This window comes from Corvus hawaiiensis, chromosome 15, assembly GCF_020740725.1.
Source record: "Corvus hawaiiensis isolate bCorHaw1 chromosome 15, bCorHaw1.pri.cur, whole genome shotgun sequence".
Taxonomy (NCBI): Eukaryota; Metazoa; Chordata; class Aves; order Passeriformes; family Corvidae; genus Corvus; species Corvus hawaiiensis.
Window position 1 is genome coordinate 13,795,116 of NC_063227.1, and position 72,089 is coordinate 13,867,204.

Below are 72,089 nucleotides of genomic sequence, written 5' to 3' on the forward strand. Positions count from 1 at the left end.
AATCTGAATTTTACCATACGCCCAGAAAACCCAGTTTCCCTGTGAATATGTCTAAGCAGGTCAGCAAAAGAACAACCCTATAGAGAATATAATTTTTCACAGAAGCCTGGTATTGGAGCATTGCTTCACGTTAGATACAGAAAGAAATAATAGAAATACAATACTGACATTAAATCTGGAACTATATTTTTAACCTTACACAAAGGATCTCGGACTACCACTGCCAAATTTCAAACAAGAAACATGGCCCAGGATGTAAGGCAATGACTTGCTTGGAAAGAAACATGCTCCCCTCAAATCCCTGATGTCACAGTGTTAAGACTCTTGGGGATGCAAAAGCTGAAGGTATACTTGCACTTCAGACTTCATTAAAGTGTGAAATAGTTCTCAGAGTGCTGCTTGACTGTGGTGTAGGCTACATCCTTCAAAACGCCCCATTCTTGGGCCCCTGGATAGAGGGAGATATGCCATTTTTAAGCCACCATCACAAAATTGCAACTGCAACCAGCTGTGTCAGCTTCTCAGCCATGTGGCTGTCAGTAATATCTCCTGTATGTATGTGTAAAGTATGTCAATAGTGAACAGCTAAGGTGAGAGATATTTTCTTGCCATAATAATGTTCTTGAGCTAAAAAATAATGTTATGAGAATTGTTAAATAATTGCTCTAAGAATTCTTTGAGTCCACACACACTTTTAAATTAATCATAATCTCATCAGGAACACAAGCTCCTGAAAACAGAATTCCAAGTCCAGATACCACAAGGCTCAGCTTTACATACTGTTTTTTTGGCTTTCTAGTGGCACTGAACTTGTCTTGTCAAAGAATAAGATCAGATACCAGGTCCTTAAGTATTAAGAAGGGAAGAAAGCTGACATTATTCCTTGCCTATTTAAATCTCACCATATAATCTTCAAAATGTAAGTTTTCATTGAGAAGATAAAAAAATAACACCATGAAGAAGCTTGATAATCCATACCAGTTTTATGTCTTGGCATACAAATAACAGGTATTGACAGTTAATACTCACGTTGTATGTGAAGAATCTTTTTCCTTGAACTTGGGAGAAATAGAGAACTCACTCAAAATAATACAGGAAAAAAAAAGGTTTGGCTGGTGTGCAGATGTGATTGTGCAAGGGAAAGGAATAGAAATAAAGTTTCACATTTTCTATCAGTTCCTGTGCTTTGTTCTGCCTACTGACTTTATTGACTGGATGTGAATGTCAGCAGGTCTCCTGGTACTGATAGGAAGAATAAAAAGAAGAGATTCTTTAATTTTTTTTTTTCTTGTTTTAAAAAGAATTACAAAGAATTTGTTTTATAAACTCAGCTATTTACTTTTTGATTTATTTTATTAGGTGTGGTCAAAAGCTGTGTTAGTAAAGCGTGGATGCAGGATAATCATTTTGCTGGAAAAATTAAGTATTAACTTAATGCTAGAGCTTGTCTTGTTTAAGGCTAGGAGGTATGACTTGAAATCCTGGAGACACTGAAAAGTGGGATATTTTGAGTGCATGTGTTTTTATAGCTCTCTTGATAGTCTTACCAAAAAAAACCCAACCACAAAACCTGTGAACCTGCTCCTAAAAGACACACACATTTTTCCTGGGAAGGTTAGTTATCTATCTTCTCATGTCTGGTGCTAATCTTCTGAAGAGTCTTGAAAGGGGCTTTGAAGTGGTAGCAAGACAAATGCCAATATCCCTGGCAAGTCAATATATTAATTCCTCTGAATTCCAAATCAAGACTTTGGAAATGTGCAGAAAAGGCCAAGGCAGAAATATAACTTATAACTGCATTCATTAAGAGCAAGTTCATATTCATTTTCTGCCTAATGAGCATCCAAGATAAATCAAACTTACTGAGCTCCCCGAACTTTGATTTAGAGAGATCCTTAATAACCTAGGGCATAAGATATAAGTGCAGCTATAGTTACACCATCAAAACCAGGCCAAGAATAAGGTCTTGATCCTTTGTAATGGCTAAATATCAATTATCATATGCCATGACACAGAATTTCAGAAACCTTGATTTACTTGCTGATTTGTGAGTAGTTTCTATTCTAAGCAAACAACTGCAACTTCTGAGTTGATGAAAAATGTCACAATATAAATAAATGTCTAGAATATTAAATTGCTTCCATAATTCATCCATGGCATATAGTCACTGCATCACTAGCCCTGTATAAGAAGTTATTTAACTAAACATAATAATAGCTGAAGAATGGTGCTGGGAGATTAAGACTAGGAATTGAGCATATAATGCATGTATTAAAATTGCATAATATTAATGTCCTTTTAAAGAGCAATTTCTCTAGAGGAATTTAACAAACATTATGTCTTACAAAAATGATGGGTGCAAAGTTCAGGACCAAACCCATTAGTAGTGCTACAATATTTTTTCCAGAACAAATTTGACAGTGTTTCATAGCTTTGACTTTCAATTCGCCACATTTTGTTACAGCAAGATCCATAAGGTGTTACAGCAAGATCCATAAAGTTAGATTTATTCTCAGCTTAATTCAGAAGCATGTGTTATCCCATATTTTCAAAGGACCAATAGGTGCATCAGGAGTGTTTCACATCTTGCTTCTCCTCCTGTGGTGCTACACCTCTGCTGATTCTTTTCTGTGCAAGCCTTGGCTTTCTTTTTCTTGGTATACTTTTTATTACCAAATTTCTTTCACTTGACAGGTTTAAGTCTTGTGATTGCACACTTGAAACATGGATGTCAACTCACGGACACTCCCAGGTGTCACAAGTTGTTTTTGCAATTGTTGTGACCAACTCAGGAGTATAAAGTCCTGCTCCCTTGCTGAAGCACAAATACTTCTGCACAGGCCATGCTGGGACAAAGGCTTCCTGATGGTGAGGCAAGGAAAACTGAAATAAAACTATGAGTACTGGTAGGGCATAAAATACCCCTTTTGAATGGGACTGTTCTACACTACAATAGTCTGATAGAATTACCAAGGAGTAGAGAATACATGTAGATATTATATCTGAAGAGAGAGAAAGGATGAAAATTCACCCTTCAGGATCTTTTAAAGTTTTTGTTGGTTTAATATTTCTTCCTCCACCGCAGTAAACCTGCATTAAGACAAGTTGAAGGGAGCTTGCCTATTGTGCATTCGTATGAATTGCCTGTCCCCATCACTTCACTGGAAAAACTCTCTTATGTGGCTATAACAATGGAAAAATCCAGCATATTTTACAGAAAGTTTAAAGAGTTTCAACATAAATTTTGTTCTGGTGTTTGTTTCCTTTTTTTTTTTTGCTAAATCTTAATGCAAATTAGATAGAATTACCTGAAATGCCTGTTCAGTTCTGAATCTTTGGAAGCTGCGCTTTACAGTAGGTAGTGAAACTATTAAGCAATACCAAACTGCAGCATAAAAAATCCTTCCAAGTTATTCCTTCCATATGAGTGACATAAGAGCATCTGATATTAACATTAATTCTTACCATGATGCCATCATTGCCATCAAAAAAGAATGCCTTATAGTAAAAAATTATTTGTTTATTACTCATTATCAGGACAGCTCTTTCTACATCTTTGCATTTTTATGTTTAATTCTTTAAGATAATTCTGTGAGGATTGGACATCTCACAAACATATTTCACATTTCTCTATAGTACCTTCAGACACCTGTCACTTGAATTTCAACTGCAATGGTTGCTATGTAGTAGGTGAACAGACACAATTCTGATAAGGACTTCCTTGTTACATTGCTGACTCTTGCCCTCTGAGAGCTTTAGCTTTCCAATTTCTTCCTCCTGTAAAAAACTAGTGAGGTCCCTTCCGTGTTACTCCATATTGTCAGTCATTCTTCATTGCAGTGGTCTTTAAAAATCTCTTCTGTCAAAAAATTTGCTGTAAAGGTGTTAATTTGGCATACTGAAATAAATGCATACATTCACCTTAATTGTAAAAACTGTCTCTCTTTATAACTCAATAAAAATCTATTTGGGTAAAAAATCAATTATAATCTCATTTTAGCACACATTTTTCCAAACAGATTTTTTTTCCTTTCATTGTTGCAAGCAGTATTGTTCACTATATAACAGCAATTATATTTAGTTTACACACTTTTTCTAATTTTGTATAATATTTTGAATAAATCAAAACTTACAAAAGAAATAAAAGAGGCTGAGAGCTGTGAAACCATATAACCCGTGTTTCTTCACTAAAGACCTCTCAAACCTAGGCTTCTAATCCTGTGCTTTTGGCACTTGCTATTTTACACTGGCTTTGTACTAGTAAATTTTTTTCCCTAAGTGCACACACATACAATAAATAGTCTAGAAGGTACAGTTAAAGAAATTTTACACATAAAACCCCTCCTGCCATATTACACATGGAAATGCCCACTTGAGCTTTGTGTCAATCGAAGACAGTTTTTCACTAAATGTTTGCTTTAATTAGGTTTCAAATGTATGAAGAGGAGTTGGTGAAGCATCCCCTGTGTTGCAGATAGGTAAAACCTTATAAAAGGAAGGCTTTGTTACCCTTGTAAAAATCATGGTTCGCTTCTGTTACTTTAGCTAAGTAGAAAAGGATTCTGGGTAATGACTAAGCTGGAATAGAGGTAGAAAACATACGTAACCATAGAAAACAAGTTATGTAACATCAAGTGTTCAGATCGTGGTTTATGGTGGTTGGTTGAATTATGGTTGATTGAATGATGGTTCTTGTGCTTTAATGGAATGTTACTGATAAAGGCCTAATTGCTTAAAAAGGCCTGGTTTTTGGAATAAACGAGCTCCCTTTTGCACCTGCCTGAGGACTCTGAGTTGCTTCTTAGCGTAACACCCCTGTTTGCAGCATATTGCTCTATAAAATCTTGTGGAGGTCAAGAAACATTTTAATGAAATGTTCTACTAAACAGTGCCATTAGCAGATTTTTTTTGTGAATAGGTCCCACATTGACAATACCTGGTACATTAATTTGATGAGGAGTAAACTATGTTGTATTTTCTCAGTTTGAATTGCTTAATTAAGCTCAGTCACTGTTAATATTGAAAAGGCTAGTGCTTCCTATATAAATATTAAAATAGACATGAATGGCTTTTTTTTTCTTGCAGTAATTGACTTTTTAGTGATTACACAGGCAGTAAGAGAAACCATCTCATCATTGATATAAAGTTCTGTCAATGGATTGGAGGGAATATGGCTCTCAAAACAAAATCCTACACAGAACTTTCTAAAGTGCTGAGCTGCTTCTATTTTAAAAGGCGCAGGAATATACAGTAGGCAGTCTTGGTGAATTAAGTGTCACTGCTAACAGGCTTAAGAATGGGTATTTCCATAGCATTTTTGACCAGTTCTAAAGAGATATTTATTTTCAGGTGCTGAAGTTGCTCAGGGTGTTGTTTTATTCAAAAAAATCTAAGAATTTTCTTTATATTTCTAATGAGATCAGTGAAACATAAGGAAATCCAAACTTCCCCACCATCATAACCCTCACTAGAACATGGGGGAACAGCTCACAGGGGAATGGCATTCTAAATCACACAAATAATCTTTAATAAGGTGCATAAATGTTGATAGAGAAAAAGCTAGGTCACTTTCAAAGATTGCTTTGAATTTATTCCTGATAATGCTCTATACTGTTGAAGCTGTATTTAAAGTTCTTGATTCTGCTGTTGAATATATGCCCAGATCCTCATTACCTACTGACACAATAATAATGACTGGAGATATCGATTCTGGCTCCCTCCAGTCACCCCACATACTCCACATGATGATCTCCATAATCCCACTTCTTCATTCCTGCTGTGACAGAGGGAACTGGCAGGTCTGTCTCTCAAGGGACATGGGAGTGAGGCGCAGGATGGGCTACATGACTGTAAATTCCTTGACTTGCTGGAGAGGATGAGCCAACTGCTCTGGGTATTTCACTTTGCTGGTTTAAATAATTTTCGAGGCAGTCCAAGTTTGTAAAAGGTACTTTCTGAAATTAAAAAAAAAATCATACCCCAAGAAATTAAAGGAGTCTTGCCCAAAGGGCTCAACTGTGCTTGCTCAATAAATCTGCATGATTGATCTCATTTTTCCTAATAATACACATAAAAATGTCAGCATACAGCAGGGAAGGGAAAATGGAACTGGTACTAGGACCCCACAGAAAATCCTATGTAGGACAAAAAGCAAATCTGATAATGCAAGAAACAATGACTATTTTACACAGCCAAGGCCTATTCTTGCAGACATGAGAAGAAAAAAAGTGAAAAAAAAAATGGAAAAAGACAAAGGCAGAGCTCCATAGGATGTTGGAAGCAGGGAGACAACATTCTAAATCAGAGAAACTCATGGCTGGCGTAACCATAAACAGATATATGCAGGTCTGCTCCCGAAAATAATTTTGAGTGTTGGGGACATGGATATTGGCACGTCTAAAATCTGTAACATCAGCCTCAAACACATGGCAAAAGGTAAGGTGGATTAACGTAAAATAAAATTTATTATGAATATTTAAATGTCATAGGCTGGCTTTGCATTAAGATGTACCATAAACCAGTAGATAGAGGTATCCAGAGCAAAATAGCTGATGCTGTGGATCATCACCCAACCTTTATGCATTTTGAGAGGGTTACTTCTAGTCCAGCCCTGTAGGCTGAATATGCGTTACTACTGGACCATATCAGATACACACCTGGAGAACATCATTTGATTATGTTTAATCTGCAATGATTTGAATTTTGACATTCAGAGACTCCTCCCTAATGTGAGCCAAACTGCAGGGAATAGGAACAGCCACATTTGCTTCAAAAGGCCACAAGATACAAATAAGACATTAACATAAATCCTCATTTACATGAGGGGTTGATAAAAAAGGCTATCTTTGAAGCGTATTCTGATTTCAATTATTTTTCATCATTTAGATTGTAAGAACTTCTAAAATATGTGTATTCCTGCTATGCTACTTAGAAAATAAAAACCTTTGAGCTTTAATGGAAAAATCTGAGCTACAATCTGTTACCTGCACCCTGTATGTTTCTACAGTAATACATTAATGGAAAAGAAGTTTTAGCTTTAGACAGTAGGAATGATTATGCTTAATGAACATGTGTTCCAAAACTAGGGGAAAATGCCTGAGTTGCTTGGGTGACTGATACTTTTTTCTATGTTACTTAATTTCAAGGTAAATGAAAAGATAGAACTAGAAAAATTGCACAGAAAAACCATGTGGGAAAAAGTGTGAAGAGTGCATATTCTGTTCTTTGAAGAGAAAATTGGTAGAAAAATAAAAATTACAGGCAGAATTATTTCCTTAAGCACCTTCTGGCTGATTCTCCTAAATTACAACAAAATTTGCCATTTTGACAGAACTTATATTTTACAGCAGATATTTTGTGATAGTGAATTTTTGCCTTCAGGAGACTTCTTTAGCTTCTCTCTTCTGTTTTGTTTCTTTCTGGGAAGAGGAGTAGTCCAAGGCTGAGCCCTTTCTAGTTGCTACCTGCCAAGATCAAGCATTAGGAGGTTGGAGTAACTACAATTCTGTTGACTGAACAGTTTTATTTACAGGCATGTGCTGGTTTGCTGTCCCACTTGATAAGTTTGTATCACTGTCTCCGGAAAAGGACCTCCAGTCTCTTTCTTTAGTATCCAAGGTAAAGCATACCTTGATATATTTTAGTTACTAAAGCAAACCACTCTGCATACTAAAGAAAATACCAGGAGTTTTGCAGTCATGGGGCCATTGGCATGCCCAGCTGATCAGAGAAATTCATGATACCACTACAGCTGAAGGTTTTGTCACAGAATTTTGGTAAAGCAAACGTCACATGCAAATTGTTGTATTGCAGCCTTAAGTAATTTCAACACTTAGATGTCTCAAATTATTGTTTGAATTACATATGTTAGTGAATAACACTGCTTTTAGTTTGCAAGGAGGAAAGTATTTCCACTCTTGACAAGAGATCCCATACACCAATATGGTTTAGGGTTTTGTCCTGAAAAAACAGAAGATATTGTCATGGCATCACACATGGCTCAGTATCAAAATATTGTTGTGTTGCATATTTGTCCTCAAACTCTCAGTCGATGAGATACAAATTTTAAAAGTGTAAAAAGCACAACCCACCAAAACTGCTACAAAATAGCAGCAATATTTTATAGGTCTGGCTTTGCATTATTACATTTATGCAACTAAGTTTTAGCTAAATGTTTATTGGTATTGTGAGGGTACATCTCATTTTTTGTCAATTAAAAATGGTGTCTGCATAAGGCTTTTAGGCATCTAATTAGTCACAGCTGGAGATGGGTGAGATGAACCCTGCCTTTAATAACCAGCAGAACTGTTATACTTTGAAAATGAATAACTTACTGCTTTAGTGGTTACCTTCCCACAAAATGAGAAAGTCACAATAACTTTTTAGTCAGTCTGTGAAATATTGCTAATAATAGCATTGTGTTGTCCAAAGCCTGTGCAGTCTCATTCTCTTTGCTGAGAGTAGACTATGGCAATCAAGAGGGTGGTTCCATAACCATGCCAACAAGTTACTCTCAAAAATACAGACCTCTTTTTCCCACAACTGAGCACAAGAGCAAAAGTAGCTTCCCTAACAGTAACACCAGTAACTCTTAGCTCAAATATTCCTCAAATTTCTACTTCCTTGCTCTTGATTGGCAGCAGTCAAAAAGACAAAAAAGCTCAATAACCCTTTTTAGGGAACCAATATGGACCTAGGAGGTACTGTTTCTATGCAGACACGTTTCCTAATTTTCATAAGAAACAGTTTAATTTCTAAACCAAAACCAAATTAATATTGGGAGTCTCAAAAGGTAAAAATGCACACCAATATCCCCACAGCAAAGACTTGGTAAATATTACAGCTTTTATGAAAGCAGCAAGTAAAGACTATGGAGGCTAAATGTGGCTCCATATGAACTTGGCTGCCATTTCACATATTACCTGAGCAAGCCTCCTTGCTTTTTATCCCAGTTTGTTTGAACAGCGTGGTGGGCAGGGACCAGATCGAACTGTAACAACCCAGGTGAACTCAGCTCAGCTGGGCCAGTTACATGTATGGGGCAGCTAATCCTTACACCTACAAAACTGTGGATACTACTCAACAGTAAAAAAAAAAAAATTTAAAAAAAAAAAAAAATCACTTGGATCATCTTGGATTATTAGAGACCTTCAGAAATTGTATTTCTAGAGTTCTCCCTTAGAATAAAGGGCAGAATTAGATTGCAAAACAGTTTCAATTCCAACTAAAATTTACATTCATTAATAATGTCCAAAAAATATTGAATTTCAATTGTTTGGGGTTTTGCCTCTATAGCCCAGTGATTATTTTGTCTGCTTCTGGATGAAAACAATCATTTCCTAGTATAATATAAGCATCCATGCAAACTATCGCAAATGCAGATTTGATGTTGCAAAGCTTGCCATACAAATATAACAATTGTGAGGTATTTTTCTATGAATTAAATAGATGGAATAGGAATTGTAGTTGAGTCAGCATGGTTCAATGAGCAAGAAAAAAATTAAAAGTTCATCAAGCAGCTCTCTAGCTTATATTATATTAATCAATTAAAAAATTTCAGTACTGCCTGACTAACACTGGGGGCTCTGCAAGGAGATTCAAAACATATAAATCATGATATAATCTGTAACAGCCAAAAATAAGCTACACAAACTAGAAAATAAATCAGGAGAAGTCCACCTGAGAAGGCAAATGATTAGAAACAAGGAGCCCTGGGCAGCAGAACTTCCATCTACCCTGCCCTGCTCTTCTATTGCCTGTAAATGTCTGCCACTAACACCCGGAGCTTTCATTTTGCAGCACAGCTGTTCTGGAAAAATTACATAGGTTTTGCCTGTGTAATTTCAGTAGGTATAAAGCTAAACATGAATAATTTTAAAATAGGAGGAAAATGCAGAAGAGTTATCTTTTAGATAAGGACTATAAAGGAGATGAGTACAAAATCTAAGCTAAAAATCGTATCGTTACATCGCTCTGTTAATGATTGCCCCCGTGTATTCCCCATCTCCATTTGCTAACCCTCACTACACTTGGATTTTTTGCACTAAGCAGGTCATGCAAAAATTAAATTTGAAAATGTGAATATCACTTAAAATATTTATGTGGCTGTTTCTACAGCAGCCTTCAACCTCTAGAACAGGACAGTGCATGCAGGGGAACTCTGACAGTGCACTGCAGTTGAGCAAGCAGAGCTCTATGCAGTGACATCAGCAGTCAGGAAGCATATGGTGCTTCCAACTGGAAGATAAAATCATCTGATGAGTCTCCTTGTCACTATCTCTAGGAAGTGAGGAAGGCACTGGAGTAGGAGGAATGGGTGAATCAAACACTGTGCCTCTAACTGTGGGTGGGATCAGCACCTGATAAGGCAATGTGTTCGTTACCTTTGCTTTACAAATTTCTGTGACTTCAAAAATTTGGAGAAAAGTTCCAGCTTAACACTGCACCCACTGGAATCTACAGGAATTTGGGCTAATTGAACTTTACAGGCTGCACTCTTCTCAGTCCAGATAAAGGCACCAAGACAGGGAGAGACAGTAAATGTGTCTAAGGTCACCTGAGAAGTCAGCAGGGTATTTGGTTTCCAAAGCACACAGCAGCAAAATTCAGCCTAGAGGGACACATTTAAGTTTAAGAATATTTATAACCCATGGCCTTTAGTGGATTCTGAAATGTTTGGCTGAAAAGGAATGGATTTAAACATGTTTTAAGCATCTATCTGAATACAGATTGAGATATTCTGACTCTACATTTTTTAGTTCAATCAAACATAAGTATTTATAGAAGGACAGGTGAACTGAAGTTTTTCTTAATGATTTTTTGTTAATTTTTAATTTTTTTTTTTTTCTTATCTTATCTCTGTTAATATTTATTTCAGTTTACTGCCATTCCTCTCATAGTCACTAATTTTCCTTCCACAAATGATCAGTATCAAGGGCTTCTTAATGCACTAAACATTGTATGGTTTGATAATTTTTTAAAAGGAAAAAAGTAGAAGTATAGATCTTCAAGAATTTTGAGTAATCTAGAACTTCTCCTTACGTAGATTTTTGTCCTATCCAACTTTAGGAAAAATCATCATTACAGATCAATATTGTTACTTAAGAAGATATGAAGATACAGGTGAGTTCATTGGTCCATAGGAACATGAACTGTCATTAAGTACACCAAACTGCGAGTCATCATTTTAAGATCTGAGTCTTAAACTAATCTTTTCTTCCATCTGCAGATCAGGAAGGACAGTAACCCTCAAAATTATTTACTTATTTTTGAAATATAACTGACTGACACACCACAATGCCAGGAGTACCCTCTTCATTTTCTGTGGGGAGAGCTGCCTTGTTGTTTAAGGACAGCTGATCTTGTACTATGAAAGCTCCAGGAGACTGTAGATCTCTAGTCAAGACTTCACCTCAGCAGCAGCAGGGAGATTGTAGGAGATAACCACATATGTTGCTTGTAGTCCACTGCAGATAAATCCAGCTGTTGGAGGAAAAGTCTCCTGACAAAGACCTCATCAGTGATCACCACTGGATTTACAAGTCTTGTGTAATCCCCAAAAGTTCCGAGTTGTGACCTTTGTTCTTTTTGGTGGTTTTTGTAAATTCCACAATGGGTTGTTTTAGAAAATAGATGAATATGCCATTCTTCCTTTCTGACACCAAACTAGAAATCCTATTATTATTTAGGAAAGAATACTCCATTTTTGGCTTTACAGATTAAACTTTGTGGTTATGTTTGGCAATAGCATGGCAAGGCATAATAAATTGTTGCCTCTGTGGATTAGAAAATCTGAGAAAATTGTCAGTAACTCGGTTTTCTGTTTGAAATACTGTACTTAAAGACTTTAAAGCTCAAGAGACAATCATCATCTCTGAATTTCTGGGCATCAGCTATTTTACATCTTTATTCCATTTTTAATAGATAATGAGTTCAAAGAAATGTCACTTCCAATTTTCAACACAGTTCTAGAAAGAACATTCAAATGTCTTTAATTGACATTGTAAGTGAGACTGACTCTGGAAATAGTGCAACTTGTTTTCATGAAGATTCTCAGTTGCATTTCCCTAAAAGTTTCTCTCTTTTTTCTCCCTCTACTAATTTTTTGAAGAGGAAAGAGATGATGAATAAAACCTTATTTTAAAATGAAAGAGGAATTAAAAGAGTGAACTGTTTTGTGTATCATTACTTGCCTTTTACAAAACCAAAACAAAAATCCACCACTAAGTGACAAGTATATGTCTTATTTTCTTTACTGTGGCTGTAAATTAAAGGAAGAAAAAAAAGTTAAGCCATTGAATTTTTTTTTATGTCTACTAAAGGGTTAACAACAGTACTTTGATATATTACTGAAACATTAAATTAGAAATCAAATTGGAGTCATATATTTTACAAAATATTTCCATTTAATCACAAGAGCAGGACTTGTAAATAAGAGAGTTCAAAGCTTTGGAGCAGATGGTCTTTCTGTTTTAATTCTTCATCTGATCTGCTGTATGCCAGCAAATCTCTGAGTTTCATTTGCTTTATTCAAATCCCTTGGCTATTAAGGACACATTGTGTCAAAGCATTCTGCTGTGGAATTTCAGTTGTGTTATATATTCCTAAACTAAAATAAAACATATGCATATTTTGCATACACAAAGAACAACATGATAAAACCCACAAGACTGGAAAAATATATTCTTTTCAGGTGACCTATTTAAATAATATAGATATGTCTATGTGTATATATATCAAAGGAATAGGCCAGACTTCAAAAAGTGCTTACTAGAAATTTAAAAGCAAAAATAGTTCTAACTACTTTGAAAATCTTTCTCTATGTCAATTTTAATCCATCACTTAAAAATATATATTTTACTAAATTAGGATTCAATTGTTTTAACTTCACTGCTACTAATCACTTGCAATAACATCAGGGTTCAAAGCACTACACAGAGGAGTTGTGCCAAGCTTGCTTTGGCTGTTTAGATTTAATAATATTGTTTTTAAAGGATATAGTTCTACATTCCCATGTGACATGAAAGACATAACCTCTTTTGGGAAACTTTGTGGAGTAATAAATCTGGCTCAAAAAAAAGTTAGCCTGACATCTTCCTTTTCCAAGTGTGACTGTAAAACTGCAGAGATGCACATCACTTGTATACTAAGTTACCTGGAGATATATGTTCAAAGGCATCTTTCCTTTCTCATTTGAACAATTTGTTCAAGAATGAAATCATATGACCCTAAGACTCACTGGCACTATGCACATTGCTATATATAGCTTGAGATTTCCAAAGATATCCTCTTAAGTTAGGTGCCTGAAATCCACAGATGGACTTATTTGATAAATGCATTACCCTTAGTCATGTTTGGATTAGATCAGCGGAATTCAGATGAAAAAGAGAAAAAGCAAGACACTTAGCTTTTTTCCTTCAAAAGAGCATTTTTGCTCGTAAAAACAATTCGTATTTTATTTATTTATTTCTTAAGTATTTGTTTTGATAACACAATCCATAATAAAACAGCCTATCTGCTTGATATCATCCAAATATTCTTAGCCTTTACTATGGAATGACATTATAACTACGATAACAGCTTTTGAAAGGAAAAGAGAAAATCTGGGTTATATGTGAGCACTGATGGACAGGAATCTCAGCCATGGAGGAAAAATAGTTTTGTCCTACTTTCTGAGCAGATGTGAATTAGAGAGAGAATTAACAACTTTTCAATTTTAGGTCAATATTTTCACCCAGTGAGAACTCAGGAAATCATATAATCCTTTGGCACCCAGCAATTATGTCCATGGAGGCAAAGAGGCAAAGAACATCATGTGTAACCCTTGACACTTTAGTAAACTAAAAACAGTTGCCATAGTATATATACTAATTAAAATAAGTCAAGAAAACTATAGGATGCAAGGCTATGTCTCCTGGGCTCTGAAACTGCTTCAGCTTTCCACTTGCTCAGATTTAAGTGCACATAGGTACATGAATCTCTATCCATTCAATCACCCACTTTTTAGCCCATCTTTCTGTCCAGCTACCTATCCCAGACACACACAAAGAGCAAATGTACTTACAACCTCTTTGTTCATGAGTAATGAAGGGGAAAATGAAATATTAAAGCTATGTTGAATATTTATTTATTTTTGCAAATACATACTATTCATCTAGAAAAAATAGTTTAAGGTCATTATAAGGATATAATTAATGCCCTATTGACAGGGGAAGGAATCTCAGTGGTTTTACAGCTACAAAATGTCCATGTCCTTTAATAAAAATTCATTGTGTTGTTTTTGTAAACTCAGGCGAGGGCCTCAGTTTACTTGTTGCTTAAGCGAAACTCTCTTGTGCTTCAGTGGAAGAACAAAAACATAGTAAATTGTGTTAGCTAAGAGCAAACGAAGGTGAAAATGTTGCATATTTAAAAACATCCCTCTAGGCACTAAGACTCTGTCTATGTAATAGTGATTTGAAAAGCCACTGCTTGTAATTTCCTTGGGAAGTGGGTAGGTTTTTCTGTTCCCTACTTCTCTGTGCACTGCTAACAGCCTTGAATCAAAATGAGATGAGCTACATTGGAAATGCCAAGAAACTAAGCAAAAAGTCCATTGCAAGCCTTTAAAATAACCTGTGGCTGTTCAGCATTGATCATAATGACTGGGTAAAGTTGGTGCGCCAGGGCACTCTGATAAGCAAAATTTCTATTCTCCTTGTGCTTAGGAAAATCATTGCAGTGTTTAGGCTGTTATGTCAGGCACTTATCCGAAATGATTGCCACCTTGGAAGTTACTGCCAGCCTTAGCTATGAATGTCATTGGTTTCTTGGGTCAAATCAAAACCTTCTTGTGCTGTTACAGAGACAAACAGATCATGCATTTCATGAGGATGCACAGAATGTGCAATATTTGATTTAAAAATCTGGATAAAGCTTGCAACAGATAGCTTAACTGTAATGCAAGATATCAATTCAGGTTATCTCTGACAAGATATATGGATTTTGATCTCCCTTGGAGCAGCATCATAGGAGGGAACAGAAACTAAATCAGTGATGGCATTGAGAAGAGGGAAAGTAGACGGTATTTGAAATCCAGTAGGTGTATATGATATAAGGAATTTCTTTTTTCCACCCCACAGATGCTGGTAGTGCTTTATAAGGAAGAGATACGTTGATGAAGGACTTCATTTTATCTTTACATTAACCAGAGCAAGGACAGCTGACCACGTTGTGCTCGTGGCAGCAATGTCTGGCATCTCTGCAGAAGGCTTGGAGCTGGTGAAAGGCGCCTCGAACTAAAGGGACCATAACCTGTGCTGGGCAGGTGAGCGCTGCCTGCGCTCCCCCGCACACCGACGCCTCTCTGGACCTGATGCATCCAACTTTCTCGTTGTTTCTCCGCAGAAGTGCCGTCGCCCGCCGGGCTCGCCCAGCTCGTTCCCACCTGAGGGGAGGAGGTCTGGATAGGGGTTAAAGTGACGTTAACGTGGGGCAGGACTGTGCCCCTCGGTCACCACGGGTGGGGCAGGGCAGGGCCACCGCGCTTGTTCGGAGAGCGGCTGAAGCTCCACCCGCCGCGGGAGCGAGCCGGAGGCTCCGCGGGCTCCGCCGGTGCCGGGAAATGTCCCGGCTCCGGTGCCCAGCGGGGTCCTGAGGGACAGCGGGACAGTGGGCAGGGGCTGGCAGCCCCCGAGCACAGTCCTCAGCTGAGCCCCGGGACCGCGTCGGGCGAACGTGGTACCTGCCGACTAAAGGCGTGTGGAAGTGGGGAAGAGCCGCCGGCTCCTGGAGCCTATCCATCTCCTACGGGTCTCGCCCAAAATGCGTGTTACCTACGTTTAATTAGTATTGCACAGCATCTCTGTCCCCGTCTGGTTACAGCCATGGTCTGCCGCCAGGTCCCTATAGGTGCACAGAGTCTATAGGCACACGCTCGTAGTGCTGCATCCTCAATACCCCTGGCCAGCCTTCATTCATATTTATGCCTCGACTAAATACTCGATCAAAAGTTGAACGCTAACACAGATCGGTTATATTTTTCATGTACGACCCTTAAAATAGACTGTTTTGTAAACTGCAAGTGTCTATAAAGATGCTTAGCGCAGCCTCCCCCGGCCGCGCAGCCTCCCCCCAGTAATAATAATGCTGCAGATTGTAGAAGGATTTGAGTCTGCAGCCAGAGAGAAAGGGATTAGGGCGAGAGCACTGGAAGTTAAATTGTGCTGCATATAAAAAATGGGCGGATTGGTCTCTAGATGAGAGCTTGGTACCACCTTCCTTTCTAAAATAAAATCTCTCTGGCATGAAGTCACAGCCTATTTCACATCCGGTTTACCCTGGGACGTATTACTACTGTCTTGATAAAGAGAAAGCTTTTGTTGTGTAGCGGCGGTCGGAATACTGGGAAGCGAAATTTGGGTGCTGAGCCCAGAGGAGCGGAGCAGCGACGGCGATGGCCGAGGCGGAGTGAGCGACGGAGCCGGAGCCGCGCAGCCTCCGCGCCGGCGGGCGGGCACCCGGCAGGGCAGCGCCGGGCAGCGGCGCCGCGGACCCGCGCCCGAGGGCTCCGGTAAGGGCGGCTGTTAGCTCGCACCCCCGGACGCGCGCGCGGGCACATACGGACCCACACGGACACACATCCGCACCCCTCCGGGCCCTCCCGGCTGCGGGCACCGCGTCTCCGCGCGCGGGCGGCTCCTCTCCCCTCTTTCTGCAGGTACCGCCGGGTCGGGGTGGTTTTTTCCCCTATCCCTCCAGCTTGAAAATCCGCAGCGATCGATGGGCATTGTCAATTATCTTATTTATTTATTTTTTAGCGCCGACTGATTTCCGCTGGTCCCTCGCAGAAAGGTTTTGGGTTTGGGTTTTTCCCTCCCGCGGGTGCGGTGGGAGGGGTGGCTGCTCCGGGCAGGGGGATGCAAAGTTGAAATGCCGGGAGGAAAACAAGTCTCGATTTGAGCCTCAGAGAGGAGCAAATCTCTCAATCTCTCACCGTGAGTCAAAATGCATCAAAATGCCCCCCTTTTGCCCCTGATTTTGTTTTTAATTATCCTTTTTTTTTTTTTTTTTTTTTTTTTTTTCTTCAGTGGGCGCTGCTGAAACGCTCCCAGAACCGTGGCTCTTGCTCCCATTTTGAATGGGAAAACCGGCGCTGGCTTGTCAGGCGGAGCGGGTGGGGGAGGCCGGGGGCTGTTGGGTTTTAACGCTCATTCAAAGTCTTAGTTAACATCTGCTTTTTCCAGCTGCAAGAAACTTTCCTTCTTCGGGATTTATGGTGCCTGGATGGGTTTATCGAAGCAGGGGGTGATGTTGGGAGGAGGGGCGCGAGCATGGAGCTCAACAGATCAAAATAGTTCAGAATAATTCACTTTCCTTTCTTTATCCCGAGGAGCCTTTTGCAAAGGCAGAAGTTGGCAGGACCGAGAGAAGGTGATTTTTGAAGCCACTGATGTTGTCTTTCCCTATGTAAGGGGGCTGATTACAGAGCAAGTTAAGATGCAGTCCCGTCCCTGAATATCTTTATCCACGCTTTCCTGCCACATCCAGCTCCTTCCTATCCAGTTAGATTAGCTCAGCTCCATTCAATGCTTATCTGATGATCATTTGGCTATAAAGGCATTAATTATATCTCATTGCTTACATACCGCTTTGTAACGGTATTTTATTGATTTAAATTGTCCCTGAGAGTGCACAGTGAATTGGGGAAGCTTTATTTAAAGCTACAACAACATTTGTACATACGGTGCTTCATTTTCTCGGGCACGTAAAAAGCCCTCCAATTCACTGTTGGGGGAAAATGCAGGCTTCATATTTGTTAACCTTATTTAATGTAACGAATCCTAAAAATCAGCTGTATCCCAGCACACATTGAATTGATATATAAAGGGACCTGCAACCTCTCCTGGGCAATTAGTTCAATCTGCCACACTGATTCCACAAATATCACCTAACTTTCTATTTTATGGTTTATTAGAAAGCAGAAGAAACTTTCTGAGTTGTGTTACTTTTTACTCAAAGGTAAACTGAGAGTAAGTCAGTGAAGTCTGGAGAGAGTACAGAAAATGCTTGGAGAGGAGGAAAAGGCTGCTAATGCAAAAACATTTCCTAGCAGCATTCAGAGACTGGTAGAGATTTAGGAGATGATGTGTATGTTGTCAGCACATGGTTTCATTACTAATTGTGCCCCTTAGCCCTAAAGAGTGCCTATGTAGCAGCAGATCACAGAGCTAGAATCTGCTCATTTTAGTCCTTTTCTGATGCTGTTATTTCAGGGAAGAGGAGGATTGTTGTATCTGTAGAAGAAAGTTGTTTCCGTCACACCAAAGCAAAGCAGTGGCTGTGAGGAAAGCATCACTTTCCTCAGTCACACTACCATATACTGACACCTTCCCAGAGGTTTGGAAGGGCTCAGGCTGGCTCAAGTCAAACAAAAAACCAATTACATTTGGTTATCTGGAAATGCTGTGGAGGTGCCTTGACACATTGTCAGCACAGGGGGAAACTGAGTAAGAATTGCCACAGGGTTTGGGGACAGCAGCTTTTACATGTAATTGTTTTTGTTAAAGTTCAATAGTAATGCAAAAAGAATACACCCTTACCACAAAATAAACCTCATCCTCAGTCTCTGGGTCTAAAAGTAAAAGGTAACCAGGAGAATAACCAAGGCCGTGCACCCTTATTCTGAATGCCATGAGCTCTACTGTTGTGAGGCCATTGCCTGACATCAAATTATTCTGCAGAAGTTTCCAATGTCAGATTTTTTTTCCCTAATACCTGTTTTAATCAGGGGGGATGTTAATGGTTATTTTCCTTCTAGTTCCAGAGTCCACCATGAAGGGATTCCTGGTGCTTTGTGACTGCCTCTGGGCCTGGAGCCTTCTCCTGAATGCACTGACTGAAAGAAGGTGGGGAGATATTTTTAAATTTTTTCATATTTTAGGAACCTTTAATTTAGTGTAGCAGCATAGAACAAATTCTGCATGGGCTGCACTACCACTAAGTGTATTGGGGGAAGTTAATCCCTGTTCAAGTCCCAGCTAAATGTAAGGGAAGTTTAAAAGGAAACTACAATTTTTTTGCGTGAAACTTTTTTGGTCAATACGGTGAAAAAATAAAGCAAAAGCTTTCTGAAACAAATTGAAACTAAACTAACTCTTAAAAACCTGTGCAATTTTTTTTCTGTTCTTATGTAATGACTATTCAGAAATACAAGTTTCTTCAGAGGGAAAAAAAGTATAATGAAGGGTTTTTTTAAATCTCATGTAAATGCTTTTAGTAACTTAATTGTGCCTGCAAGCAGAGGCATAATTTCACTTCTTTGTTGGTCGGGATTGTGTGCTTTCTTAGTAGTTGTATTGAAAATCTGAAGTAGACCTTCCTGGTGAAGGGAGATTGCTTGCATGAAGAAGAATTTGTAAGCTCAAAGCCCATGACAGTTATGTTTGAAAGACCATTCTGCACTTGTATTTGTGGAATATTTGTTGAAATAATAATCTAAAAATAACGTTAATTAAAGAACAATTTGTAATCATAAAACACCTCATCAAACAACTAGTAGCCTAACTAAAGACTATAAAGCAGTTTGAGGTATGCTTGAAGTACTGTGTCCAATTCAAAATTCAGTGAAGACATTTAAGAAGACTCTCAGATATATTTTTGTATTATAAAACACATTTAATATGCTTGAAAATGATGTTACCTAATGACCAGAAAGCAGTAGACTGTTGTTGTTGTCAATAGTGATCCCTAAAAGATCTATTTGTGCCTTGATCTCCACGGTTAGTCTTGTCTTCTTATGCATTCACAGTTCTAGAGGAACTTATTTTCTTACTGCCTTGAAGATTTTAAATTTTTGTGGAGTGGGTGATTCATGTAACAGCTGCTGTATTGAATAATGTTTCAGAAACAATACATTTATTTTTATAATATATTAAAGGCAAGATTTGAAGTCTTCCTGAAGCACTTCATCTGACCTAGCTAGGGAATTTTTTGAAAACATGTTTATTCTATAGATGTGCAGGTTGTTAGTGATATCTATGCACAGATATTTATCGTAGCTGTAATGGGTGCATGTGCATTCTTAATGTGAGAATTAAAACGCACTGGACCAGAGTTTAAAAATCCGATGGTGTGTCAGGATTATAATGACCTGTAGATGGAGTCCCTGCACAGTTTTTTTATGAGACTGGGGTTTAATGTGAAAACACAATTGCATACAGTCATATTTTTCTCAAAATGTACACACCTTACAAGAAGCAGATGTGGGTTTAAGGCCATTTTGTCATAGCTAGTAGCCTTGCTTTCCCTCTGGAGTGTTGTGAACGCTTTATGATAAAAAACAATTGATAAATTAGATAAAGTGTGTGAGATACAGAAAGACAGTCTTCCCGTGTCACTCTTTTTATCATAAAAAAGCCCAGCAATAGGACTATTTTAATACGTGGTTTGAATGAAAAGTCACAATCACTCTGGAGTTACAGTCTACCCCACATGTGCATAAATGTTCAGAATCTTCCTGTTGTGACCATATGCCAATTAAACCCAGCCCTCATATGCCAATTAAACCCAGTCCTCATGGTGCTTTTTACCTTTGTTAAAATGGTGGGAAGAACAGGTGAGGGCACTGACAAATGTGACTCCCAGCATGGAAGTGGTGCATAGTATCCAACTGCGCTGCCTCCAGCCCATCTTCCTGATGCCTCCTCACAAACATACTCATTTATTTACCATTAACATTCTGAAGTGTTTTTGTGTCCTTTTTCCACCTTAATACTGATGACCTTCTGATATCCTTGAGATATGTATAAAGAGCAGCTTTTTTTCTGACAATGAGTGTTAATATAAAATTTAATCCACTGAAGGTCCTGCGTTGAAATTCTGGGGAAGCTTTTTGAGGAAAGATCCTTTAAAAGATAAAATGCTGGCTACAGACAGCAGAAGAACTTGTTATTTGGTAACAGAGGAATCATAAAAAAAATTAGTATGTGTGACTTGAAATTCAACTGTAGGTATGATCAATAAATATAAATCAATTTATTTTTTTATTAAGTGAAGTTGTATGATACGGTTAGAGGAAATTCATAATATTTTTTTTTAACTGTTAGGGATTTTGCCTTTTAATTGGAAATAGTGATTTATATGCATTAAAATATCACACCCTATGGAAATAAACCAAAAATTATTAAAACTTCTGTGGATGTCAGTGCTGAAACTGATTTAAATTTATAGTGTTAAATACTTAAACCTGTGCTGCAAAATAAACTTGGAAGCATTTCCAGAGTACCTATACTCAGAGTATCCTTCCTCCTTCTCTCTGTATTTGATCCAAGTGGAATGTAAGCGTAGGATACACAAAAGATGTCTGACTGATGCAGCACACAGAAAAATAATTTCATAGTTTAACAGAACCTGATCATTTCATGTAGCATCATATTCCTCCTGAGAAAGTCTTTGGTGGTTAGAGCAGGAAGGACTGGCAGGGCACCAAGAACCATGTACTCTGAATGGAGACAGGCTGACCAGTGGAAGAATCACTTCCGTCACTAGACCTGATCCTAAGAAGAAGTTTTGGTGCCGCACTGTTTCTCCAGTTCAGTAGTAATGTGTGCAACAAAATGATGTTTTGAAAAGCAGCTTTTAGCCCTGATGACTCCACTTGTTTGTAATGGAAGTCTTCCCAGCAATGAATGAAAAACCTCTACTGGGTTAGGATTTAATCTATCATGTAATCTATGATTAAAAAAATCATCTGTGGCAGAGTATTAGGTAAAGGTCTCAGATTTAAGAAAGAGGTTGATTCTTGTGTCATCTACAGCAGACAGAAACCCTTAAACCTAAGGATTTAATTCTGATTTGTATTGACGGAAGTTTAGATTTTGGTAGCTGAGTTCAAAGAGTTTTAATTTTATCCTTCTTCAAGTAAAATTTCAGGACCTTTGACTGAGTTAGAGACATACATAGGTATCTTTAAGGGAAGCTTTATAGACATGAGAGATTTTCATATCAACAGATGGTTTTGTTACGCATTTGAAAGGCAAAGATGGGGATATTCCTCCAAATATTACTGCTACCAAAAAATGAGAAATAAAAGCAAAATTATATGTCGATCTATGAAAATGCACACTCACTCGATCTACTTCTATATTTAAAAAGAAGATATCTCTATTTTTGTCAGTACTTTTCAGTGTTCTAAATTACTGTATCTTTCTTTGTATGCAAACCGTTTATAGCTATTATGAATTAAACACATTACTCTTTGCTGACAAATGAGCATTTTCCTGAGAAAAACACATATTAGCACATTATAAACATTAAGGAGTAATGAGATAAACATTAAGGAACTAACATTCTACTTGCTCACCATTTATAGAGGGGCACTGATTTTTTAATGATTTTTGAAAACTTACAATTTAAGGAGAAAATGTAATTGTGCAAGAACTCTATAAAGCACTAGTCTTGTTATATGGAGGAGGTTATGTGACCATAAACCAGTATAAGCGAGATTAAATGGATTTTGGAATTACCATTTTCTAAGGTTATTGGTGGATTACTGTTTTTCAGTGTTAACTGTTGTGTATTTCAGCTACGGACAAACCTCATCACAAGATGAACTTAAAGACAACACCACAGTGTTCACCAGAATATTGGATCGTCTTCTGGATGGTTATGACAACCGCTTGAGACCAGGACTGGGAGGTGTGTTGTATTATGATTTTCAGTATTACATGCTGGATAAAAAATCAGTTAAAACATTATTATTTTTTCCATAATATAATTATTTAAATTCTGTTTATATATATACATAAAGTAATGCTGATACATAGCTTTTTTTTCCCAAAAGCCATGCCTTCCCTGTCTTTCACATACTTGGTTTTCTCACACTTGTACCTAAAAGAAGAAAATGGTTTGCAATTCAAGAAGACTGCTGAATGGGTAGTAAAACTTTGAATGTATAAAGAATAGATAAAAAAATGCAACCTGTGACCTGACAAATGACAAGTTGATGAATGAGGCCTAAATAGCCCATATATCTATGACTATTTTCATAAAATGAATTGGGCTTTTTAAAGTGAAAGTATCAATCTAGATACAATCTAGTAGATTGTCTCAGAGAAGTTTTTAAGATTTTTTTTTCTACTTAGGTATGTAACGATTTGTTTCTGTAACATTTTTTTCTTCACAGTTTGGTAAAAATGCATTTATTTTTCTGCACTTGGTGCTGAATCCTGAGAAAGGCATAAAACCACATAGCAATTATGTCTTTATAAAAACATTGTTACAAAGCCTGGTCTTCATCAACATCTCTGTGTTCATTCTTTGAGTTGTTCTACTGTGACATGTTCCCAAAATTGGGTCTTAAAAGCTTACTGTTCACAAACATGGAAATTCTAAACAGACAAGCACAAATCTACAAATCTGTTCTTTCCAGTGCATGTAAAGGTTGGCTTTACTTCTTTCCGATTTTTTTTTTCCCTTTTGGACCCTTCAGGTAAAATAAAACAGAGCAACCCCACAAAAATATAGTTCAGATTGTTTTCCTTTAATCACTCTCAGAGGAACTGCAATATAAGGGGGTATTGCATTAAGAATTCTTGTATCATCTCCTGTGGATGAAATGGAAGGTAATTAAGCGTAAGGTTATTCTGTGGTTTGAGGCTACCATCTTGCAGCTGTTATTGAATTGTGAGCCAGGCTCCTCAATAAATTGACTTCACAGATTTTGAGGAATGGTTAAAGATAAAATTCTGTTCAAAAAGTATTAATTAACACATAAAAAAATGTCTTGGTTTGTAAATCTTTGTGTGCAATTTCAGGTAATATACAACAAAAGAGTAATTTTTCACTTTTTTCTCCAGTATTACTGCCTGCTTTCTTGTGAACCCTTGACCTAGGGTAGATAAATGCTCCTTTTTTCTTTGTTTAATGGAACTGTAGAGTTCAGTCAGCTACTCTATCGCAGTAAATAAAGCACAGAAGACAATAAATAAATGAGACTCTGTAAACTTTGTAGAGTCTGGTACATGTCTACAAGAAAAATCTGAGCATATGATGATTTCCTATATGAGTTTTATAGCTATTTTGATTTGTTTAACAGATACTAGAAGAGAAAACAAAGGGAGATGCCGGGAAAGGATTTTCTCTAATTCTCTGGATTGCAATTTAGAGAACTAAGCACATCAGTATAAACTCTTATGTCTGTGTCTTTATCTATATGTTTCTGAATGCAGACTTCAAAAGTGTACTCATGAAAGAATCATCTGGTTGAGTTAAAATTTACTCCTGACAGAAAGGAAATGAATCTCTTCACAAAGTTACATAGCAATTTGTATGGCTTTTGAAAGCAACAGTGAGTGATGGGAAATATGGGTTGGAGAGAAGGAAGAATTGAGTAATTTCTTTAAGGGTTAGAGAAGTTTGAATAATCTTTGCATCCTTCCTTTTTTGAACTGTGTTGCCTGTTCCTGCCTGTAACCAAGAACCTCAAATATCACAACTTTCCTCCTTCACAGTATACTATATTTTCACAGTGTCAGTTCAGCAAATTTCTCTCTTATGTTTGTTAGCTATGAACACGAGAAATAAGAGTACCATGGCTTTAAAAAATAATTCCACATCTGATTAAATTGTGGGCAGTAAATTAATGTTTTAAATCAGGTATAGTAAGAAACAGATTTACTCTTTTAACTATTGTATAAGGCATTATTCAAAAGATATAAATTATAGATCTCAAAAACTAGAGACAAATACCTAGGCTGATGTTTTCAGTCCTGGTAGCAACTTATAATAAAGGATGTGCTCAGGAATTCGGAAATTCACATCTTCAATACCTTCTTCCTCAGGTATCTAAATCTAAATATGAGTGAAGCACCTCAGGATGACTCAATTGTGACAGTTGATTTAGATCCTTGGTATAATGGGGAAATGTATTCTGGAATGTTCCATGCATAAAAATATCCCTTGAGAAATCGAAATCAATATATCAAATGTAGCATGGGTTTTGGAGTCGGAAGTTCAATAGCTTTCCATGATATCACGACTTGTTACTGGAAATTTTAAAATGTACGGAAAAGCAGTGGTTTCATTTTTCTTCCCAACATAAGAGATGGTTTCTTGTTAAATATTTTGATCAGAACACAGTCTTTATCCATTCTGAAGCAAAAGTTAAGAAATCTACCAATGCTACAGCATTTTTAGATATATAGAATTAACTCTAAAACTCATTCCTTCCATATTAGCTGCAATGTAGCTATTTGAGAATTTAAGAGACCAGACAGCCTCCTTATATATTACGTTGATAAATTTTTGCTGTTAAGAACAGTGTAAATCTGTGTATCACTGAGTGCACTATAGCACTTTTCCAATCATCCAAAACGTCTGTTTTGTTCTTTCTATGCCTTCTGAGATACAGCAGATGAGGTAAAACAATGTGTGGTGCAGTTACTTTGTCTTACGGAAAAGGGCACATTGCAGAAAACTCTGGTTATCCCAGTACGACCTCTCCTCCTGTAGTGCACTTTTTACAAATCTCTACACCTACAGAAACAAAATTGTGTGCATGAACAGGAACAGAAACAGAAAAGAGACCAATTTATTTCTCACCTATGGGATAAATGGGAGATGATAGAATTTCTTCAGTAAGATTTTTTGGTTTTCCTTCCTTGCCATTATGTGTATGCATGAAGAATTCACTGATGAAAAGGTATCTTTTGTTACTGAAGAATTGTAATGAATTGTGAAAGGGGTTTGATCTTGATCTTGACTCTACTTATTTAGAGGACTAAATTAATCCTTTTTTGAAATAAACACCATGATATTTCTCAATTTCAAATTTGCAAGCATCCTGTTAGTGTGGTGAACAGTTTCACTGTTTGGTAGAACTATTCTGGTGCAGCTCATGAGGTACCATGAAGCCAAGAACAACCTTCTGGAGAGATCTCATTACAAAGATTCGTTGTAGGAGCTATAGTGTGTATTCATGAGAAAGCCAGGGTAAAAGGTGGAGCATTAAGATAATGAAAAATTTAGAGGTGCTGAATTTTGAATCCCTCTTTGAGCATGCATAGAATAAGTGATAGATTAAAATTAACTCCACCCTTGCCTTTTTTAATATCTTCTTTTGAGGTATTACTTCAAAAGGGAAACTAAAATTCATATATGCTCCATAAAGAGTATGGGAATGGAAATTATCATTCATCAGATAACCCAATAAGGCCATATCTGAAATGAAATGAGAAACTCTGAACTTTTTACCATTAAACAAGGGGGAAAGAAGGAATTATTTCTCATTAACCAGAATATAAAACAATGGAGTTGGTGACCCACAAGGAAAAATTATAGTGATTGAATATCCTTGTTATTCAAAAAAAGACATCATTGATAAAACTAATCTTATTCTTTTTTAAAAGAGCATGCAACACCATATTATGCATTAGCACATTCGCATTTCTTATCAATAATTATTGATATAAATTATGTTATTTACTTGTTTTTCCTCCTTCGTATGTGGGCTTAGTCACTTAGACACTGCTAGGAAATAGCATCTGTTGTACCCATCCATAAACATGAACAAGTAGTTACATTTAGTTATTTATGCATGGAAAATAGAATTTCCAAAATAAATGTAAAAATGTTGTGAATCATACTAGAGGACACCTATTGACTCTATGAGAGGATAATCATTTACAAAAAGCAAGGAGGAGCATTTGCAGAGGAACGTATTGAAGCTGAAAAGAGGAAATCATGCCAGACATTAGGGGAAAAAAACCAAGGGAAGTCATTGAGGTAATGGCATAATTTTCTGTGGGAACTACCTGGACTGTAGAACTAGAAGTGATCAAAATGGCTTAAATAATAAAGATGCTGATCTCTATTCAAATACACAGTCCTGAAAAAAATGAAGGATCAAATGTGCTGGGAAGGAGTGAAATAAGAAAAAAATTCACTTCAGTGTGTAGTGATGTCTCCTAGTGAAGCGCTGTGTCTAGATTAGGAGTTAAAAGAATTGAAGAGCAATGAAAAAGGGTGGGAAAAATAGGTTCCTCAGGTAAATGTATATACCATTCCCTGTTCAGGGTTGTCTTCCTGTGGGGCATAAAGATGATCCCTCGGTTGCCACCACAGCAGATTTGAAGTGCCACAGTGGAGACAGGGAAGACTTACTTAGGGCAGGTTGTATTTGGTGATGAGATTCATTAACATGAGATCAGGGGCAGCTACAGATTTTCTAAGACTTTCACGTTTTCATAGCACATCTCCTCTCCCTAAAAGTAAAGGATACCACATGCTCTGGGGCCTTTTAAAATAGAATAATGGTAAATGTGGCTTATCCCTTTGAGAGGGATTTTGTAGTAGAAAGGTTAATACAGAACAAACAACAATGGTTTGATTGATTTGACAGACCAGAATCTTCCTGAATTAAATTTGGTTTTATTGTTGGGTTGAATGCCCAGTAGATCACCCCAAGTAGATTATCACCTTGAGTATTGAACAGAATTATACTTATTTTATGCTATTAGTAAAAGGTATTTATTGATGTCTCCTGTGTGATGTTTATCAAAATTGAGTGGGACTGCCCTTAAGTGGAACATCAGTCAATCTCAGGCAATTCTTTACTTCTGCAGAGCGGAAGGGATGGGAAAATGAACCTCGCATGTTAATTAAATTTTAAGATTCAGTTGCATGAGAACATTACACATAAACATGATAAAATTTCCTCTTGGTTATTGAGGTCCAAATGGAAATTGTATTTTATTTTAACATATCTGAACTAATATAAAGTTTAGGGAAAATAAGGGTTTTGTTTGTATGCATAACCAAAATTAAACTTAAGTGTTCCTCCTCTAAATGAAAAGACCTCACCCCCTACACATGATTCTGTAAGTAAAGGACCAGATGCTACACTTTGTAAAACTGAAGGGGCTGATTATGGTCTTTTTTTTCCACTCTGTAGGCACCACACTAATGTAAAGACAACTGTAAAAAGTGTTAGAAAATCCTAGGAAAATTGATTTAATTAAGGAGTAGGGAAGTAGGTAGGATATGAGCAGGTAGGTAGGACACAGTTTTGAGCTGTTAATTGGCATGTGCAAGTCCCAGTAAATCCAGCACAGGCTGCAGTGGGCGGTCACAGGACGGCTCCCTCTTCTCCCTTTTGGTCTCTACTCTTACTAAAGCAGCAGCACAAAATTCCTATGAGTGTATTTGTTGTGGTTCTTCAATCAAAACAGTTCACAGGACACAGATGGGCTGATTAGTCTAAGGTATCAAAATTCCTTTTGTTCAAAGCCAGAAGAAAGTCTCCTCCATATTAATAATTGTAGCACAGACGTACACAAGACATGCAGGAAGAACAATTGCATTACCAAAAAATGGAATTAACTTAAACCACTAAAACATGGAATTCAAATAAGCCTTGTGCTCAAATACCAACAGGTCATAAAGGAAAACAGTTAATGTATGGTCTCTCCTGATAAATAGGCTTATTTCCTGCTGTTTAAATAAATCTGTATTTCTTATTTTGTTCTCAATTTATAATCCAGTCACAATTCTAGCAATAATGAGATCCCTGGGAGTTTAAATCAAAATATTTATTGTTACTAATTTTGAGTTTACGCGAGTCTAGCATCATTAGCAAAACACGGTATTTGTGAACAGTAAAATTACAGTAGTTGATGTTGACTGATGCTTTCGTAGCTGTATGTGGATCAATTGCCTAAAGCTGTGTTCCAGAGTGTCTGGGTGTGGTATTCATCTGCTTTTTTGCTGCTCAGTAACTACTCGGACCCTGTGGTTGCCTTATAGTAAAACCAGTAAGTCATTAATAATTTCCTTAGGGTTTCTTACTTAAATAGTTACATGTTCTACAGATATCTCTACATTACTTACTACTGGTTCATGAGATAGACAGCATGATCAAGAGACATACTTAATACATCTTTAGAACTGCTGGATTTCTCTTCAGCAATCCAGCCAGCTCCTGACCTGTGCCTGTTTTGGTCAATGACTAAGACTTTTCTCTAGTTCTCAGTGAAGCTTTTGAATATAACTCAGGATTTGTGGTTCCTGAAAAATGCGTTCTGAGCATTTGAAGCACAATTTAAGCCTTCCCATGATAATCAAGATGCAAATTGAACATGGGTAACCTTGATTCTAAATATATATCCTAACTGTATGAGTAAACACATGTCCTGTGCAGGAATGACTCACAACTTCTGAAGCACTTAACAAAGCACAGTTGAATCATCTAATTAGTAAAACAGTAAACAAAAATTTCAAAACTTCCATATGATTTTGGAGTGGCTAATCTTTTTCTGTGTTGATACACACTTTTTCATTGGTCTTGAAAGTGAGGTACACACCAGAGGAAAAAAAAGTTGGTGGTTTGTATATTGGTTTATCTGCATTTGAAGTGATTAGGTGCACTGCAAAAGTGTAATCAGTGTGAAGATAACACAATCTCTTCTGAGTTCACAATCTGAATTTTCTAATTTTCATGTGATTTACATGCCACTTAAATTATTTTCAACATCATATAGAAATAAAAAGCATTGCTTATTTTTTCACTACCTTGGAAATCTTCCTTCTTGGTGCAAAAGTCTTAAGTCTCTATTTTGTGTCCTCAAGTGATTTCCTTAAGCTTCAGCCTCTCTTCTATGACTACCTGTCTCCCAAAGCCAGAATTGAGGATAGCACAACATGGATTGCTGCTGACTCAAAGAGCATATTCTGTGTTTGTGCAAGGCAAACCAGCTGAATCATATTAAATAGAGCCTTGCTCAGAGCTGGGACTCTTAAGGAGCATCCTTTTGCGTCTGAAGAGCTTCTAGAATCTTCTCTCTCCCAAAGTGTCTCAGAGGAAAGAAGACAGAGGGGTGGGGAAGAAGCATGAAAGATATAAAAGCTATTTGAGATTCACTTTTCAGTATTTAAAAGGCCAATAGATTTCAGGATGGTATCAGTTTCTCAGTCTTAAGAAAAGGCAGCTGGATTTGGTAGCTGGAGTCCATTCAGCAAAGTTTTACTGGACCCTGTGAAATCTCCATGTCCTTTTTCTGCCCACTATTTCATACATGACCATAGCCTCTTGAGTTTTGTGACAGTGATGGGTTGAAAGACAGAATCCTTTCCTCTCAAGCCAAGTAATTTCTGAACAACCATATGCCTTTTTCAGTTCCAGAAAGTCAAATTCTCACCATGAACTTTTTTAAGTCCAGAGACCACTAGATGTCAAGAAAATACTGAAATTTCTTTAAGTCAATTGCAAAGTTTGTAAGCAACAATGAGGTCCCATATTAATTCAACTGGACACCTAAGGAGGAAATTTCACCTATCCAGTGCTTTTCTCAATACTCACTGTACTTTGTACATGTCTCAGTCACAGATATCAAGAACAAAAATAATATTAAGCAGTTCATCCACAACCCAGTATTTTACTTTCCTTGATTGTGAATAATAAATTGGAAATTTCATCATTTTTATGAGTCCTGAAGATTAATATTGATACCGCATAATTTTTGCATTAATTTATTAACAGATTATGGGTCATCCACTGCATTTCTAGATTGACAGTAGAATCAGATCTAATATTACTTCTTGATTTTTGCTGTCTCTCCTATATTTTACTGTATCTATACTAGATATTTATATGAACTCTTTTCTGTTTTTATATATTTAGAAGTTGCACACTTTTTTTGAATGAAAGTGAAAGACCTGTATGAGCATTGTGGAACACTGATTCTTATTAGAACTTTTGCACAGATACAGAAATGTATATTATAACTGGCTGCTTAACGCTGATTCCTTATTTTATTTCCCTTCAGTCTAAATTTTCTTGTCAGATGAATTAAATCATATTTAAGCAGGCCAAAGTCTTTCGAATTCAGAGGGTTGTATTAAATTAGGGGGGGTTTCATTAATTATTTTACAATATTTAAATAACATTATACAAATAGCTACATATATATTTATTAGTCTTAGAAAAAATTTGTCTGCTGCATGTCTGCTTACTACACATGTACTATTGTATTTTCTTTAGGATTACTTTTAATATTCCAGATTGCTCAATTTATTTATTTTTGAAAGTTATTTCAGAAATGCACACATTTGAAACTTCTACCAAAATCCCCATGCTGACTCGTGAATCACAATAGTAAATGTATTCAGTACATGCATTCAGACTTATGTCACCGTAACTTTGGAAAGCTGATGGGGTTAGCTCCACTCAACACTGCTTGGATTCCTGCCTCCAGGTGGTGTTACTCCCTGCAGCTATATTTAATTCAACAGGGTTATTTTGATATATGCCATCCTGGGTGAATATTTTGCTGTGTGTGCCCTATAAAATACCAGTATGCTCAGAAGTGACTGATCCTGTGTGTGTGTAGAGGGAGAGGAGAGGAAGGGGGGAGGTGAAGCCTGGGTCTTTCTCAAAGGCTCTTTTGCCAGTCCATCTACAGAAGTCAGATGTTTGATCTCTTTCTCGAGGTCAACACCAGTTTAGGTGTCTCAACACCTGTGACCACTAAAGTCACTAGTTTCTTCTGAAATGTCCAAAGGCATTGTGCCATGGAGCAAATGTACATCCTGGAAACCACAGAGGAGTCCAGCTGCATGATACAGCATATACATATAATCTGTGTTATGTACATGTTACAGATTTCTGAAGTATTATTTATACGAATCTATCACTGAGGCTTATAGGACTGGAGAGCTCACTTTCAAAAAACATTTACACAGATTATTTCAGTAGGGAAGTTTAGCTGATGTTTATTTGGAAAAGTTTAAACTCCTTTTTGTTTATTGACGTAAAGGGTAATACAGCCATTTCTAACTCATACCAATAAAGTATATTCATGTTTGTATACACCATAATGTATTCTCTCTCTTTCTTTCTTCTGTGTTCTTGTGTCCCAATACAAAATACATAACTCGCAAGCCCAGGGTTAATTATTAGAGACCTTATTTTAGTTTTCCCAGAAACTGAGTACCCAATGAGATTATAGAGCACTGGTTATAGTGTCAGACAAGATGATTTATCAAATAGTGAAAAGATTTCCACAACAGCATAACTGCAGCTGCTGTACTGTTACATCTCAAAAAGTTCTGTGGAAAACCTCTAATAAAAAAACTGTTGCTGACAATACTGATTGTGAAATTACATCTAGAAGCATTAAATTACCAGGCCCATATTGCAGACCAATTTCAGAATGGCTAATCAAAGCCAGTAATTTTTCTATTTATTGTGAGAATTGGTAGTGGCTAGATCTAATGAAGACTGTTGATAGTCACTCACTGTCATAATTTCCTGCTTCATCAGAGCGTGTAACTGAAGTGAAAACTGACATCTTCGTCACCAGTTTTGGGCCTGTTTCAGACCATGATATGGTAAGTGATGGCCTATATTTCTACAGCACTCATTTTCTCTTTTTTTAATTTGGAGGATGAAAGATCTATGCAATAACTTATTTACCCCTTTTAAGGCTGGGCTTTCTTTAAGCCCTTGATCCAAAAATGCCATCAGCTTTTATGTGCTACCATTCCTGCTGTTGTCCCTGCATTTCAGTGCCCTGAAATTAGAAGCCTCAGTGACTTTAATAACATGTTTTAACAGACTTTATATTTGCTACATAATATATTATGAAATGCATTAGGGTTTGGATCAGTATTCTTCTGAGAGTGATTGCTTAGGTCCTTGCTGGCACATCACTGATCCAATTTGCCAAGAAAGATGATCATCTTAAAACACAATTAACACGCCTACGGTATGACATCTGTACAGTCTAACCTGTATTTTTATATTAAAAGCTACTGATCAATGGAAAGTGAATTTCCTAGATCTTGGCTGCTAAAGAGAGAAGAGAAGATTAATGAGAGAATTAGTGTCACTTCTTTACGGAATGAATATTAAAATCAAATTGCTAGATAACTGCAGGGAATGGAGAAGTTCAGAAAACTGAATGAAGATGCTGTGAGCCCTGGTCTTAAGAGATATTAAGAGTTGTGTAGAAATACGGATGAGGTACTTAAAATTTTGCATATAAATGAGGTTTGCACAAGGACGTTGCTACTGAGAGGGAAAGCCTGGTCTGCAGCCACCAGTATCTGGTGGATGCTGTATTAGTATGAATGCTAGAAACATCCTTATTAATTTAAATGAAGAAATGAAAGCAGTTCAAACTTGTAGTTGGCTACATTTAGCTAAATACACTTACCAAAAGAAAGATAAAAAAAAAAAAAAAAAAAAAGAAGAAGAAAAAATAATTAGAGGAAAGGAAACAAGTACCATTTCTTACTACAAAATTGTCGGCTGCTTAATTTGAACTAAAAATGTAGACGGGCCTTAAACACCAGGTTATTACAAGTTTCTGACTACTCAAAACAATATTAAGGAATGGAAAACCAGAAAAAGTAACTTTTACAAGACAAGTTTATTTTTCTAAGTGAACTTTATGAAAAGACACCAGTTTTTGATTGCTCGGAAAACAGCATTCATAAAACTACAGTCAAATTTATAATTGCAACCAGTGTCATGATACCCATACCACACTGGCTCCTCTTTTTCAGTCAGTTAAACAGGAGAAAGAACCCATCATCCTCTTAGTAAAGTGTGTGACAAAGAAACACAGAGGCAAGTGTTCATATGTTTTGAAAACTAAAGAATTCACAGAAAAGTATTTAGTCTAAAACTCCTACTCACCTCCCATAAAAAGTAACATGTGCAGCCTACTCATGTTAAATCTTTTGCTTGAGGAACTAGGTGTGAAATCAGAGACAGAAAGATAAATTAAAGAGTTTACCAGAATGCAGAGTTTATATTAATTTCACTGCACACTTAGTGCAAAGTCCTCTGCATATGACAGGTTGGTTGCAGACATCCTCAGCTGAGGGCTCCCCAGATTCCCCCTGTGTTGCAGCCCAAACTGTGGGGTGTGGGAGGCTGCACAAGCAGCGGTTTTGGCAGGCAAAGGGAGGATGTGCTGTGTCTGAGCCCGGGCTGGGGCTGAGGCTGGCCAGGGGCTCTTCCAGCTCACACTGAGTGTAAGGAAAGCACAGCCACGCTGAGATGCCGGCACACTTCAGCCATCTGTTTGCAGGGAGCCAGTGAGGCACTTCCATGGATAAATCAGGGAGTGCGTGGTATTCCTACCCACTCTCAATACACTCTTCTAAGAGCAGCATAGACATAACCTGTTATTCTATAAAGAGACTGTCCTGGCTTGTTCTTATACTTGTGAATAAAGTTAAACAGGAGAAAAGCACTTTCTAAAATGAAACCTTTTTATGGAAGAACTTTGCAGGTTTTCAGGCATGTTCACATGGTGGATTGAACTGATCAACAGCTATTTGGCTGTTCTCATAAAAATTGGCATTTTTGTGAATTTTTTTGAAGTGTATTATTTGGAATAAGAAGCATTTTAAAATTAACTTTTTCATAAAGACAGATTTTTTTTTCTAGTAACCCTTCATTCCCAGTTTTTCTGTACTGTAAGCTTTTCAGGAATGATTATCTGTCTTGTTATCTTCCTGTACAGCACCTCATGTAGACCACAGAGTGGTCTGTGAATAAAAAATCTCCAGGGAGAGGTATTAGAAGAATAAATTAGAGAACATTTAAGTCAAAGTGTTAAAAATATTCAATATCATATAATTTATTCAAATTGCAGATAGGAATCTTCTTTTTTTAACCTGCACACTATGGAATGAAGAGTTTCCACTGCGGAGAATTAATTCCAACTACCATCTCACTCATATGTTTGAACATAGGCCACTGCTATTGTACACAGTCTGGAGAAAATCCTTCTGCTCCCTTGTTCTGTATGCCTCCCTGCTGTAGAAGAAAGCCCTAATCAGAGTATCTGATGGCTTGTCCCTAAAGATCAGCTGTCTGTCAGGATCCATTTGAGGAGAATTAATGTACATGCTAAAGCGGGTAGTGAAAGCTGAAAAGCTGAGATATCTCAGCCAAAATTAATTCATTCTATATAGTGCGATGGCCTGGGACAGGGAAAGATTCAGTCTGTGCCAGGCATGACCTGTCAGCTACTTTTTAGTTGATTTTTATCTTAAGCTGTCAGGACTGTTATCAAATCTTTCTGACTCCTTGTCTTTTTCCAGCAAATGAACCTTGTGTTTGTATAAAGTGAAAAGCCATACTCTCTTCTCAACCTATTCCACCTCCCACTCACTTCCTTTGCAGTTGAAAGAGAAAAAGGGAATGGCTAACATGCACGCTGAAATGATGTCACCTTCTGGGCATGTCTTTTACCTTTCCCATGTGTGTAGGAGGAAATGTTCTTTGGTGCTAGTAAAACATGGAGGAAATCCAAAATTTTAATGATTGATACTGTCTTTTACACCTCCTTCTCTCCTACTCTGCTGCACACCTGGGACAGGATTTTGTCACAATTCAACATAAGGCCATGACCCAGCAAAATTCTGAAGCAAGTAATTGGTTACAAGCGCAAACTGCTTTCACTGAAGCTGAATAAATTCAGGCTTCAGCAGTTCACTGAGCAAGTGATTAAAAAAATGGAAATACAACTAAGTATGCACCCAAATGATTCACAGGTATGGGATATAAATAAAATAAAATTAAATTTAAAAATCCACCAAATGAACCCAAAATGATAACACCCCACGTAACTACATTTCCATGTCAACAAAAAATTTATTCAGGCATTTCATACCCTAAAAGCAGGAAAAATACACATCAGTAAGAATCACCATTCTTTCTTGCTAATGGTTGCACAAGGAATAAACAGTTCAAAAGTGCTTATGTAGTATAGAGTGTTGCTGGTTGTTAAAAAGAAAAAACCACAAATCTAAAGGAATTTGCTGTGGAGGCATTTTGTATACTCCTTCCTGAATGTTCTTCTTTACTCACATGTGTATCAGGACAGCTCTTTTCCTTATAGCTCTGTGTGCCTTCACACACGGAAGTTCTCTCTATTTCAGGATTTGTCATCTCCATTGGTGGGACATCTCAGCAAAGGTTCCATTTCTCAGCCAAAAGAGTCTCATTCAGGGTAATTTAGAACCACATTTAGATAACTGCTTTTGATGTTTATCACAATATCAAAGATGGAAGGGGCAGGATAATCCCATACTGAACTCCCATGTCAGGGCGGAATTTTTCCTTAGGAAAATGCTATGTTGCACTGCATTTAGTTTTTCACATTTTCACCACACATACCTCTATATTTTGTGTAAAATATTCCAACATATCTTTCTTACTTTCTTTCATATTTCTTTCATATTGTAGTGAGTGTTGGTTGTTTTGGTTGTCCCCATGTCCACTGCTTCTCTCTGCACTGGCCCAGTCCATGTGGAATCAGATTGTAACTTTCGGCCCAAAGCTGTCCTCAGCTTGTGCTCTTTGTAGTCCAATGATTTAGCCCAATGCACCATTCCACATCTCATCAATCAGACCACATAATTTTAGTGAACTGTGAACTTTCTGCAGGTTGATTACGTGTTTATGCTAACGAGACTTTTAGAACAAAAGGTCCGGTCTCACAAGGCTTATTTTACTCTGACACACATTTCCTGTGCCACGCATACTGGCCACCCAGCTGCAGCTTTAAATTACAGTTTAAGTGGGAAAAGGGTGAATTATTTTGTTTCCATTTTATCATATCTAACTCATGTGCAAATTTTGAAATACTATTCTTCCTGATGTTTATTCTGTTGAACACAGTAATGATACTGTAACTGTTTAATAACCAGCTTTAGGTACATTGTAAGTAATACAGAAAATAAACATTCTGTTTATGACAAATTTCATTAATAGTCATCTTGCTTCTAGGGAATGGTAAGAACACACTTTTCAAGTTCTCATATTGCAACACATGACATCCTAAGTGTTTCCCTTTTTTTCTGAATTGATGTAGGAATACACTATAGATGTATTTTTCCGCCAAAGCTGGAAAGATGAGAGATTAAAATTCAAAGGACCTATGACAGTTCTCCGGTTAAATAATTTAATGGCCAGCAAAATTTGGACACCTGATACCTTTTTTCACAATGGAAAGAAGTCAGTGGCTCATAACATGACGATGCCAAATAAACTATTACGAATTACAGAGGATGGGACGTTGCTATACACAATGAGGTGAGCCCTAAAAATTACATTGTTCATTTAGTTTTACAATTTAACTTGTGAAAGCGTATTTTCCAGACAGGAAACTGGTTCCTTTTTGAGCATAATTTGATTCCTGCTTAATAATTATTTTCACAATAGACCTTGAGATGATGGGCAAACTGAGCTGTTTGCAGTGTTTATTTTTCCTCTCCTGCTGTGCTACCTCTATAGTCCTTGGATGTGTCTTAATGCTTGCATTTAAAAGAGTTCTTATGGTATTAGTAATCCATCAGTTTGCAGAGGATCTTAATTTGGCATTGCTTTCAAGGATTCCATAAGCAAGTATAATAAAACCTGAAAGTTTAATATAATCTGTACTCCTAAATTGTGTGCAAGGGTCTTTAATCTTTGGATCCCATAGAAAGCAGATTCTAACAACTAACAGATGCACACAGAATTCATTGACCATTCTTAATATTTCTTGTGCTTGGGATTATAAAGCATGACAGCATAAAAATAGACATTTCTTGTTCCATTGATTAAAGCATTTGGAAAGTTAGGAGAAAAAATTATTTTTGTGCTGACAGCATTCATTGGAAATATATTATTCTCTTCATGGATAACTGAACTTTACCTGTCCAGTTGAGTTAATAAATCCTTTTGAAATAATGATGATATACAGTCATGTAAACATCCTGGATTAAAAACCTACAAATTAAAGAATGAAAAGAACGGTATGTTGTCTCTATAGAGCTGCACATCCCCCCTTTATGTCTCCCATGGAATCAAAACAAGGTATAAAGGGATTCTGTTGACTTCAAGTCAAAATGGATAACTTAGTACACAGGTAAACATTGAGTTTTCTTTAAAAAATTTTAAAGATGTTTTTAAAATCGGAGCAAGGGTTTGGAGAAAACAAAGTCTCCAGGCATTTGGGATGTTCAATTTATTGTGCAACATCTTTCAAGACTGCCTAGACTGAAGCAAAATCTGCTTGGCTGGTAGCTACACAAGCCTAGGTCAATCAATTTTTCTTGTCTTTCTAAATGCTCAGCTGTTAGGGATTTAATCCACAGGAGCACTAACGTGGCAGCATATTGTTCACACGTGTCTCTTCTTTTGATCATAAACATTTCTATTTCCTCACTGTAAAGACAAGTGCCTTAGTGCAATCTTCTGCCTACTATTCAAGTACTACTGTTCACTCCTTGCTGATGTGTGGTATGTGACTGTTTCCAGTTCATTTAATCTCTTTTGTTGAGAAACATGTTCGCACTCAAGCTGATAGCAATGAAATGATTTCAGCAAATGTCTGAGCATCCAGAGTGGGCCAATTTAATGATGGCAGCAAGGAAGCAATTGCAGTTGCTAATAGATTTTAATACTCACACCAAGTTAGAAGCCTGAGACTGCCTCTGATGTACCGTGAGGAAGGGCAGAGGGGCAGAGCAGTCGTACCCCTAGCCAGACAATTCAGGTCCCTTTGTAACTGCTTATGAATCACATAACAGGTACTGTGCTATACTTATGCTATGTATCTTAATAGAAATCTATTTGCTATTTCTATGAAACTAGAATAAATGTATCCTTTTGCTCATTAATCCATTATAGATTGACTGTGAGAGCAGAATGTCCAATGCATTTAGAAGACTTTCCTATGGATGCACATGCTTGCCCCTTGAAATTTGGAAGCTGTAAGTTTATTTTAAATTGAGGTTTCTCCCTTTTTAGGCCACTTTAAAAGAGTGTTTTGCAACTGAGAAAACCTCAAGGTTTTAATCTTGTGTATTTTTCACGGTTTTGTCAGGATTGTATTTTTATTCTTTTATATATATATATATTTAATATAAAGTATATTTATAGGTATTTTATATATATATATTTAATATATATATATTTAATATAATGGAACTCTTTTATTTGTCTTAAATATCCTACAATGTGATGCCTGGACATTCACAAAAGATGAAAATGACAGTGCTTTAAATAGCTAGAAGAGTAGTTTGTCACATAGAAAATGCTGTTAATCTTACAGTTGCTTTGTTTTGTTGAAACCTAGAGTTGACCGAAAGTTAAAGAAAAGTAGTACACGCCATGGATAACTGAATTGGTTTAGGTGAAAACAGTTCTGCTACCATAGTCTCAGTATGTTTAGATCAACATTTTTCCTAGGATTAGAAGATACTCATATTACACCATGAAACATTTTTGGAAGTGAAAAATCTCAGAAATCTCTAAATAGAGTCCTACACTTGCAGCAGCATACATAGCCCTAGATGAGAGAACATACTGAACAAAGTCATATAATTGAAATCAGTGCAATAACTGACAAAGCTTTTCGTAAGTTGAGAATTTTCCCCAAAATTTCAATTTGAATAGCAACCAACCTGACACTTGGTTAAACAATATTTTTAGAAATTAAATGTAAAAAAAAAAAAAGGGAAGGGGGGAGGGAGACTAATTTACTATAGTTCATTTAACAGACAGGGAAGTTAAAATATATGGAAGATGGAAGTGTACAAATTGTTTCCTCAATGGCTACTTTTTTTCTAACAGAAATTGGTCGTTTCACTGATAATGGATACTTAGTGGCTTGATCAATTTTAGAAGTCAACAAACAAAAACCACAATTCATTCTTCACATGGTACCCAACAGGGTGATAATTTACTTTGGGCTGAACAGCTCTATGTTTGCCATGAGACAGCACTGATGTTTTGTTTTTAAAGAGCTGCTAATCTCCTAGATAAGGCTTAGAGAACAAAAAGCTCATACAACCTTGGAGTATAACTGACAAGAATAGTTTACTCCTTGAATGTTTTCTTAGAGCACTTCTAATAAATCTTTCCAAATCTCCCGTGAAACAGAGGGGAGTGGGAGGGAGATTTACTCCAGCTTATAATAGGACAGATACTGCAGTGGGTTCTTGATTAATAAGAGATCTGTGCACCCGAGACCCCAGTGAGATCTGGGCTGCAGGATCAAATTTCTTCGGATGTCCTCATTAAAGTGTCCCTGTGGGCTCCATGCTGGAACTTCGAGGTAGGGAGATGGCTAATCTTGCAAAAAACCTGCTAATGACAATTTAAACCAGGAACAGTTTCCGAATAAATTTGACTTACTAGACTAAATTATATAGACTTGACAAGACACGTATCACCACATCTGTGCATCACTGAACCATAGCCCAAATACCAGACCTTCCCTAGTATGAACAATATTTCCCATTCTTTTCCTACACTGAGTTCTTTCTTGGCTCACTTTGTCCCAGATTAGTGTACTCTTCGTTCACAAAGTGCACGGCTTTCCAGATTACTGAGGACTTTGCCTCAGTTAAATGACTAAGATTTGCAGAAATTATTAAATAAAAGGGATAGATAATGTGGATCTGCATAAAGTCCAGAACCGCACCAGAAGGCAAGAACAAGACAGCAGAAAAACATGCAAGTGTATCTGCATCTTTTGTATCTAAATTGATTTTTTTCCTCAAAAAAATATTTTCATAATGCACATAATTTTCTTAATTGACCAAAAAAAATCACTGATATTTTTTATCGAAAGACCATTTCTTACACCACTCAAAGGCAATAACTGACATTCTAAGCTCAGAGTACAGCTGTGGACTGTCATGTTTTACAGGTTTTTTAAATTTTTTTTTTGTTTGAACACTAATGTTCCATGCAGCTGTCCTAAATTGGGCCTAGAAAAACAAGTAACTCCAAATGCTTGGAAGGATCATTAGACAAAATCAGGGAGTTTTCAGGGTAACTTTGCATTCACCCACTAAATTCAGACGAGCTCCTAATCTGGTATCCTCATGGGGAGGAGTTCCTTCTGTAACACGGTTTTACTGCAAACACTGCATGAAGAATTCACTGTCTAAAACAGCCCTTAAAGCTGGATCTATCCCTTCCTTCTCATCAGATCATATGCCATAATTATCAAGTTACAGAATATTTCTCTCAATATTTATTGATATAAATAGAAATATCTCCCACAGGACAAATGGCTGGACCCAAGCACGTTATGAAAGTGGGACTCACTGTTATACATAGAAAAAGAACAGATCTTATAATTAATTGCCACTTTTTAAGTGAGAATCATATTTAAATACATTTGGGACATTTTTGTCAAACTAAAGCAATTAACTATAATCATCTTAATGGACTGGAAAATTTACTGAAAAATGCATTTAATTGTCACAAAATCCATGCTTAAAGTGCAGACTACAATCTAACACTTAGCTCCTCAAGGTAGTGTTTGCCTAGCTCCATTTGTTTTAGTTTAAATTGGATAAGAGGTTTTTTATATCCTCCACTGTTACTCATCACTTGTTGGAGCTAGATTCCTAAAAGCCTCACAATGAAGAAGTTGTACATCTCCTGTGGACTCTGCCCATACTGTAGGGACCAATAAATGTTTGACCCAGCTCCAAGGCTAAAGTGATTTGCCGAACAGCAGCTTAAGCTAGAGGTTACTCCCGTGTAAATTCAATGTGACAAATGCTAAAGAAATTCTGGAAAAACAAAATGCCATATGTTGGCAAAACAAAATCAGAAAGGCAGATGCTCTCCTCAACTCTTACCACAAACATCTGATTGTCAGTTTAAAACTGCGTCCATTCTGGAAACCAGCAGTGACAGGACCAGACGGCTGTGTTGCTGCTTATGCAACGTGAATTGGAAGCCAAGGGGGGCAGCTGAATCGAGCACCAAATCTGGCAGCTCATTTCTAGTACTGCCCAGTGCACTCCCTTCCTTTTAACCCAATCCAGTTGTTCTCAGTAGCTCAGAAAAGCACTCCTCTGTCTTCCAAGATATTCTCCTACTCCAGAACAAATGCTTGAAAATTAATATTATTTCTGTCTTTATGTGACTAGATTAGCAAGTCAATTTCTCTGTTTACTGTGTCCATTATTTTTAAAGTCAGAATTATTAAGATGCAGATTTGCTTTTGCCATTGATTCCAAAAACATATTCCAAGGTAAGTTACAGTGCTTAGCAAATATGAAGCTCGAGGATCAAAGCCCCCTTCAGCTTCAATAATGCAGAATCAAATGCCATGCAATTAATTTACTAGCACATTCTATCCAACCACCTCGTCAATTACTAGCTGTTATCTCTTACACTGGTAAGACAAAATTGCTGACTCACAAATGAGGTCAAGTGAATCAGATTCCTCCCTTTCCCTTCCTGCTTGTCAGTCTGAAAAAAGGGAAATGCTCATGTTGTAGGTAGAATCCTGCTGTCATTTTGGATGCCCTAAGGTGTTGCATATGACTTCAGCTGCCTTTGTTGGGTGCAAGCTTGATGTAGGCTCTGGCCACACGTTCATTCCCATTCATGCCTTTGGATACTCTTTAGGTGTAAAGAATTACATGAAACACCTCTGTGTAGTCAATTAACTCCCACCCAAATACTCTGAGTGAGAGCTGCCAGATTCCAGACTGCACAAACTGACAGGAGAATTTTACTACGGAATTAGGATTAAAAATATTTATGTGTACCTCGATTCCTGAAATAACATAAATAACAGCACAAAGCCCTCAGTGGTATATGTAGATGGTACTGAACTATCTCTGTAACACACCAGACTGCTTGGGTTTGGAGAGCCCATGGTGCTTTTCTTTTGCCTTGTTCCAAACTCAAGTCTTGAGTGTGAGAACTACTCAGAAATAACGAAAGCAAAAAAAAAAAAAAATAGAGTAATCGTGCTTTAAACGCACTCTCTCCTAGGCAGCCTCAGACATGTCTGCTAGGCCTGTTTTACAGCACGGGCAGTGTGATGGGGGCATGAACAAATGGGGAGCTGTAGCCAGGCTGAGGATGAGAAGATCACTGAAGCCACTCTGAGAAGGACTTACAGAGGTCCAGATAACATCACACTATGAAAAATTGAAAAGTCTGGGGCTCATCTTACCTGAATATTGCTAAAAGTTAGAAAAAGGGTTGGGGTTCTTACATGCTTGTGAAATTCCACTTCTCACTCTCACTCCTTTACATAGGCAGGAAATATATAAGAGAGAAATATTTTCATGCCATTGAGGACCAAACTTAATCCAGCCCTACAGCAGGTATTTAGCAATTTTATAAAAGTCAATTGTATTTCCCATAGATTAATTCCAGTAAGATAGTTGTGGGTTTCCACATATAATTAAAGAGAATTAAATATTCAAACTACTGGTCAAAACATTGTTCTGATAAAGCCATAAGGCAACAGAAAGTGCAAAGCTTAAATGCAATGTATTTCTTTTAAATTAGATGCTTATACCAGAGCAGAGGTTGTGTATGAATGGACACGGGAACCAGCAAGGTCAGTGGTTGTGGCTGAAGATGGCTCTCGACTAAACCAGTACGATCTGCTTGGACAAACTGTGGACTCTGGAATTGTGCAGTCCAGTACAGGTCTGTGAAAATTTTTTTAGAAGGGTGATATTTAACTGTCATTACATAATTCAGGCAGGATTAAAAAATACAAAGACATAAGACTGAGGGGTAAATTATAATATAGGTGCTTCAGATTAGGCAAACATGACTCTGAAAAGATAATACATTCTGGGATTATTTTCCTACTTCAACTGGTAGTAAAAATATTTTAACAATTAAAAAGCTTCCTACAGTGTCATATCTAGACAGAAAAACCAATAATTTACATTATAAAGAAGCACTTCTCATGTTCTTATATTATCTGCTTACTATACAGACTTATAAAAATAGCATAACAATATGAATCTTCAAAGATCATATTTCTGGAGGCAGTGAAGTTGCTAAAAGCAAGTACAGTTTCTCAGGGAGGTATTTAGAGAATGAAAAAAACTGTCATCAAATTCAAAACCATCTGAACTACCCAAACAGTATTTAGTTTAATGCTGGCACCAGATTTAACTCCAAAAATTTAATGATATACAGAAATACAGCTGACATTTTTAGTATGATATACCTGTAACCTTGAAGCTGGCTAGAGCCCCTTATTTTTTAACTGTGCAGTGTTTGTTTCAAGATGTAAATTTTTTTTTAGTTTATTTTCTAATAATTTGGAAGATCTAAATGCAGTAAGAAACTGAGCACTGGACATGAACAAGAGCTCTGTTGACCAGATTGACTGGTCAATGGACCAAAAGCAACACTACTTTAGGAGAAGTGGTTGTATTGCTTTGTGACTTAGAGAGAAGTTCACTTACAGCTGCATAAACCAAATTCCCTAATGTGTTGTTGTTAAAGTCAATGAACATTTAAGGGAAAGTGAGTCAGTTTAAGGTGAGCTGTAATTTATGTCTGAATTTTTTATTTAGCTTGCTAAAATATATTCATAAGCTCTATTAAGCCTAGAAAAGTTCTCATAGACAAGTTTCTAGGTTACTGCTTGGAAGCTTCTGTTCAGTTGATATAATTGTAAAAGTAAGTGGGATGGCAATAATAGGAACTTTGCATAAGAACAGCATCAACACAACTGCTCTCATTGCTGAGCACAGAGGTGTGCAACAGGCAGGTAAAAAGAAAAGGGGAGAACTCTTGACCTTCCCACAGATGGAAATGTTGCCATTGGCTTTTCTGCAGCCAGTAATTCACCACAACTGCCCTTTGCTGAAAAGTCAATAGGATTTGAAGGGAACAGAGGGAGCTCAGCTCCTGGTTCTCTCAGAGTGACCTCGCCAGCCTGTGGGGCTGCCTTTGCTCCCTGCTTGCTGCATGTGCTCTAAGGGCAGTAGGATAATCAGAAAAGACTCCTGAGTTTGAGAACATAACTAAACCAAATAGAAGTGCCAGACATGGTTCAGGGTAATTAGAGAGCAATGTGAGGAGCATGCTATAAATTGTTAAGAAGGGCAGATAAGAAATTTTCAAACAGAACTGAAACATAAGTGTAAGATTTCTTCATGCATTTCCATTAAAAACCAATTTTTTTTTGCCCATGCTATTTCAAAGGTTTGAATTCTGCCTCCTTTTTCTACCTGAAGAAACTCTTTACCATTCCTATCTATAAAGTTAAATACAGTATAGTGAATATATAAAATATGCTGAGATGAAGATATTGTTGTCTAGATGCTGATAAACCATACAAAGAACTAAATGCAATAGTTACCAAAACTAAAACCAATCTCATTAGAGAATCTTTTTAGTATTTACAAATTTACAATCCTCTTTAATTAGTAGCTGATAAGAATATACAGTTGTGGAAGAAACATATTTATTGCTAGCAAATTCAAAGTCTTCAAGGAAAATTTTTCATTACTTGCTTTGGAAAGAAAAATACTTTGCTTTCCCCATACTAAAGGTGAGGATCAGAAGTGGTTAATAATTCCTTTTCTCCCTCTTGAAGTAGGTGGGCAGGTAGTCTCAACAGAATCTTCCAGCACATCTTTGTCCTCTGATCATCTCTGGTTTAAGATGCGACATATCTAATGAAAATTATGAATTTCCTCCCCGCTTTCAGAGTCATGGATAGTGACTCATCTTACAAAAAGACAAAAGGAATTGAAGTCAATCTTCACTTAAGAGTTCTCAACACACCTTTATTACGCCAGAAAATAAAGCTCTTTTGCAGCTAATTCAATGCATCACCAGAGCAATATACAACATCTTGGGCAACTCTAAGATGATACTTAGAGTTGTGTGGAATTCTAGATACTTGTTTGCCCAAGGATTTGGGTGGAGCCAGGTTATTCTAAACATTCTCAAAATTATTAAATGATTTCATGGATCTTGTTGTGGTTTGACACTGGCCCAACGCCAGGCACCTACAAGAGTCGCTCGCTGGGCAGAGGAGAGGAAAAAAATTAACATAGGGTTCATGAATTGAGATAAGGACCGGGAGAAAACACTTCAAGGGCAAAACAGACTCAACTTAATTTGCAAAGTGAATTCATTACCAACAGAATCAGAGGAGGATAATGAGAAGTAAAATAAGCCCTTAAAACACCTTTTTTTTTTTCCCCAACCCCTCCCTCCTTCCCACTGACACCGCATGGTGGTTTTTGGTCAGTTCATTTATCCGAGATTTTTTTTCCACTGCTCTGGGAGAGGAGTCCTTCCCCTGTGAGACCGCGGGGTCCCTTCCCATGGGAGACAGTTCTCCATGAACCTCTCCAACGTGAGTCCACTCTCACAAGCAGCAGTCCTACTGCACCTGCTGCAACATGAGTCCCTCCCACGGGCACACAGTCCCCCAAAACTGCTGTGCTGTGGGTCTCTTTCCACAGGGTGCAGTCCTCCAAGGACAGGCTGCTCCAGCCTGGAAGCAGAGCCCTCTCTCTCTGCACTGGGTCTTCCACTGGATCACAGCCTCCTCCAGGCACCCACCCACTCTGGCACGGGCACCTCCCCCACGGGCTGTGGGTGGATCTCTGCATCCCCCGTGGATCCCCATGGGCTGCAGGGGCACAGCTGCTTCACCATGGTCATCGCTATGGCCTGCAGAGGCATCTTGGCTCTGGAGCCTGGAGCCCCTCCTGCCCCTCCTTCTTCACTGACCTTGGTGTGTCCATGTTGTTTCTCTCACATGTTCTCACCTCCTCCTCTTCTCTGACTAGAAGAAAAACTGGGTGTACTTTGTTTTGATTTTCTTCTTAAATGTGTTATCACAGAGGTTTTACTGTCATCTCTAATTCACCCAGCTTTGGCCAGCAGCACGTTCATCTTCAGAGCCATCAGGGATTGGCTCTGCTGGACGTAGTTGAATCTTCCAGCAGCTTCTCACAGAAGTCACCTCTGTGGCTGCCCTGCTACCAAAACCAGGCCCTGCAAAACCAACACAATCTATAGAGTGCTTTTTTCTTCTTTAATTTCTTCCTTGGCTAGTAGGCCACCTGCAATTCTTATTTATGGATATAGAGCAAGATAACTACAAACACTGTTTTTTTAATGACAAGAGAAGCTTGAAACAAGAAAACTTTTTTTATTGTATAGTTTACTCATCTATTCTAGCAATGGAATATGCAGGTACTACAGGCTTAAAAATAGTATTAAGTGAAATGATAATTATTGCTGCTGCTGTTTTGTTTAAGCAGAGTCATCCATTTTTTATTTGCATGTAAAATTTGTGTCACTCTCCAGTTATGGATTCATATTGACTCAGAAAGAGTTTAAAATGATCCTTTTTGTGAGCACTTAACAAACACTTAAAGGGCTTGTGCAAGTTTCTATTTATATAGAATTACTTTGCCACCTTGAAAACATTGCTTTGCACTGAGAATCATCAGGATTCAAACTCAAAACAGTCTATTTTTTTCTTATCTTCTGTAAATCTACAGAGATAATGTTGTTCTTAAGAGTTTTTTTTACTGAGTTACATGGCATAAATACAAAATGATAAATACGTTGTTTTAAATTAATGGCAAGGAAAGCCTATGTCTCTACTTACAGTAATAGGAAAAGTATTGTTATAGCTCTAACTCAGTCCCCACCTCAAACCTTACTTTTGATGTGATGCACATTAACTTTAGGTGCTGATAAATCTGGCTTTTTACAAATAGTTTACAAAACACTGAGAAATAGCTTTAATGTAACTTTACTGAATTATCAACTACTTTCTTCTAAGGGCACAGGTTAGTTTATAGCACCTGCACATTTGACTCAATTATTGCAGTATACTGTAGAATTAAGGGCTGATTAAAAACTGCAGCTACAGAAGCACTGAACACAGATACAGACTCTTCCAGACCTCTGGAAATGTTCCAACATGGACAGTCATTCAAAAATTAAGTTAATATAGATGCAGAACTTGTTTGACAACTTCTAAATGCTTCCTATCATGTATTACATATGAACTAATTTAAATTTCTTGGAATAAATAAAATGAAAACCAGATTTATCTGCACAACACAGTTATTTGTAGACTTCAGGAATTAAGATTAAGCTAAGAAGAAATACCTTTCTAACTTCCTTGGATAAGAAAAGATAAGCGATAAGACAATATCATATGCATTAGCTACAACTTGTGAAATCAGCACTAGCAATCAGACACTGTGAATATAGGCAATATTTTGCTCAAGAGCTATTTGAAATTTTAGATTGTAGGGAATTTTATGGCTGTATTGCAATGCTTTCAAGATAGAATTACAGAGGAATTGGGAAGTTACAAGAGTCAGATCGGCAGCTGTCACAAACGTGGCGACGCTACTCAATTAAAGAAAGCCATAAAATATGGGAAGCTAAAGATTCAGTAAGTAACTGGAGTGCTTTCATGTCCTAGAGTAATTTCAATCAATCTTATCAAACATCTACTACCTTTTAATAAGAGACTGTCCAATAAGTGCAGTCCATTGGTACTGTGGAAACTTAAGAGCATGGTTTTGCCTTGTAACTGAAGTGCAGAGCATTATTCCAGGCCTCTGCTTTGCCTAATTCACTCTTCCCAGCGTTACCTTTAGATAATTTCCAGCTGAGACCTGCTGCAGTGCTTAACAGACCAGAGTAATCCCTGTCTTTTTAATTGCCTTTATGCTTTGGATCTTGTTCTCATTTTTCCAGAGGTTAAAAATACTTTGATAATTTAAGCAGCTAAATAAAGCTTCAGAGTACAGTGGTGTGTTCACTCTGTATTCTTAGCTTGCCATCTACAATCACTAAATTAATTCTGACATACCGTTGTGCACATTCTATATCTGATTGCATTAGAAGAGCTTCCCACATCATATTTTAAGTAGATAAAATTAAATTATTGGCTCTCCTAGCCAAGACTGGCACCCTTCGTAAAATCATAATCTCTGGTACAGAGGAGAAGGAGGTTGTTTCAGTGAAAATTAAAAAAAGATGAGCAAAGTTCAAGTAATAATTCCCACTATACTATAGCCACTCCTATTTTTGAAATAAAAAGATTTCCTTGTATATCCTTTGCTTTTCCTCTCAATTTAAAATTTATTCTCTTTTCCCTCTTTGCTACTGTCTTTTATATTGAAACATACCAGGAGTATTGTCACATCTTATAAATAAGCTTTCCTCGGAGTTAGATGTTGAGCAAGATTGTTCAAATTAATGTTCTTCTGGACTCTGCATAACAGAAATGGGCATTTGACATGCTCAATGCATAAGTAATCAATGTCTAGACATAGTTTTTCAAACAAGCTTAAGCTTTTCTTGTACAAGAGCAGTTTTCTCCTTCCAGCTGCCTGCATTTTAAAATAGAACTACAGTAATTTCACATCATCTCTGATATAGACAGAAGTTTCCATTCAGTTATGTGTCTTCTTGTTTCATTCCTAAGGTGTTTATTGCATAAGAAGAACCAGTCTACTAAAAAAAAAAAAAAAAAAAATTTTTTTCAATCTTTGGAGAATATACTGTTTTTCAAAATCCATTTTAAATTATATAAATAATGATCTGAAAATGAGCATTATTTGCTCTGCTGGCAAGAAAAGTTTATGGAACGACATTGGTATATTAGAATATTAAATATATTTATATTTAATTATTAAAAGTATAAATAAAATGTATTTATATATATAACAATTCCTTTTCATAGCATTTGTAGTACCCAGCTCATATGATTTTTTAGATCCAAAAGCATTAGTGCTAATGAAAATATTGTGTGTTATTCTTGCAGTAATCATTTACTTCAGGAGAGAATAATAATGTACTAAGGTACTAAATTAGCTGAACAGGGACACTTCAGAGTACATAAAGCACTGACAGTGGTAATGCAGATAACATCACATCAGCAATTATATCTTAAGCTTGGCCCAACAAAAACACTTCCGGGAGCCTGTCTTGATTTAGTTTTTAGATGATGTTTACATGGGTATGCTGTGGTGGCTGTCCATCTTCTTCCACAAGAGCTTTGAACAGCCATCAGTTAATGCAGGCTTTCATTCACTATTCAGCAGAGATGAAAATATGTACATTTACTTAGCATTTCCCAGAAATGTCTAATTTTGTATTATTAGGGAAAAATTTAAAAAACGCACCAGGTTTATTAAGTGTTTTCTTTAAAGCTGACCCACTTTGATTTGAGGACTCCTATTTATAATAGGAGTTAATATAATAAAAAAAATACTTCCTATAAAGACCTCTGATTTGTATATTTATAAAAGCTTTAATGTTCTTTTTTCTTGGTTTTAGGGGAATATGTTGTTATGACTACACATTTTCATTTGAAGAGGAAGATTGGTTACTTTGTCATCCAGACTTATCTGCCATGCATCATGACAGTGATACTGTCACAGGTGTCCTTCTGGCTTAACAGAGAATCTGTTCCAGCAAGAACTGTATTTGGTAAGCAAGACCTATAAGCCTCCTGGCAATAATGAGGCAATTTGGTTTCAGAAATGTTATGGTAAAAGCAGTATTGGAGAACGGTGTAAGCCTAGACATGGTACAGTACACAAGAGCTGACAAATTTCATTGTGAAGACATCGGTCCAAAGCTTTTAAACTGATCTTAAATTGATAAACTCTTTGTAAAAAGAGACCTGAAAATACCTCAAGCCATCTCTTACCATTTGTATTTTCCAAAGTAATCAGAATATGAATAAAACATCTCTGACAATGGCAATAATGTTAATCATGAGATTATCAAAAAGGCTTTAATCAAAGGGTATCCATCATTTGACATCTTTAGGCCCTCTGGAAATTCTTACTTTAAATTTTTTTTCCTTAATCACTTTTACAGGCTACTGTTGAGATCAGCAACGATTTATTGTGCATCAGTGAATACATGCACTCAAGGAATGCAGTGAGAAGGCAATCTAAAGGACTCTCAAGTTTATACAGCTGATCCCTAGAGTTTAACCACTGCTTGCAAATGCTTATCTTAAAATTAGAAACAAACAACTTTCATATTCTTTGAAAATATTAATCCAAGTCAAGTACATACTTAAAAAAAAAAAAACCACCAAATTTTCATTAAGGAAAACTACAGCCTGATATTTCTGCTATGTGACCTAGTCTTTGATGATTTCCAGATGGGACTGCTGAACACCTTTGGCAGGAGGTAGAAGCACCCCCAGCCAAACTGGCTTTGACACTCGTTTCACTGCCTCAGAGCACTGCAAGGGCGGGATGCTTTAGGCCCTCTGGCTTTGCCAAAGAGAATGAACCCATTTATTCTGGAAATGGCAAAGCCAGAGAGCCAGTGCTGAGAAATGCAGCCTCTGAAACTCTTGTTGAACAAGAGCTATTTTTATGGATCTTTTCTTGCATCCTTCACAGCTCTGATTTAGTTTTCCAGTTTATTTTAGAAATCAATCACAACTTGCATAACCTTAGACCTCATGAACCAAGCAATGGCTTTCCATTGATATACAGATGTGTATTTACAGAACAGTGGTTTAGACTATGGTATAATTAAATTTGATTTACATAATATTGTTTAGATTAGCTACTAAAATTAATTCAGAATTTTTAACATTAGCTTTGCTGAGAACTACTCTACTAGGGACTTTTATAGCCCTTTATAGTCAAAGCTATTGAAATTGTAACTATTTTACCTCTTTTTGCACATACCATTTAAAAAGAAATGTCTGATCATCAGTTTGAAATGCTGTACTTCACTGTCACTAAATGGAGAACAGAATTTTCTAGTCTCAATGAATAATATATAATACTGCACAATTTTCAAACTGCTATCTTCACAGGCTCAAGAACCCACAAATTTCTCAGTTTTTCTTTTAGAAGGCAGTTATTTAGCAAATACTCTTGTGTTTACTCCATCATTATGTATCAAGATAGCTTTTTCATTTCAAAAAGAACAGTTTCAGAACATCTTACATGAATGCATATACACACAGAAGCACAACTTTCATCTTTTACCCCACTTAGTACCACAGATAATAAAAGTTATAATTTTTTTTTTTTTGCTACTATGTAAGAGAACCATAAGCTCATTAGTAATAAGTCAAAAAAACCCATTTGGTTGTGTCTCAGGAAAGAGAAATTGCTTCTTCATTAGGCACTAATAATTCAAGCTCTTCACACTACAATGTAAATATGTTGTTCATTGATTGGCCTATTTTAGACCACTGCTCATTTCCACTAACACTCAGTGCAGTGAAGATGAACTCACCAGACACATTCAAGACCTGACAGTGCAGTTGTCAAGGTAACTTGTGGACATGTGATTTGATGTAAATGCCTTGTGTGCACCTGGAGATTAATTTTTCTAAGCACCTGCAAGCAGAGTGAATTCAGTACAGTCCTGCTTGCTCTCTGGGGCCAGGTAAGAGGAAAGGTTCAGCAGTGAGAAGCTCTGATATCAGAAATGCAAATTACATTGTCTTTGTTCTTACATAAAGTCTTTGCTATTTTCAGGGAGTCAGTGAACAAAGGGACAGAAATCTGTAAAAACAACAATTTAAAAAAATGAAATAACACATAAATCTTGGTGCCCTTGAGTATACCTTTGAAGTATAATATCCCAAATAAGCTGAAACAAGTTTTTTAGTTTTCTAAGTATCCCAGAAATGCTGCAAGAAAAAACTAAAGATCTTAAATTGTTACATCTGTAGTACAATTTGCAGGGCATGAATAAAGAACAGCGACAATGATCCTTCAAATAGCAGGAAGTGTTTCACAAATCCTTCAAATACAAGTAGTTCACAAATCATATTTCTATTCCAGCTTCAAAAATAATATTCTACTATAACAACATCGAATAATAAAAGCAGGAAAAATGTTTTGAAAATCCTGCAACTTCCACAGAACGTGAAATCTGATATCCTCAATTAGAAACTGAACTCATGTGGTGAAGTTTGTAAGAAGCAGGGGTGTAAGAAAAGGCTTTCCCACCTATAGCAGCAGCTGGGAAATGAAGCACAAAAACCAGCCCCTGCCCTGAAGACACAAACTCTTTGCTTTGCAGGAGTGACAACTGTGCTGACAATGACTACCCTGAGCATCAGTGCGAGGAACTCGCTGCCCAAGGTGGCCTATGCCACGGCTATGGATTGGTTCATAGCTGTATGCTACGCCTTCGTCTTCTCAGCACTTATCGAGTTTGCCACAGTCAATTATTTCACCAAGAGAGGGTACGCGTGGGATGGCAAAAGCGTCGTTCCAGAAAAGGTAACACCCTCATACCCATCCCAAAACATCATACTCGGCCATGCCTGGTCACTCTGTGGGAGAGGGTTTAGCACATTAAAAATTCTTATTATGTAGAGCAGTTATTACTCCAAAAGAGTTTCCTTCTGTGTCCACACATAGCATTTCTACACCATGATTACTTAGACATTGAGTACCTAAATACTACTTCTGACATACTGGATGATACTTAATGCTATTAATAATGAAATATTCTACTGAGATTTTGACTTCTGCAACTGAGCAGAAAAAAAGATGAATGTGTATAATTTTTAGGGAAGGCAATTAATTTTTTGTGTTTGAACAAGAGAAAGTGTGGATGTCTTAGTATATATGTAGGAAAAAAATCTTGTGGCTGCAGTATTTGACAGTTCCCAAGGTATAGTGCTCCCCAACATGAAGTTCAGAAGGGCTGCTCTATCATCATGACCAAAAAAATCATCACAGGAGTTCTTTCTTCCTTTCTTAACTATAGGAAATATGTGTTTGTTTAGAAGGAGACATTGAGACCTGTGCTGGGAGTGTGCAATCCTGATCCATACCTCCCTGAATGCACTAGAGAAAACTTGCACTGATTCCTTTTTCTGGGATGAGACCTGGTCTGTAAATCACAACTGCATCAAGAAATTGTTGAGGACATTTAGAGGATGAAGAAGTTTCCCATTTCCTATGAGTTACCATGTCAGCTTCTTCTGTGAGCAAGCTCATTTGGTTGGGTTATTTTAACTTGCCAAACAGGTTATCATGAGCATTCACAGACTAGAGATTCAACAGAACAGATATGTGGAGGAGCAGATGTAACTCACTGGTATGCAAAGATATGTTTTTAATTCAGGATTATAGGCCTATATATTATTTATGTATTTTAGTTGCATAAGTCAGGGAAAAAACCCCCAAATTAAATTAGGGCATTTATACAATGACAACTAATACAAAAGTATTGTAGAACAAACGAGTGAAGTAACAAAACAAACTTACAGTAATGAGTTGCACAACTGCTGCTGAATGTTGAGCTTTCAGTTACTGATGATGCTTTCACTGAATATAATTTTTTTGATTATTTTTTCCTGTTTTCATTGCATTTGTTATAAAAATGAGCTGTACTGATAGAACTGTATCCTTAAATATTAAATACTGCCTTGCTAATTTATCCTCCCTTGTAATGTAGTTACTATAATGAGCTGTTTCATTTGTTACAAAGAAAATTACATTCTAAAAAACACCCACACCAATAAACTCTGTTTAAAACACTGGAAGATTTATGGCTTTGTGTTCCTCAGCAGGTAAGGGGCTTTACGTGTCATTTGCTTGTACCTGGTGATGTGAGTTTTCTGCAGTGAGGAAAAGCAAGCAAGGCAAGCTCACAATGATCAGAGCATCACAGCTTAAACGAATTTAGAGCTCTAATTAGCTGTCATACTGCTTTTTCATGAAGTTGAGTTTGACATGAAATATTAAGGCCCAGGCTGGTGCCAATGTTTTCTGTGCATCAGATTACTAGTGACATTTAAATCCATAGAAAGGGTTTCCTCTGAGACGTCAGTGAAGCTGCTCTTTGTCTGCTGGATTTATTGCTGCTCTCCAGAGTATCTGAATAAGAAACAAACAGGACTGGCTTTCACACTCAGCAACCATGTTAGCAGCTTCCCCACCTGGGAGGGGAGGGGGGGCAGGGAAAAAAAAATCTGACATGCATTTTTTTTTTTTAATGTTTTTTCAACCTCTTTGTTCCTCCTTTTCAGTAGAAATATTCTAAAAAGATTTGAAGCTTTTTCTGGCCCAAAGCTAAGAATTTTATTGCCATGAATTAAAGAACATCTACATCAGAGTCATTAGGTGAATCCCTTGCCTTACTAAGTAGCATAATTTTAACATTTGAGCATACATTTCCTTCCAGCATGGGGCTCCAAGCCGTTCCTCCACAAGCATCTTCCCACTTGCCCTCATGCTTTTGCAGCTTCGTTTCCTGTTCCCAGGTGTCCCACAGGAGCTGTCCACTCCGTGAAATGTTCACGTCTTGAACGAGAATTTTTTATCAAAACTCCACTATTAGGGGGTCAAAGTAGCCATTAACCTATAGTTGATCTGTCATTAAAAGTACTGTGACCACATAAAAAATATTGCCTCCCTGGGACAGCTGCTTCTTGAAAACAGAGAATTGTGTTTGCTGTCTTGTGAAATGACATAATAGATCAAATTCCACTGATATTTTCTCTTCAACCATATCTTTCCCTCCATCCCAAGAGGACTAAAGGGATAACATTTGCCTTTCGTTTTGTGGCAAATACTGCCTGAAGATTTTTCTAAACTGTTAGAATTGGTTTTTGCTATATGTTTTGTTGTTGGGGTTTTTTTCTCATGATTGGACGAATACTTACACCTTCTTAATGACCCACTACCTCTCTCTTCTGTGTTTATCCTTGGGCAGTGGCTGAAGAAGGGGTTTGGTCTGCCAGAAACTGGGACAGTTGAATTCTAACTGGTATGCCCAGATGTCAAAATTTAAATTTTTTCCTACAACTAGATCACAAATATAGAATACTAGAAAATATAAGGACCTAGGGATAAAATAAGTTTAAATAAGATCAATAAGTCCTCCTCCCTCAAAAGATATTCAATATATTCCTGCTTTAACAATATAAGTAGGTGGATGAAAAAGTCATACAGATATTAAAGTCTTTGTATATAGAATGCCATCTCAGCCATGATGATCTGACTGTAACACTCAAACAAGAACATTAAGTTCCTAATCCATAATGCACTTGCCCTTGGTGTAAACCATTAGTGAGTAGAATACTGGCAGCTTTGCATCTTATTGCATAAACCACTCCTTTAGTGCATGGTTACATGATAATTTAGTGTGTATTTTTCTGTATGAATTATGTTAAAAGTCTTCATATCATAATATTTGTCATAATGTTGGAAAGCTACATTAAGAATTTGGCATCTTACAAGTTTTCATCCTGATCAAGGAAAACAGTTGAATAAGGGAATATTGAAATATGAGTGGTTTTTCACTGCAGATTATCTTTAAAGGTGATTTTGCCAGTGAGCCTAGCTATCAGGTCTCATTATATTTTATCTATCATCTAATATGGTTTACCTAATACAAGTAATACAAATGGATGATTTTGTCTATGTTGTGACCTAAATATTTTGCATGAGTTAAATATCCAGAACTAACTTCTCTCTTACAGCTTATTACACTTCGTGGTATGAATTCAATTAATTGCAAAATGTTACAGTGCTTTTTCATAACTTCATCTGTTCAGAAGATATTAAGAATAAAATATTTTCTTCTTTCTTCAGCCAAAGAAAGTGAAGGATCCTCTCATCAAGAAAAACAACACATACACAGCTGCAGCTACGAGCTACACCCCTAATATTGCAAGGGACCCTGGGCTGGCAACCATTGCTAAAAGTGCAACGATTGAGCCCAAAGAAGTTAAGCCAGAAACAAAACCTGCAGAACCCAAGAAAACTTTTAACAGTGTCAGTAAAATTGATCGGCTATCAAGAATAGCCTTCCCATTGCTTTTTGGAATCTTTAACTTAGTCTATTGGGCTACCTATCTAAATCGGGAGCCCCAGCTAAAAGTTCAAACTCCACATCAATAACCTCATTTATTCGTATATTTCTGTTTTGTCTTTTGCTCTGGGAATTGCTTTCCTTTTTCACATATGGTAATTCCCATTTACTTCATTGCCTCTGTCTTAAAGAAAATAAAGGTTTCTTTAGTTAGCTAAAGGTAAAATATATCTGTATATTTAAAAAACCTGTATGTGAGGGAGAGAACATTATAAACTATATACTTTGGAAAAGTGATTTTAGAAATGGAAAAGAGTTATAAAGTAATGGGAGGGCAGAAAAAAAAAAAGAAACTATTTGTAGCAAGCTTAGTACTGAATGTCCCCAAAAGATATTGTATATGTACATGAAAAAGATATTTTTATTCAGAGGATTGTAGGGAGGGGGGAAATACTCTTTATGACATTCCTGATGCACACTCTAGACGGTATCATTTATTCAGCCACTGTTTATAATCTTTTCAAGGATGTAAAATTTTCCATTTGCTGATTCCCATAAGATATGTTATTTTCATAATCCCATTTCTCTTCTATGTTCCAAACTACCTGACTTATAATATTAAATAGTCTTTAATGAGAAAGGTAATCTACTCACTCTAGGTACAGTTTGTCACTGTATAGCACATAAGATCTAATGGTAACAAATGCTTTAATCTGCTCTCCTACTGCAGGCTTGTTCCAAGCATTAAGTTGTCACTAGACTAGATTAAAAACCTGTTGCACAACCAAGTGCAGATCCCAAATTTCTACTATCACCTGTGTAATCCAAACAATTCCTGGATGCTTTAAAGATAGCTTTTACTCATCACTATGTTTTAGGGGGTTAAAACAAAAAAAAACACACAACAAAATTTTTGCAAGCTCTAGATATGTTGAATGTATTCTTTTATAAAATGATACATTAAAAGAAGCTTTGGACTGAGATTTATGAATAGCAGAAAGATAAAATATAGTATTTAAATAATATCTGTAAATAAGCAGCATGAGATTGTACATTTTTTTACTTTTTTAAAGTTGTGTTCTTAAAACATTGTGTAGGATTCACCTCTTAGCTCTTAATATGTTGTTAAATGTTCTATAAAACATATTTAGAGCCTGGATTAAAGGAGAAGAAATAAATAAGTGGTACTGGAAAGCTTACAAAAACAAATAAGCAGAAAGTGCTTGGAATTTATTCCATTTGTAAAGTGGTTAAGTGTACAGCAGCTTGCAATTTGACAATGTCATCCATTGTATACTATTAGATTAATGACTGGTCTGCTCAGGTCATGCATAAACACTGAAGTATGGGATTATATTTGGTAGGTAAAAATGGTGAAATATTTGTTAAGACAGAAATTCATCTGTATATTACTGCTATATTTCCTGAAACATAACTGTTACAATAAGTGATGTAATATATGTAGCATTAAATACAAAGAAGTCATACATAAAAGAATGTACAGGAAAATAGATTTTATTGAGTAAACTTACTACATTTCATTTTTACTGTAGCAATATATTTGTAGGAACAATATGTAAGGGCTTTAAATACAAGATGTCCATTTTGCAGGTATTGTGCTCCCTTTAAAAAAATTATAGTCAGTATCATTACTGCTGATTCTTAGAAGTAAACTTTCAGATAAAGTTTTTTCAAAGACATTGGAAGAATGGTGGATATTTGCAAGCATCAATTAAAAAAATGTAATATATGGTATTGAATGGATTTTGAAACAATGCTACATGGGCATCCAGAAAAACAGCTACTGAGAGTCAAGTTTAATAGGCAGTGATTTCTAAATTCTTAATAAATCAAAAAGTTGATATTCTCTATCTACAAAAGAAAATATTTAATGTTTTATTTAGAGATTTTTTTTTTTTTTAATAATGCTTCATTGTCTAAAATTTAGTCCCGTCTAAACTTGGTAAGTTATCTGATTGGAACTTATTTAAAAGGGGATGTTTCATCTCTGGTATCATGTGTAGATATATGTATAGAAAAAAATAAACTATGGCTCTTTAACTTCTGTGTACTTGTTTATCTTGTTATTTTTGGCATTAAACTAGTGTGTTCATTTAGGACATTTTATCTTTCTAGCTACCTTTTCATAGCTACCTTTTGGTCTGCATTTTGCACATTAGATGTGAATATTACTTAACTAGTCTGCTTTTTGCTATGCAATGATTGCATTATATCACCTCTTAGTTAGTCTATGCCAATAGTATTATACTGTATAAACTTGACTGCACAGTTTATCAAAGACAAGGTATTCTCTATGTAGCTTTTTTACAATGCTTTGCTAAACCATGTAATAATAGTAAGTCTTCCTTGAAAATAATGATACACTCTTATAGAGGACAGTTTCTGTTTACTCCTGAGATAATTTTAAAAAGATGACATTGAATGTTTATTGCACCTCAGTGCAGTGATGTGGCAATAAAACCTAAATCTAATAGAGGTTGTTTATGGCAGAAGCATGTATTGCTTTACAGAGTTTAGCAAAAGCTCTTTATTTTATGTCAGACTGTAATTCTATTATAATAATAAAGCTAAAAATGTTCAATAATGAAAGTGAATGTTTTACTTTGGTTTTCTTTAGTTACTGCATTTTATGACACATTGCTTGATTAGGTGCTATTCATTCAAAAACTTAGTTTCCTTGAATTTGGTAATGAGTGCATTTTTAATAGATGTGATTTTCTGTACAGTGTTTTCCAGGGACAAATATAGCAGGAACATTTCCCAAATCTAATTTGACATTCAGAAAAAAGAGTTCACTCCATACCATGTGTATCCAGTAAGGCAATTAATTGCATCAGATGAACAATTGTTAAGGTTTTGTACACAACATTGACTTTAATATAAGGTAGGAACAAAATAAAATGCATTGTCTCCCAGATAAAATGGCAGATTAACCAGAGATTGAGAGTAAAAATATGACTATTTAAGCTAGAGATTTAACTGGTTAAATAAACACACAAATCTAAGAGACTGTTAGAGAAGAACCTCAGGCTATATAAAATAATATTTCACTTATTAAAATAGTTGTAGGGATAGCTTTCAAACAAGCATATGTATAGCTTGAAAATTTTACTTTTCAACTCCTCTTTCTCCCTCAAATAGAAAAAAAGAGAGAGGAAAAGTCCTTCCAGTGCATTCAGCCCTCAAATTTTCTTGGAAAATATCCTTGAAAGCAAGGCTTGTCCTCTTACGTAGGGAGAGACAAGCAATTGCAGACATACAGCTTTAGAGGATACAAAAGGCTGATATAAGTGTATATTTGTATATAACAATGTTCGTAGTGTTCTTAAACGTGATTCCTAAAGAAGGATTCTTCAAAATGGAAGGAAAGTCTGGAAGGACTCAGATTCTATTAATTTATTATGCTTTCCTCTATTTTGAATGAGGATAATGCAGTCTGAATCCTTGTTCCTTGCCTCCTACAACTGACTCCATAGAGATGAATGCCTCTGAAAACCCACATGGGCTTTTCTGGAAGAGGATGGTAAAGAAAGTGTTTGAACACCCACCTCCTATGTTCACAAGCCAGATGCAGAGCATACATAGGGATTTTCACAGCTTTGTCATTGCTCAGACATTTTTAGGCAGAATTTTACTCAAGTAAAAATGAGTCAAAATGTCTAAAGGCAACAAGGTTTGACTCAGAGGAAAAAAACCATAAAGCACTATTCAGTTTCACAGTGTGGAAGAACAGCCTCATATGATGACAGATTCACAGCTACCAGTCAGTCCAGCATGACACTCCAACGCAGGAGTTCTGTGTTTGTTCTGATATTACATCAACAGAAGCTCCTTCAGTTTTCCTTGAAACATCCCTAGAAGCTACTGCAGGATTTTCTTAGTGATCAAGAACCTTTTTTACAACACAAATGACTTTTCTAATGAAATTCTTTCTCTTGGACTCTTAAGACCTAAAAAACCTGATTTTCTTTCCATCTCCTTTTATTTTTTTACCATATCCATATGGTAAATAATAACAGCTTATGAAACACCCTAATGTCAGGGAAATGGGGCCCACATGCCTTAAGGAGCAAGTAATAAGATAACTTCTTTCAGCCTGTACTTTGTATTTGAATGACTGTCCAAATAAATTAGTGTGACTGGGCAAAGTCAAACTTATTCTTAGGGGCTGTAAAAATATCAGTCATACTTTAAAATATAAAAATGCTAGATCTCCTCAGACTTTCTAGAGCAGATCCACTGAAGAAAAAAATCCTTGTGATATGCATAAACATGACATAGCTTAAAAAAAAAAAGTGTTTACAGTCCTAGCACATGAATTTCGTAAGTGAAGTGTATTATCAGCTTGTCAAGCTGTTGCTGTCATGTTCCATCTGATTGCAAACTATGTCAAATACAAGAAGAGAGGTAAAAGCCTTGAAACCACAAGCTTCTATAGGCTCATTCTCTCTGGCCATAGGCCCACCCAAACTGGCAGGATGACTTCACAGATGCTAATAAGTTTATTTGATTAAACTACTTTAAGGCTTTTGAAGATGCTCTGAGTGGATTTTGCACTTCCAGCACAGCTGTTACAGGCGTCTCACCCAAAGGCTAGGGATGCTTCCCCTCAAAAACCTGCAGATCAACCAACAAAGGGCACAGCTTTTCTGAATGTGCTCTCAAGGGAGCAAAGATGTGTTTGCTGAACTCTTTCTTCAGCCGAGGGCATTTGAATGTAAACACATACAATGAATTTCTTTCCTAGTGTCCTTATATATGCAGTATTTGATCAGCCTCAAATGGTACAAGCCTAAGGATCTGAACCAGCCCCAAGATGCTAAATTTGTTTAGCAGTGATTTGCTGTTGTCTGCCCAGCACACACCACCTTTGCTACACTCTTTGTTTGATTTTACATGTATCATCCTTTAGCACCAGATCACTGCAATGCCTCATAGGAAAAAAATAATTCAGCTGCCATAGGATTAATGAAAGTTTCTTAAAGACCTCACATACTTGGAGAACCTATTCCATTGCTGCTATTCCCATAGCAGCAGAACCGCACTTGGAAGAAGTGGTTTGTAAGCTCCTAGGATGGCTCTCCATTGTAGTGACATATATTAATGTAACAAATTTACTGCAAGGATATGAAAAATCCCAGAAAAAAATTAAAAGAAAATCTTTTATGGTTATCCAAAACCAAATATAAAACATAGTAAAGCTACAGTAGAGAGATCTTTTTCTTAAATTAAAGTATCTTTTTATTAAATACTTTATAAAAGCAGTAAAATGGATTTTAGCCAAGAATCTTTCAAATGAATACACCTTTTGAATCAAAGAAAAAGACAATGGAGGTCATAGTAAAAACCTCTGCTGATTATTAGGACCTGCTGTAGGCACATAAACTTAGGAAAGAAAACTAACATTTTTCAATTACACAGAATCAAATATAATTCATTTCTTTTTCTTGATGAAATTGTTAATTTTAATAATTCAGGAGGCATTTCAGACAAGGTTTTGCTTTGCTTTTTTTTTTGTACAAAACCCCACAAAACTCAACATCTGTTTTCCTCCTTCTCCTGCCTGAGGAGCTATGGCAGGCATGAAGAGGTCTGGGACATCATTCTCCAAGATAGTGATGTATTTGTCAGGAAATAGGAATCTTACAATAAATATTTTCTTTAATATGGTCTTGTAAAGTATTTTTGTAGCTACACATATTGCTCAGCTAAGCCTCATGTACATGACAAAATAATACACAGATTAATGTAAAAACATTGTGGGCTTGATAGGGTTTGGTTTCCATTGATGCACACATCCCTACCTTGCCTCACCAGCCCTGATTTGTAGGAACTCAGCTAATTTAGATCAAGTAAAATGGGGCTTTGGTCCATTAGCGCCTTTACCAGCTTGTTCCTGACCAACCTCTCTCATCTTCTCTGTGGAAGATAAAGAAAACTTTAATGAAGTTGCTGGAGCAATGTATCCCCTTACAACAGTGTGAACTATGAGAGTAATTAATGTACTGATACAATGTTTAATGGCTGCAAAGCCAGAATGCTCTCACCCGCAAGCACTTCTTTTACATCCCTGTCAGCTCACCCCTCAAAAGATAACCAGATTTCAGAAACGGTAAATAATTTCCAGTTCCAGAGGATGCCAGCCATGACTTCACTAGCAGCTTCTAAAAATGTATTGGAACTCTGTTCTGGTCACTGAGTTCCTGAATTTCAATGTCTATGTTCATCTCTGATCCTAACCTAGGCTTTATTTTCCAACAAAGGTTGCAGGGCCAAAAGTTCTGCATCTGTTTAACAGTTTTTGAACAGACAGATCCCAAACAATATAGAGAATAATAATTTTAAGACTACTGAGACAGAAGAGGAAGGTCATTATGGCCAATTGTACTAGTTTGAAAACAAATCAGTGGGAGGCACCAAGTCAGAATAACACTTTAATAGGGAAATCAAAAAAATAAAGGCAGAAAACACTGGGGTAAACTGACAGTCAGGATACAACCTGACACCCTGTTAGTCAGGGTGGTGGTAGCAGTCTGATAAAATGGTGGTTGCAGTCCTCCTGAAGTGATGGATGTGGTTCTGTTGAAGCGGTGGTCCTGTAGAAAGAGTCTGCTCTTCCTTGGAAAGTCCAATGGTTGCTATGTAGCTCCTGTTCCCTGGGAATCCAGTGGAAAGGTCCCTGTGGTGTTTGGAATCTCAGATTATATCCAGGAAGGAATGCTTGGTTCCTCCTTCTGGGTAGAGCATCTCACAATGGATGATGAGTCACGAGGCAAGGCACTGATGGGCCATTAATCAGAAAGATAGTCCGGAAGGAGGAGGCAAGGAAACACTGCCCCACCTGATTTCAACAGCTCATGAGGATGGTAATAGAATACACTGCAACTCAGGAACCAATACAAAGAACTGGTAAAGCAGAAAGTCCACTTTCAGATGCTTATTGTCGCTTTAGTTGATGACTAACCATCCATCATTCAATCCCCTGAGAGCACTGGTCTGGTCCTAGCAAATGAGTTAATAAAACAACAAAAACGCTTTCAAGTGGATATGAGCAGAATTAAACAGGTGCCTGATGATTTTGAAGACCTCATTATTTCTTTCCATGTACAGAATGACTCTTAAAAGCATACTGGTGATGCTAAAAAGCAATTATAACAAGAAAAACATCATTAGATTGTGCAGCAAGTTCTGCAAACAAAATTTTCTGAGTCTGAATTTTACCAGAGCATGCTGCTAAAAATCTTCCGATGGCAGCTATGTGAACAATACCATAAATACTTAGGTGGGAAGCCATGGAAACATGGGTTTCAAGGCTTTGAAAGAGACAAAGAATTCTAGGTTATATTCACATTGCTGCAAAACATTTTATTAATTATATAACAGAGCTTGAAATTTATATTGAGGGTTTTCATAGATCTGCATGGAACCATTGATCAGACAAAGACACAAGTTTTTATGTTCCTATATCAGGCCTTAGTAGTGGCAGTAGGAATAACAATTAAGTAACTCAATTCTGTGAGGTATTTTTACCACATTATTCTAAACTGACAGAATTTATCTTTCAACACAACTTTTTTTTTTCTTAAATATCATCTTGGTTAATTGAAAAGTAAAAGATAAAAAGTGCAAGAATATTAATTTTGTTACAGCCTTAGGTTCAAAAGGAATAAATAAGCTTCGAGAGATATAACCACGTACCTCAAGAAAAGCAGTTTTATCTGGCTGCTGCAAGAAATAAATGGAAAGAAGTTTATAAATAAACATGATTCATTTATTTATAAATGTCTAGAGATAAGAAATAACAATTCTCTTGTGTAACAAAAGCTGACGTATTTATGACTAAACATAATGTACTTAACAACAAGAGTTGTAAGACAACAGGCTGTTTTACTACTGCCTCTTAATGGGAATTACATGAATAATGAGTCTCAGGAGGCACTTACCAGTGATAAAGGTAAATATTGGCTCTAAAAAATGTCAGACAAGCTACTGTATCTCTGTATTGCAAGCAAGCTATGCAGATTATTAGCTATTTTGTTGCATTATATATAGCATTTAATAGCTGGGAAGTATATTTAAAAGATAAAATGACTGATAATATCTTAAAGCACAGTCAGTGCAAAAGCAAATAATCACTGATTTCTTTTCACACCATAACTGTAGCTGGATGGTATGCAAGAATAAAAGAAAACAAGTTTACATCAAGGTCAGTGCAGTGAAGGATCGTGAACAGAAACTAACACAGAACAAACAGAATTGCAATGAATCACATAACAATCTTAGATGGAAAATATAACTTGTTTCTACTACTTTTAGTTTCTATGTAGGAACAGGAAAGAACTTGCCTGAGATCTCAGCTCTGGCACCTGACCCATTACACAGAGTGTACTTTGCATAGTTAGAATGGACATCCAATTCTCATCAGTGCACACAGAGAAAAATAACACAAAGGAACTTTGCCTATACAACACCAGAGGGAATAATTAAGGTAAGAAAGGTGTAAAGTCAGAGCTGAAGCAGCTTAACACAGGCTGAGGCTGGCTGGCAAGCAGCAGATGTGCACCTGTATGAAGGGAGGAGGAAATGATGCCACAGCTACTGATCCATGACTCCTGGGTTTCACCAGCAGCCAGTGCCTGCATGCCCAAACCACCTGGAAAATGTTCCCCTGCCCACTGCCCTGCCTGGCTGCCCCGACCCAAACAGTCTCCCAGCAGGAGTGACCTGACACAGAGTAGAATTGTGCCTGCCACAGCTTTCTGGGGAAAATCCTCAGCCTTGGTGTGGGGCTATCTCTGTGGTCCCCTCAGGAGGAACATTGTGGCACCACTTAACAATGAGGTTGAAAAGGACACAAAGTTGTCCTTGAACAGTCTTTGCTCCAAAGGCAGACAAATGGTTCTCACAAGAAACACTATTCCCTATCTCTGAATAATTTTTATTTAAATGTATTAACTGGATTATTTCCACAGTTAAACCAAGTGTTTCAGAAAGGCCAAGACACCATTAACATTGGATGTATGCCAACAGTTTTCTGTCCAAGAAACTCAGACTTCTGCAGGCAAAAAAACAGGCAGACCAGACCACAACCTGTTGGCTGCAATAACTGGTAACTCAGGATGTCTGAGATTCAGGAAATTGCTCAGTTGAACATAACTTTCAGTCCACTTCCACACAGTCAAGAGAAAAAATTCACCATGGTCACACTACCATATTTTAGGTGATATAACCCAAAGGCTTAGGTATGGTTTAACTGTCCAAGGACTCAAATTACCAAGTCTTTTTCTGGGTGAACACAGATATCTAAGTTGCTTTGTCAATAACGTGAAATAGCAATAATAATGCCAAGTTGCTTGCTAATGCCCATGTTTCCCTCTTTAAATAAATGACTTTTAAGAGGAAGAATTGTTTGCGCTTCACCGGATTTGAAAAAATTATGCAAGTATCTACTCACTTTGTTCTCCCTGGCTTCTTCAATGACCTTTATATTCTGCTGAGAAAAAATGTCAGGTATCAGCTAGGTATTACTGCTATTGTCTCTAATAGCAGCTAGGCTCTGTGGTGTGCAATTGGGACTTCTCAGCAGTGAATGCTGTACAAAGAGCTAAGAGGCAGGTAATTAGAAAAAGGGTGGAAAAGCTGGAAATCTCACTACAGTAATGGTAATGTTCATGTACATTAGAATTCTCAGTACTGGAATGTGCTATCAATACCCAAAAGTCTAGCCCATACTAGGCAATAGCACACAAGCATATTGTGGCTAAGTCAGCTTTAAAAGAACTCTAAATTAAACAAAAATACATTTTGTGGAAGCCTTTTTCACCCCAGCATGTTTCTAGTGAAAAATCCAAGACATTATGATTTTTGAGATAGATGGTTCTCACACAGTTTATGGAATTCTTAGCAGGTGCCTAAAATGTCTCTACAGCCTTTGGGTTTTGTGGTTGCAGGGTAGGCACCTTCCCTTACTTGCAGTGAATTTCTTCATAAAGAAGAAAGTTTCCTAAGTTTGAATGGTCTCTGTGTGGTGACTGATTCCCAGCTGTAATATATTTCAAAAGAACTGTCTCAACTCACTCTACCCATCAGTTCTACTCCACAGTTGTCACTTCCGATGTTCCAGAAATCGTCAGTCTGACTTACATTTCTTTTGCCACTCATGTCACTGCTGGCCAGTGCAGAGCAACAGAGGTCAAGGGGCAGAGCTGTAAAAATACACCAAGATGAGGAAAATCAATTCTGGAGCCCAAAAGGCAAAACTACCGATGCAGAAGATTACTAAATACAACCAGTTGCCTTATGGCTCTTGAATGTTCCAAGGAGGATGCTGTGAGACTGCTGTTCAGTAAATACAAAACACAGTCAAACACAGTCTTCGGGCAAGTCAGAAAAAACAGATTTTTTTTCATTGCTCCTAATTACTGTTTGCTTGGGGGGGGGCTTGGGGGGGGGGGAATGGTAGAGTGTTTATCTCTATAAAATACATTAAAAATATTTCCATGGCTAACGTAAGAGAAAGAGTGCAAAACCTGCTGAACCTTAGAGAAATTTGCATCAGCTCTGGGACTCTGCCAAGGGCACAAAGTCGTTGAGGAAAAATAACTATGTCTTAAATATGTGTATTTAGAGCTTAAATTGTGGGATGATGATGAGGAACTCTCAACCCTAATGAAACAGTTCTAAAGCTCTAATCAAATTATTAAAATGCCGTTAACATTTTTTTTTAATTTATACACATATATATGAATTTTCTCCCCAAGTTCAAGTGAGTGTTCTATCTGCCATAGCTTCAGTGTTAATTCGCACTTAAACTTTTCTGTCTAGACACCTGCAACACAACAGGATTCATGCACTGTTGCGATCTGGTTTAAACCGAGAAAAGCAAAGAAAGCTAAGTCTCTGAGCATAAACCGAAAAGAACTTAGAAGATTCAAAATATTCCCAGAAACGAAATTAAAACCAAATGAGGTTAGATGTTGATGCCAAAAAATTGATGTATTTAATAGTAAAAGAGGCGGAGGGAAGGAGGGAAGGAGGGAAGGAGTGTGCATGGGGGGTGGGGGAACAGGGAGAGGTGACAGGGATTAGGTAGAAGCGTATCACCCATCCGAGGGTCCCAACGAGGTCTCATTGCTCCCTTCCATCTGGTCTGCTGGTGGTGAGGGTCCCCCATTGCCACACCGCCACACGCCAAAGAGTACAGAATCCCGTGGATGAATACACACTTTGGGCCAGGTGGGAACACCCACGTGCCTCCTCTTGCAGGGGCTAGCTTGACACTGTCCCTTGCAACACTGAGGGTCTGTTGCATCATCTCTGGTGCGCTGGTGCAGGGTCTGGGGACCCCTTTGAGGGGGGCCCCTGTGATGGGTCATGTCACCCCCTTCTGCTGTGGATAAGCTTCGCACCCCCCGGTGAGGACCCCTCAGACAGGCTCCTCTGCACAGTGGAGGATGGGCAGTCACTGCACCTCTGACCAGAGGCCTTTCCAAGATACCCAAAGCCTGTCCTCCCTCCACCGGTTACTGGAGGGTCTGTGTGAGCCTGGCAGCTGATAGCCCTGGGGCTGTGGTCTCCACCTTGGAGGTGTTGAGCTTGTGCTTTGTGAATGTCCCCAGCCCTGAGTTGTTACTTTATCTTACCTTCATCAGCGATCCGTGTAAGGCCTCACTCAGGGCCCCATTCAGGGTGCAGTAGTCTTTTCTACAGCTTTTGTAATACAGTTTTAAAAGTCCTTCAAGAAAATGTTTAAGTCATAAATTATAATATTTCAGTTTCTGACATGCACGGAATACGACATTGCATAATTTCCTGAGACGGATGAACAGAACCACGGAACCACAGTTTCTCCTAAACTCTGTGGAAACCAATGGAAAATTTGGGTTTGACACTCACTTCAAGCTTTCCTTTTTACTTAAAGCCATATGTACAACATAACCACAGTTTTAAATGAGCCAGAGCAAGCACCTCATGATCGACGTCCATCTCAGTAACCCCCAAAAATGTGTTCCAATTTCACATGGAGATAAATAGTGAGCTACTCAAATGCGTGAATTACATTGATTCACGTAATCTGGAAGTCTGATTCTAAGTGGATATTTCAGCATGTACACAGAGGCAGAACTCTTCACTCATTTGCCACTTTCTTCTCCTCTTTTCTCCACAAATTCTTATTGTATGGGCATAATTTGCTTTACAGTCCTGGAGTTTTTTACAAAGCTGTTTTTCAAGCTGTGCATGTTGTCATGAACTAGGAAAGCTAAGGTGGCCAAATATGATGACTGAGCACGTGATGGCCAGATATCTAAACCACGGCTAGCAACTGAAATGTCGGTGCCTAAATCAGTCTGGGCTCTTGACTCACGTAGGCTGAAATGTATTGAATTTCACTCTCAACAGATCTTGTTAAAATAACAAATCATGGAAATTCTGTTCTCAGTGATATTAATGGAACATTTGAGCTAGAATTCCCTTGCAGATTCCCTCACCTCAATTTTGCTAAACCTTCAATTGCATGCTTTTGTTTCACTCTTGCTTTTGCCAAGACTTGTTAGGACAAGATATAGGGAAAAGACTTAGGAAAAAAAGTGAGATGACAGATTGTTTCATGCCACAAGGGACTATGGGATTAAGAAACACAAGAGCTTGTGGAATGATTTTGTGGCTGCAGGCAACCTATGTCAGAATTAGAAAGCAGTAGTCCTGGGACAGCAGTGCCCCAGAGCTCTGACTTGTAACAACTGTATACGGCCTAAATACCAAAAAAACCACCCCATTTAGTCATGTCCAATCTAGTCAAAGGAGACAGTAAGACATAGAAAGGAGTAACTAAGTAGTTGTTGCATTCCAGTCCATTCTGAGACTTTCATCCTGAACTAACACAGCCTTTGTATGTGATTAAAAAATTATCTTCTGGAGCAAAAGTGTATTGTTACTGTCAGTAAGATGCTGAATTACCAAACTGGATCTGTGGCATGAATATAAATGCCCGTTTGGTTTTTGGATTTTTTTAATATAATTTTCCTCCCTATGATAAATTGTATTTGGACTTAAAAACTGGAGAAATGAGTTTGACCCTAGTGAGTGTTAAACAAATACTGGAATTTACTTGGATTAGATGATACTAAATGAGCAGGTACTCAGCAGGTACAGAATCAACCTCTGAGTAGTCTACTCTTTATGAATCAGTAGCGTACCATTTGAGAAACCTGAATCAGGAAGACCAATGTGCAATTGCTCTAGTCTAAACTGAATACAATCCAACCATATGATGTGCAAGACATGAGTATATTTTTATACATCAGTATAAAAAATAGCCTGGTAAATACTGAAACATAGAATTTTACTTTCTGTGCTCCTTAAGGTTTTTTTCTTTAAAAGGTATATTTATACTTTATTTTGAGAAATATATTTTTGCTCTAAAAAATATTTTGATGAGATGATGTTGGTATTTTATTTCTAAGTTAATAGAGGATATAAGATGCTATGCAAAAAATGTGGGTCTATATATGATGACTAAAATGCAAGGTTGATAATGTAGCAATACTATTATTGGGCTATCAAATGATTCACAAGAAATAGATAGCAGACAAATAAAATCCTGCTCAACTTCAATGAGTTAATAAAGTTAATAAATGTTAGGTGTATTCTGCTATATAAAACATTCTCATATCTGCAGTCTGTCTTGTATTTTATACTGAATAGTATAAAAATTTTATTCTGTAGAAAAGACAAAAAGAAAGAGGAAGAAAAAAGCAGCACAGATAATGGATTTCAGAAATTCAGCTGGAAAGTATTAAGAAGTAAAAAAGCCCTATGTGCAATACAAGGAAGATTCAAACAAGCTGCAGCAGAAAAAAATAAGAGGGAATAAGCTTCCATCCACCAGTAAAGAGATTTGAGAATATTCTTGAACATCCCAGTACTTTAGTTGTATTTGTATTTCTACATTTTTGATTCATGTTAAGAAAGCAAGACCTAAGTAGTGATTTGAATTAGGACCCTCTCCAGCTACATCACAAAATTTTTCTAGGGTAGTAATTGAGCCAATATAAATATAATTAAAACTTTAATGAAGTAACATGTTCAACTGTATAGAAATAGAGGATTCCAGGGAGATCCAGTGGCCCAGTTGACAGCTTGGGTGGCAGTTTTTAGGCAAAACTCTATCATAATCTTATGAGGTGATTAAAGACAAAGCCTCAATTAATAAGGATTGTTATAATGTGATTTGAAGTGGATTATAGTATCATTTTACTTCCTGGGCTTAGCTGATAGAAATAGCAGATGAGTGCAGGATTCTTTTACATAGCAATAAAAACCTACAAGCCCAAAGTGGGAAAACGAAACACAAAAGCAAGTAGTAAAAGTGCTGACATGAGGTCTAGGCTTATGCTGCTGCAAACTGACATGGTTAGGAATTTGGGAACTACTGCTCCCTAATTTCAACTCAATACAATGCAGTCATGAAGCAGGAAAGTGAAAATTAGAATCAGAGCTCCAACGAGACTGAAGTAGAAAATAAATAAAAAGAATTGGTGGTACCTGCTTTTTTTTCCATCTACAGCAATAGGATGTTAAATACAGAAATCCTTTTCAATTCTGGATGAGAAAGCTGAGAAAAAAATGAGAATTTATCCCACAGTGCCTGAGCAACACAACTAATGTACATCATATGACTTAATACAGATCAGAATTAATTTTTTAAATATAGTAAATTAAAATTAAAAACTGCCTCTGATAGAAAAGGAGAGATTAAAATATGTGGTACAAACAAGGAATCTGCGCAGTAGTTTGAACAACTATACATAAAATGACATGCTACCTGCTTCATTAAGAAGCAGTAATCAAGCACGTTGACTAAACCAATTAATATTATGCAGCAAATTCAAATTAATTGCCCTACTGGGATACCCTCTGTAAAGGCAGAATTATTATTTATCAGAAAAGCCAAATTCCCAATCTGAAGTGAGGAAATTAATCTGCTTCATCACCAAATCCTACTGACATGTCAAGTGTAAGCCTCTAGGGTTAATTCTCCATCATGGCACACACTGATGAGAAGCACATGAGCAGACCAGTCTGGGAGTCCTCTGTGTCATCTTGATTGATGACCAGTTCAAAGAGATATTTGTAAATGCTGATTTGGCCCGCCATGAGTTTCCGTCAGCACAACAGACAGCATAGAGCCCCAGACAATACTGTGGCTTCCTTGAAAAAGGCACTTTTACATAAATGAGAGTTCTCCAGGAAATGACCATTAGCAAAGGAAGAGAAAGAAAGGTTGATAAGGGAGCCAGACACACAGATAAGAGCAGATTAATGTAAGAGAAACAATTCTTCCAAGTTTTGCCCAGTGTCACTTCTATACTATACTGTATCTCCATCCCACTCAGGATATAAAAACTACATCTTAGACTCTTCCCCCCACCACGTCCCTGCCTCATCCACCCCATCCGAATCACTGATTATC

At 37.1% G+C, this 72,089-nt stretch overlaps 1 protein-coding gene across 3 annotated transcripts; it reads left to right on the plus strand.

Moving 5' to 3' along the window:
* Nucleotides 1-16,151: 16,151 nt before the first annotated feature.
* On the plus strand, nucleotides 16,152-59,206 carry GABRA1 (gamma-aminobutyric acid type A receptor subunit alpha1). Of its 3 annotated transcripts, none has more exons than XM_048320188.1 (10): nucleotides 16,152-16,549; nucleotides 18,797-18,884; nucleotides 22,562-22,674; nucleotides 32,294-32,361; nucleotides 36,867-37,087; nucleotides 38,669-38,751; nucleotides 43,316-43,459; nucleotides 50,111-50,263; nucleotides 52,847-53,049; nucleotides 56,377-59,206. In XM_048320188.1, exons 2-10 carry the CDS (start codon nucleotides 18,811-18,813, stop codon nucleotides 56,683-56,685), a joined length of 1,368 nt encoding a protein of 455 aa, XP_048176145.1. In that variant the 5' UTR covers nucleotides 16,152-16,549; nucleotides 18,797-18,810; the 3' UTR covers nucleotides 56,686-59,206. The 3 variants fall into 3 exon arrangements, with proteins under 3 accessions (XP_048176145.1, XP_048176148.1, XP_048176147.1); XM_048320191.1 differs by lacking the exon at nucleotides 16,152-16,549 and adding an exon at nucleotides 16,601-16,696; XM_048320190.1 differs by lacking the exon at nucleotides 16,152-16,549 and adding an exon at nucleotides 16,906-16,973.
* Nucleotides 59,207-72,089: the final 12,883 nt, after the last annotated feature.

Coding starts and splice junctions, on each gene's coding strand:
- GABRA1 (XM_048320188.1), top strand. CDS start 18,811: ATGAAGGGATTCCTGGTGCTTTGTGACTGCCTCTGGGCCTGGAGCCTT. Junction 22,675..32,293: donor CTTGAGACCAGGACTGGGAG/GTGTGTTGTATT, acceptor CTGCTTCATCAG/AGCGTGTAACTGAAGTGAAA. Junction 32,362..36,866: donor CTGTTTCAGACCATGATATG/GTAAGTGATGGC, acceptor GAATTGATGTAG/GAATACACTATAGATGTATT.